The following is a 66,234-nucleotide window of genomic DNA, read 5'->3' on the forward strand; positions in this document are numbered from 1 at the left end:
CTTGTGAATTCCAACCTTTCCATTCTAGATGCTGACACCCCTCTTTAGATCTGCACTGTTTGGTTGTGGTCACTAAGGTAGAAAGAAATCCCTAAGAGCTATCTGCTACAAAATAGCAAAGGAAAAACCTGACCCAGGGGAAGGCCTGGATCAGCTGCTTGAGGTCAAACATGAGGTGATAAAACATGGACCATCCAGTGAGATAAATAGCCTTGAATATAGACTGTGCCAGGCCACATCATTTAGACACTTCAACTCCAAACAGCCTAGAATGTGAGAGTCCTAGAGCAAATTCATGACTGACAAATCCAATCCCAAGCCTCATGGATTTACAAGAAGCAAGGCACAGTGATTGGGACCAAAGTCAGCTGGGTGAATCACTGCATATAGCACTTGTCATGAAGGAAAGCTTATGAAGGTCAGAAGCTTTACCCCAAGTTCAAAAGACAGGTCCTTTGAAAGGCATGCACTTCTGCTCTGCCCTTTTTTAAAAAATCTCCAACTATCATCCCAGAATGGCCTCTTAACTCTTTTGCTTGTCTTGATTCTCTCCCCAAGAAACAGGGTTATCTCTAAGTTCTCTTCCATTCTCTCTCGATTCCTGAGCCCCTAAACCTCCCCACCTACTAAACTAGATCTTGAAAAAATACCTCTTTTACAAAATGCTATTGATTTTGCTGTTCTGAAATTTATCATACCATCTTAAAAAACTACTTTCAGCACCTACTACCAAAAATAATCATGAAATATCCAACTATGAATGTGATTATTAGCATGTGCTCTTTTGCGTAACTAGATAATTTGATTATTCTGTGCTTTTTCATTTAAAAAATCTGATTTTAAGAAAGAACAGTAAATGTCAATAGGCTATTAAGAATCAGCCAGTATATATCCAAGCTCAAATATGTGGGATCCTCTTGAAAAATTTATAATGAAATTACAAAGGCAATAGTTACTCCACGTATAGGAAACCTGTGAAAAAAATTTACTATGCAATATGTTCCTAATGAGTGCCACTTTAAAAATCTCTCAAGAACAAATAAGATGTTGTATTTTAGTCTCAAGAATTATTAACTATGACAGAATATGTGCATAGAACTCTTACTCAGAAGTAAGCTCTTCAAGGCCAGTGAACGTGTCCTTCATGTCTTTGAATCAGTGCAGCAAATATATTCGCATTGCCAATGAACCATATTTAAAAATCAGCTCTCTGGGACTTACTAGCCCTGTTATCATCAATGCATTATTTAGTCTCTCTAGACCTCAGTTTCTTCATTGATAAATTAGAATGATAATCTCTATCCTATAAAGTTGTTGACAGGATTAGATAAGATTTTGTATGTGATATATCTGGCTCAGCATCTGGCCTTCGGTGACTATGTATTGAGTTGACTCTCTATGCCAGTCTCTGTGCATAATAGCAAGAATACAGCTGTGAAATGGACAGCGTCTGGTCTGTGCTGTCAGAGAACACACAGCCATTTGGGATTCATGCTCTGTTGGGCAAAGGACAGGGTGTTGAGGGAATACCCAGGAGGTGCCTGATGTGAACCTGGGGGCTCTTAGGCAGGCTTGAGAAACTGGAAGGATGAGAGAGTAGGCTAGATGGAGAATGTAGGGTGTGCGTGTGTCTGTGTGTGTGTATTTTGTGTCATCCGCTTTAGTAATACTGAAGAGGAAAGTTAGAAACTTACACTCAGCTAAAAATAACTCCATGCTTGTTTTGCTTTTGTGAAATATGCTTGCTGCACCTAGAAAAACAAGATGACCTAACAATCCAATGTAACTTTAAGTTGTTTTGCTAAAAAATGGAATGTTCTGCACCTGCTGTTGTAAGTTTCTGTTTGGAAACTTCCATGCTCTGTAAACATGTGCACTATAAAAGTAAAGCTCACCCTGAGCTCGGGGCCCAGAACTTTGGAGCGTTAGCTCTTCTGGGGCCACCAGCTTAATAAACCTGAGTTCTCTAACCCTCCAAGTATGGTGCTTGGTTTCTCAACAGACCGATTTCTGCAACATTTCATATGTGAAATTGAGACTATTCATCAGGAAGTTTTAATTCCTCTGTGGATGGTAAATGTTCTATAGCAATTTAAACATTTGAATGTGGCATAACTAGATAGCTCTTTCCCAAGATATTTTTCTAATCTAGCTCCTCCTGCACTGTTCAGGACTCAAAACAAGTTAACTTGACAAACCTAGAATTAGCAAACAGTACCTAATCACATTAAACAACACTTGTTGCTCCCAGAAGCAAATTAACATGTTTATTGTTAATTTTCACTGAAATATACTTACCACCAACCCCTTTACCTTTATGAAGAAGAACACACTGCTCCCCCATACCACCTACCCTGTCAAATCCACAAAAACATTTGAGATAATCACAGTTGTTGCTTGTTTTAACTTAGGAACTTAGTCTTAACGATAGACATTTTTATTATAATTTTATCATTATTTCATATACTAACAAATAAGGGTTCTTTGTGGTCTGGATTTAGCAGAAAGAATCCTAAAATGTCTGAATGAAAAGGAAAGTTGAAAATTAACCAGTCGGGTGTGCTGGGGTCTTCTGCTGGCTGCAGCTGGCACCCCCAGTTGCACAGTTGGCTGGAGCATACCCAGCGAGATACAAAATAGCCAGCACCAGCCACCAGCCTCTCCTCCAGGGGCTTGTAAAAAACCCCTCTCCCACCTGGGAGACTTTCCTGACAGACCTTTGTTCTTCTTCCCCTCACAGTGACCTCGAGGCCTTGCAGACATAAAACATTATTTCTTCTCCTATACACTTTCAACTTCTCTTAAATGAACAAGAGGGCTTTATTTTAAAGATGCAAGTTGAGGCCCTGAGAAGATAGGAAACTGACTCCAGGTTCCAAAGCTATAGTTAGTGGATCAGTCAGGATTAAAACCCAGGTTCCTGAAACCCAGTCCAGTGTGGCCCCATCATTTCACTGCCTTCCACGCAGCCTGCGTCCATAAGGAGCAGCCCTGGTTGGTCCTGGAGGGGTCAGGCTTGGGTGGTACATCCATGTGGGAATTCCTTCCTAGTAGTTCTTGGGTTATTGGTGTGCTTTTCTAAATCTCCAGGAAAATATGTTAAGAAGTTGGGAAAACTGGAAAAATTATTCTGATTCTCCTGCAAGAACTAAAATATAGCCATCAATGTAAAGATGTTACTGATTTGAAGAGCTCCACTGACATCAGGTCAAAAGCAGGAGCAGGGAATGTGCTCAAAGGTTAAGAGTTGAAGGTTAAGGCTGACCAGAATCTCTGGGAATGAACAGGAGCACAGAGGGAAGAAGAGGTCACAATCTGTTTAGTCAGTCTGGCTTGTAGCTGTTGCCATGTTATAAGTGAACATTTATGGTGCTGGCTGGTGCTAACAGTGAGTCATGCTTGCAAATAAAATAAACGTTAGTAAATTTATATACATAGAATACTTTAAACAAATCCTATGAGTAGTATTCCAAGAAATAAGAAGTTTTGGAAGCAATATGAGTTTTTAAATTGGCAATTTAGAGACATGGTTCTGCATAGTGTTGAGAGATCTGAGTGTTACATTATTTGAATACTAGTGTTTGCTGGCATTTTACAGCATTTGAATATTTGCTGTAGGCAAATGAAGTTCTTTGTAAATACTACCAAACTTGATATTTCTTACTTATTACAGGCATACCTTGTTTTATTGTGCTTTGCTTTTTTGAGCTTCTCAGATACTGCACATTTTACAAATTGAAAGTTTGTGGCAACCCTGCATCGAGCAAGTCTACCAGCATCATTTTTCCAACAGCATTTGCTCACTTTCTGTCTCTATGTCATATTTTGCTAATCTTGCAATATTTCAGACTTTTCATTATTATTATATCTGTTGTGGTGATCTGTGATAAGTGATCTTTGATGTTACTGTTGCAAAAATATTACAACTGGCTGAAGATTTAGATGATGAATAGCATTTTTTACCAATAGAGTATTTCTGAATTGATATGTACATTGTTTTTTAGACATAATGCTTTTGCATACTTAATAGACTACAGTATAGTGTAAACATAACTTTTTTCTTTAAATTTATTTATTTAATTTATTTACTGGCTGCGTTGGGTCTTCGTTGTGGCACACGGGCTTTCTCTAGTTGATGCGAGCGGGGACCACTCTTCACTGTGGTGTGCGGGCTCCTCATTGTAGTGGCTCCTCCTGTTACAGAGTACGGGCTCCAGGCACGTGGGCTTCAATAGTTGCAGCACATGGGCTCAACAGTTGTGGCTCACAGGCTCCAGAGCACAGGCTCAATAGTTGTGGCGCACGGACTCAGCCGCTCCACGGCATGTGGAATCTTCCCAGAGCAGGGCTCGAAGCCATGTCTCCTGCATTGGCAGGTGGATTCCCAACCACTGCGCCACCCAGAAAATCCTGAACATAACTTTTATATGTACTGGGAAACCAAAAAATTCCTATGACTTGCTTTATTGTGATATTCCCTTCATTGTGGTGGTCTGGAACTGAATCCACAGTATCTCCGAATTATGCCTGTAAAGTAAATTTTTTCGATATCCATAATATTGTGAGTAAAGAATACAAAAAATTTTAGAAGTATTTTAAAGACAAAAACAACTTATGCTTTCAGGAATTTCTGAGAATTCCTGGGAATCTTGATCTTTCATTCCTGAATCCCAAAGATTACACTCTAATCCAACAAACTGTGGAACAATAAGAGTGTTCCAAGGGGAAGCTGAGACGAAGCGAGAGAGTAGCACAGACATATATATAGTACCAACTGTAAAGTAGATAGCCAGTGGGAAGTTGTTGTATAACAAAGGGAGTTCAACTCGAGGATGGAAGATGCCTTAGAGGACTGGGACGGGGAGGGTGGGGGGGACTCAAGGGAGGGTGGGGGGGGAGTCAAGGGAGGGAGGGAATACGGGGATATGTGTATAAAAACAGATGATTGAACTTGGTGTACCCCCCCAAAAATAGTAAATAAATAAATAAAATTAAATTAAAAAAAAAATAAGAGTGTTCCTTTGGCATATACACATTTATCTTTTATAAAATTATCTTCACATGATGCCACATGGTGCCAAAAGTAGGGTAATTGTGTGTGTTTTGCTGATTTACATTTTAAATTTTCCTAAAAATTAAATTGACTCATTTTTTTGAATTTTAAGGAAATGTTTTTTAAATGTAAAGGACTGAGAGGAACTAAATGAATTCAGAGCTCTGGCTTTCTTCTATTATAGGTGAAAGAATGCAGAGAGATAAATGTGCCTGAAGTCTGAAGAAAACTGATGATTGATCTAATAAATGGATGAAAGAATTTATTCACATAAAAATCCTGCCTTTGAAACTAAGGTCAGTCAAAACTCTAGATTCTGAATATATGCAGGTTATGCAAGTAAAACCTGCCTGAAGGTAGCTTTGGTTGACACACCCAATTTTAAGAAACATCATTTTGTACTAAAGACAAAGTTTGCCTTTTTTATATCATTCCTCCTTTTTTTTTCAACCTACTCTAGCTTTCTCAGTCATGTTTGAACCTCTCTCCCTTCACCTACATGGCAAAATGCCAAAATCCTAGATTCTACTCAAAAGAAAGGTTTTACTGACTTGGAGTACAACTTTTTTTAAAGCAATATAGATCGTCCACATTCACCCTCAGATTGTATGAAAATAGGAAAAACTGTGTGAAGCCAAAAATCCAGAGTATGTGCCAGAAATCAGATCCCATCTTAACAAATATCATCATTAACTAAAGTCTGGATAACTAAAAGGCTTCTTCCCTACGGGTAGAGCAGACAAAGTTAATTATGCATAGTGTGTAGAATTGTACAAAGCACCAAGAATACAGAAATGAATAAGAAACAGCCTTCAAATTCAAGAAAATCATCATCCTGTGGTATAATTTGAACAGAGCCCCTCAGGAGCAACCAGTTCTGTCTGGGGGCACAGAAAAGGTGGAGAAGGTCTTTGAGACAGAATTTAGGAAGTGAATATGCATTCTCCAGGTGTGAAAAGACTGGAAGGGCATTTTAGGCAGAGAGAACAGCAGGCACAAGGCAAGAAGGCTGAAGAGTACCTGCAGTAGTAGGTGTGGCATGATTCTAGCTCAGCAGAAGAATTTGAAAACGATGGCAGAAAGTGCAGTTGGCCTGAATGGTAAATTAACAGTTACCTAGATAGTTCAGTTTATAGGTGACTGAGTTTCACATATGTAAAGACCTCTATATTTAAGGAATTGGTTATTGTCTTTAAACTAGTTCTTTGTTCAGCAGTAGTGGTAATTGCCTTTATTCTAAAATGGAATCTTTTTTCCTTGCCAAGAAAGAAGTCATTTCACTTTGCCTCTCTTCCCTTTTGGTTCTTTCCATTTATGCTTGGCAGACACATGGACACACCCTTTAAGCCAAGATTTCAAAGAAAAAACCTAGCCAGTCCAGTTTTAATATTGTCATTGGTGGTGTTAACATGGATACAGTCACCTTCTTGTTGCTCAATAGGGTGAGACTTTGTAAAAGGCTTGGGCATGTGCATGGAGCCAATGTGTCTGGCTTCAGCCACCTCCTTCTCTTCCATTGCCAGAGAAGCAGAAGCCAAGGAAACATCTCCTTATTGTTCTCTTGCATAAATGGGCCGACTGCCCATCAAGGGAGGGTGGCGCCTAGACATTTACGTGACCTGCTATGAAAGGGCGGGGTTACTGTCTCAAAATCTCTGCTCTTAAAAACTGGGGAAAGAAGGCCCTTGTAAGTAACTAAAGGAAAAGAAAAAGAATTGATCTGTAAGCTTGCTGGCTGCTATTAATGGGAAAGAATGCCAGAGCACTTAACTGCTAGCAAGGGCAGCTGAAAAAAACGCTGTCCAGGCCCATAGGAAATGTGAACATTGCCAGCCCCTCACCTTGCTGTCCAGCATCAAAAGGCCACCTTGGTGTTTTTTTGACCATACACACACAATCGAGCTCTTTTGAATCTGGCATCACAGATGTTGAGACATATTTTTGCAGAGCAGTTTATGATGACATTTATGAGCTATAATGCCTCACAGTGATCTCTCAAGGTGAGTGAAGGCAATCCAGCAGATGGGGAAACTAAAGTGTCTGGAGCCCCAGCACAAGTCCCAGCAGGTAGAAGTCCAAGAAAGGGAGTGACAAACCAACAGACTGTTCAAACCAACAAATGTAACTCCTGACTGGGGTGTATTTGTTTTTGAGTGAGAGAGGAAAAGTATATTTAGGGAGACAAATTGGATAAAGATAAGCATTGAGGGCTTCCCAGGTGGAGCAGTAGTTAAGAATCTGGCTGCCATTGCAGGGGACACAGGTTCAAGCCCTGCTCCAGGAAGATCCCACATGCTGCGGAGCAACTAAGCCCGTGTGCCACAGCTATTGAGCCTGTGCTTTAGAGCCCGTGAGCCACAACTATTGAGCCCATGTGCCGCAGCTACTGAAGCCCATGTGCCTAGAGTCCGTGATCCACAACAAGAGAAGCCATGGCAATGAGGAGCCCGCTCACTGCAAAAAAGAGTAGCCTCTGCTCGCTGCAACTAGAGAAAGCCCATGTGCAGCAACGAAGACCCAACACAGCCATAAATAAATAAGTAAATAAATTTATAAAATAAAAAAAAGATAAGCATTGAGGGAAAAATATAGGAGGCAAATGTAAATCAAACCTATCTTTCATTTGCAGCCAACTCAAAGCATGACAAAGTGGATTCTAGAAGTATTACAAATATTCCTATATATTTTCTGTTCCTGTAGTTTCCTATTCCATTAATAAAGAAGCTGCTTCCATCAAAACTGAGAGGAAAAGATAATTTCAAAGATATTAGACATGCAGGCTAAATTCAGTTCCAGCCAAAGAAAGAGCAGAAATTCAAGATCAGACTGATATGTACCTGATGACTGCAAGGATGACCCATACATTGCCCAGGTGGATTTGAATGTTCACATTTCTGATGATGGCCTGATATCAGAGGACTTCTGTATAACACTTTGGCTCAGAGAGCCTAAATAAAAATGTACTCTCTTTAAAGCACTGTATCACATTACTACCATACAAGATTCTGGGTAAAGATGTATTTTCCACCAAAAAACTTTTAAATTTTTATTAAACTCCTCCAGCAAGATAACTGTTATTAAACAAATTACTTTTGGAAGTGCTATAAGCAAATCTGTGAGACCAAGGTTAAGATGTGTCATGTCATTTTTTTTTTGGTAAGGACATTTTTAACAGTAATTTTTTTCCTCTTTAAAGTCTTGATTCATTCCTATTTGCCGTCAGTGAGGTATGAGGAGGCTGCACAGCATAAGAGAGAGACCATTCACAACCTTGTCAAAAAGGAGGCCATATCTCACCATGCTAACTGCAGTCAAGAATAAATTTCAGGTGCTGGGATTCTGCTTTTCAGATCTTAGCTCATGTTGTCTCTATTGTGGGTGTAGCCTACTCAAAGCTATATTCTTTTTTTAGCCTTATTAAGTAAGTTTTTCATCTGCCTGGGGCATTGGAAGCATGGTCTCAGAACTCAGGCCAACTGAAATTGGATCCCAGCTCCCAGTGTACACGCTGGGGACCTTGCGCTTTCCTGTTTTCCTGTTTGTTTTTTCAGAGCTTTTCTATCTTGATCTGTTAAAAATGACATAAGATAATTTTGAAGGCAAACCAAAGAGCTATGTTAAACCAAATAGTGAATGGTAAGTGGCACCATGAGCCAATCAGCTGCTAAAAAAGAAACCTGGGCACCATCCTTGACTCGTCCCTCTCTCTCCAGTCTTGTCGGTCCCTTCCTTTCCACTGTCACTCCCATTGCTTCATCTTAGGCCATCAGGTTCCCATTTGCAGTCTCACCCCCTTCCTAATGCATTCTCTATGCTGCCACCATATTGTTCTTTCTCAACCACAAATGTGATCCTGTTGTCGCCCACTCTGACTCCCTCAGTATCACTCACTGCACTCAGGATGAAGTCAAGACACTCATCACCTGGCTCCAGGACACCTGTCTCTCCATTCTCACCTCTGGCTCTATCATCCCCTATCCCTATCCCTTCCTATCCCTCCCCTAACTCTCTCTGCTTCAACCATACTGATTCTTTTTTTTTTTTTAATAAATTTATTTATTTATTTATTTATTTTTATTTTATTGTCTGTGTTGGGTCTTTTTTTGCTGTGCGTGGGCTTTCTTTTTAGTTGCGGTGAGTGGGGGCTACTCTTCGTTGTGGTGCGCAGGCTTCTCATTGCCGTGGCTTCTCTTGTTGCAGAGCATGGGCTCTAGGCACGTGGGCTTCAGTAGTTGCAGCACATGGGCTCAATAGTTGTGGCTCATGGGCTCTAAAGCGCAGGCTCAATAGTTGTGGCCCACGGGCTTAGCTGCTCCGCGGCATGTGGGATCTTCCTGGAGCAGGGATCGAACCCATGTCCCCTGCATTGGCAGGTGGAATCTTAACCACTGCGCCACCTAGGAAGCCCAACCATACTGATTCTTTACAGTAGTTAATATTAGAATTATCCTAGAGTTTATTTAAGTGCCACCTCTTCTTGAAAACCTTCCCTGACTCATCCCCTACCCCATCCAGTATGGGTCGAAAGTCCCTTCCCAAAGTCTCCCAAAGCACCCCAGTCTCCCTTCAATTGTAATATACATGTCTCCAGTTAGTCTTTTTTTGTCTTTGTAATCCCAACACCTAGCACAGTGCTTGGCATATAGGAAGTACTTCATGGCTGTGAATGAATGAATAAATGAATGAATTCATACTCTTAGCACAGGGTCAAATGCATAGCAAGCATTCAGTGAGTCTGCTTTCCTTTCCTTCTTTCTCAAATAAAGTCCATGATCAAAGGATTCCTGAAACGGTGACCATTTTGTAGGAACTATTGAAGTTTTGTCCTCCTTTTATTCATCTCAAGACATAACTACCTGCTTTTGATCCCTCTCCTTCCCATATCTCTAAACACACACACACACACACACACACACACACACACACACACACACACACACACACACACACCCCACATCCCACAGAGGCATCTCTTAGCATCTCAGAGAGGTCCCTTAAACCAGCTTTCCCTTCCATGGAACCTCTACACACTGGACCCTTGAAATTCCCCAAGAGTCACTTGGGGAGCTTGTGAAAATACAGATGGCTGTGCCCCATCCTCTGGGCAAGTCTGGGGTGGAACACAGTGATTATAATTTTCAAAGCTCTCCCCAAAGTAATCCAGAAGATCTGCTAAAGTTAAGAACTACTGCCCACAGCTCAAACTTATGGTTTCAAACTCTAAAAGGGAACCCCACTCAGTGTGTGTCTCCTTCCCCCGATGCCACTTGGCAGTAAGTCAGGCATGCTTGCTGCTGCCAAGAGAGGAAACGAAAAGGAAATGTATATTTTTACTCATGTGCTTATTAATACCTTGTGTTGTTCCAAAACAATTTAGGGCACCATGGGACAATAAAAAAATAGGAAATTATGGAACCTCACAAAGTTTATATCCATCAAATGGCCAGCACTTCCTAATGTAAAGAATTTGCTTCCTGTGACTTTGAACAGGATCCTTCCTGCAATATCACATCTTTCTTTCCTGACGTCATTCTTCAAAAAGTTCTACAACTTTGGGACCGTGATGCTTCCAAGGAAACTCAGCAATTTCTTGTGCTGTCAGTTTGTATGTCTACGGCAGAGAAATGGGCTTCTTAGTTCTTATTTCCTCACTTTGATGCTACCAACTTCATTTTGCAAATGTGCTTTCCACAATCCAGTAGGAAGGTCTTCACCACGCCACCCTGAACCCAGAGCTTATGACTGATCAGGAAATCTTCTAGGACTGACAGGATCCTGGATCCTGTCCCTGATTTCTTCCCAAAATTCCCCAGTCCACAGAGATTTTGGATTATTTTTCTGGCAGAGTGACCAGGAATACTAGTCATATCCCTCAGTGCAGGAACTCATTTCCTCCACTACTGCATATTAATACCAAACTAGGGCTACATGGTGCAGAGCCTAGAAAGACCTTCCTTGACTTGAAAATCCCTCTAGTCCCGCATTCTGACAGTGACACCAGCAATAAGCATGACCAAATGGGAATTTCGTCAAGCACACCAGTCTTGGTATAGCAAGACCCCAGCAACAGAAATATACCAGTTCTTGGGCCTTCCTCCACTCCAGTTAGGTGGCTGGAGAATGCTTTCTTCTAAATCCCCCCACTCTTAGCAATCCTCCTGACCCCACACTATGGTCTGTGGTCCCAGGGGAAAATTACTGTGCAATTGCACAAATCTCCTGCAGTTAGGACCCAGCTACCAGTAGACCATGCGTGAAATTCTTGGAGCAACTTCTCTGCTCCTGTCCTATGAGGCCATTTTCCCTTGACATGCCAGTAGTTTCCAAACTGAAGTGGGTGTATAGGGAAATATCCTCCCCCCACAGCCATCACACCCTGCTATTAGGCCACAAAACAGTGCTGCCTTGTGACTTAGCTTCTTATTAGCCCCACTATTATTCCAGCCCCATCTCCTGAGAACTCTGGTCCTGGTCCAAAGGGGGAAGGATCAGATGTAATGAGGGTGCCAACTTTTTTTGATGCCCTTATTTTAGAAATTCCTCCTCAGGGTGAGCTACTTCCTCATTTAGTACACTGGAGCAGGCCTTGAGGGGGACCCTTTGCCCCTAGGGCTTTAAGGCCAGAAGGCTAAGAATCAGCTGGGTAGCTGTGTCCAGTGATCTCTCCTCCTCTTGAGGCTTTTTTTTTTTTGATGTTAGGAATACTACTCATGGGAGATTATGTCTGAATTTGTGGTAGGCATGTATAGCTTAGGTCCTTATCCTGCAGTTTCTTTCATTCCGCTCCTTACCTCACCGTGTTAATACAAAAATAAAAATTCATTCATCCATTCAACAAGCATTCACTGAGAACCTTGCATGTGCCAGGCACTGTTCTAGCTGCTTGATCTATTCAGTGAGCAAAATAGGTTAAAAATCTTTGCCTTCTTGGAGCTTTATCCTAGTGAGACAAACAAAATACAAGAGTAAATTATATAGTAGGTTAAAATACACACTGTAGAATGCATGGAACTGGGTGAGGGGGATCAGGATGGAAGGAATAGGGTGGGGTTGGGGAGCTGGGTGCAATTTAAATAGAATGGTCAGGGTACAGCTTACTGAGGGGGTGACACTTGAGCAAGACTGGAACCAGGTGAGTGAGTTAGCATTTTGGCATCTGGGAGAATTGATGTCCAGGCAAAAGAATAGCCAGTGCAAAATTATTAAGGAGACATTCTAGAAATGGCAGTGAGAAGAATATGAATGGAACAGAGTGCAAGAGGCAATAGGAACCAGATTACACGGGGTCTTGGAGGCCATTGACAGGCCTCGGATATTGTTTTTACAAAATACATCTCATACATTTAATATTTTCAAGCTTGTAAAATAAGTTCCATAGTAAAAATAATAGACTTACAGATCATTCAAAGCTCATTTTTAGCCAATACTGTCAATATCTGTTTCCATGAAAATTGTATCAGAACAACAATATATAAATAGTGCTGATAGGTATGATTTGATTTTCATCTCTTTTCTCTTTCCACCCCTTCTTCAAGGCCCTGAATAATCCCCCCATAGAACATCCACCCACATTGCTGAGGTTTCACTACAGTTCTGAAGAATTGGCTTCAATTCTGGGGTCATGCAGAGATGAAATTTCATGGGGGAAGGTTTGATCATTTAAAAAATCAAGTTTTCCATGTGTAGCCTTTTAGTTTGCTACAGAAGAAGAATGCCTCCAGGGAAACAGGAAGTCCAAGCTAGGAGTGGCCGTTAACAACACTTGACAACAGAGAAACAAAGGAGATATAAAGCCAGAGCCCATAGCCAATCCTTCAGCAAGTCCCATCAGCATTTCTCTCAAATATATCCCCAATCTAAATGCTTTACCCCACCCCAACACTGCCACTCAATCCTTCAATTCTCACCTTGGCTACAGCAGCTCCTAAGTGGTATCCTACCATGCTGACCTCATTCCCTCCCTCCTGGAGAGGAGGAAGCTAAATGAGCTAAATGAGGATGGCGCTGGAGAAGATTGGCAGGGCCAGATGGTCTTGGGTGGCCCTTGAAAGCCACATGAGGAGTTTGGATTTTTTGCTGAGTGAGATGGGAAACCACTCAGAAAACTGGAAACTGTGGAGTTGTGATCTGGTAAATAACGTGATTCAATTTGTTTCTTTTAAAAAGCATTCTGGTTGCTGCTTGGGGAATTTACTGTAGTAGGAGCCGAAGCAGGGAGACCAGCCAGGAGGCTGCTATAGCAGAAGAAGTGAACTAAGACCTTGAGTCTCGGGGCTTCCCTGATGGCACAGTGGTTAAGAATCCGCCTGCCAATGCAGGGGACATGGGTTTGAGCCCTGGTCCGAGAAGATCCCACATGCCAAGGAGCAGCTAAGCTCGTGTGCCACAACTACTGAACCTGAGCTCTAGAGCCTGAGAGCCACAACTACTGAGCCCTCATGCTGCAACTGCTGAAGCCCCCGAGCCTAGAGCCCATGCTCTGCAACAAGAGAAGCCACCACAATAAGAAACCCGTGTACCTCAACGAAGAGTAGCCCCCTCTTGCCACAACTAGAGGAAGCTCGTGCGCAGCAACAAAGACCCAACACAGCCAAAAATAAGTAAATCAATCAATCTTAAAAAAAAAAAAACACTTTGAGTCTGTCTTGTTTTTCCTTGAAAACACCCACCTCCTCCCTACCTCTTTGCTCTTCCTGCACACTTGGTCTTGAATACTGTTTTCCCAGATCATCAGATACCTCATTCTCTCCATTTATTCCTGCCTTCACTTAAATGTCACCTCCACAGAGGCTTTCACTAACCACTGTATCAAAGACAAGTCCCATCTCTGCTAATCATTCTCCATCCTCTCACCTTTTTCCTCCTACTGTTTATTATTACCTAATATTTTACATAGTATATATCTTTGGTGGTTGTTGAGTCACTCTTTCACAAGAGTTTACATTCTATGGGGGCAGGGACCTTGTCTCTCTTCTTTGCCTGGCACAACTAAACATAACAGGGACTCAATAAATATTTGCTGCATGCATGGGTGGATGGATGGATGGATGGATGAATACATTTATCTGTTTATAGCATGGTCTGAAACAAGTTAAATGAGACCAAGTTCTATTTCTTAGAAAACACTTATATCTCCAGAAAAAGAAAATAATGTATAAAAAGCACCAACGATTACTGGTATATGATAATTATTCATTTTTATTAAGGGTTCACTATATTCTAGGCAGTACTATGAGTTTTATTTAGTTTGTCTGATTTAATCCTTCAGCAGCCTTAAGAAGTAATAGATTTTATTACCCTGATTTTTAGACGAGGAAACTGAAACTTGGATACCTACCCATTTTGGACTCAGGAACACTTGTAATTTCGTTGCCTTCCAATTCTGAGAAGCCCTTGAAAGGTGGCTTTAGCCTTGAAAAAGAAAAGTTGCTGATAGGCTTGTTTAAAAGCCGAGAAGTTGTTATAGTTTTAAAGCCTAAATTGGACCTCGTGTCAGCTGATCCGACAACCAGTCCCTTTTTTAATCCCAGGTAATCCGGTAATCTCCCAGTGATAGCAGGACACGAGCACTCCATTAATACTGGGTGCAGTGAGACGCTGCTGCCTCCGCCTCAGGTGCCCAGCAGGAAGCCCTAGTCAACAGTACAGACCTGAGTGGGGCGGCATGGTCACAGGCTGGTCACCTTTCCTGTCCGTCTTCCTCATGGAACTCACTGCACTGATTTATTTCTCACCTCTTCTTTGACCAATGACTAATGCCCTGGACTGGACATTCCTAGGTACAATTCTGTTCCTAACCCAGACTATTGCTGAAGTGAGTTACAAACACCCCACTGAATCGCACCTGAAAAGTTAAACAGAATTCCCTCTCTATTCTTCACTCCCATAATGGGCTAATACCCCCACCCCCAAAATATGTGAAGCTCGTCATAGGAAGGACGTGTGTAGAGTCAAAGTTAATATTGTGAGTCTCAAATTCGGAATTTAAAAAGGCACTGGGAGAAGTAAATATTTGCAGATTTACTGCATCCTTAACAATATAGTCATAATATGATCAATTTTATTTTTATCAAAAAAATTTTTCTTTTGTTTCTAATCCTAAAGACAAGAAAGATCCCCTTCCTGAAAATATTGACTGTACAATTTAGTTATAATTTTAGGTTATCCACAACTGGACATTGATGTTTACATGTATCCCTTTGAATATTAATGAGAAAGTTTATATTTCTATCTAGTATCCTAATAATATTAGGATGTCTTCCCCAGCCTTGCCTTGTATGAGAGACCAGCTGATTCACCTCATCCCACCTTTAGGGCTTTTCTAAAGATTTTATCATTAAGCAGTTACCTTTTATAAAGTTTTGGCTTTTCTTTTCTTTTTTTTTGCTCTTTCATTAGGAAAACAGCAGTGGATTCTTTTCAGAGATACACATTGATTTGCAGGAAGGCAGTCTAAGAAGCGGTTTGTTCAAGAGCAGAGATTGTGGTCTGTACAGAAAAATGTACCAAGATCTCTTTCCAGGGTAAATTAGGAAGATAGGTGGATCTTATCCTGCACATCTAATGGATACAAAGCTTTCTTTTACTTCAGGACCTGAGGCTGTTTACAAATAAACACAAACCAGGGTGATATTCTGCCCAAGATAGCACTATGATGGGAACTACAGACTCTTTTGGTTAATGACCTATTTGAACACCACCACACATACACTTGATTCAGGGACAGAATGCAATGCCAAGTTGGGTGGGCCAGTACTGAGTACTATGATGAAAGCCCTTCACAATGGTTTCCAAAGAATGGGAACCGGAAACACTAAAGTCATGCTTTCAAAGAGCTGTAAGAGAAGGGACTGCTAGCGATGAGCCCCTGTGGGAAAAGGCTGCCCTGGCTCCATGGCCCTAAGCACAGCCCTGGGAACCATTAGAGAAGGTCTCTGGCAGATCTCAGCTGACACATGAGTGAATGGCAGGAGGCAAGGGAAGGAAACTGGGGCCCACCCCAAGTCAGACTTCAGAGATGCAAGGCCATTACACACACATGCACGCGCGCGCTCGCGCACACACACACACACACACACACACACCATTTACTGTCTTTAGGAAGACACAGTTCACATTTTAATGATAAGCAAATATCATAACAATAAATTTTCTTCTCATAGAGATGGAAAAGATGAAAGCTCTTTAAAAGGAACAAAGGGAATAGAGACCTGAACTCCCACATCTGAAGGTGCTCTGTGAATGATCGGTCGATGGACACAATCAGCTTTTCCATTTCACTGTACTTGCTGTGCTTCAAGGAGCTCTGAACAGGTTACTTAGCATACCTCTGCAGGGAAGGTATATCAGTAAAGGGCCAAGGTGGAAGGATGGAGTACAATTCTAAGTTAGTCAATTTTCTTCCTTAAAATCACCCTCTCTTTCCATGCCCAACTTCAGTAATTCTGGGTCCTCTCCCACAATTCTCAGTCAGGCTCAGTCAACCCCAGCTTCATCACCTTTGCCCTTCGCATCGGTGGTTTCCAATTTGGTGGTGCTCTCCCCCTGGATGTTCTCATGGCTGGATCTTTCCTATCATCCAATAGGAGCTAAAATGTCACCTCCTAAGAGAGACCCTCCCTGACCACACTGTCTAAAAATTACTTTTTTTATTCTGTAAATATCTTATTTCCCTCATTGCCCTTTTTCTAACCTGAAGTTCTTTTTTAGGTGTTTTATGCCTCTCTCCCCCTTTGGACATAAACACTTTTATACAGGGAACCATTTCTTCTTTATCACCATCCTCCCCTCAGCTCAGTGACTGGCATGTAGAAAATACTCAATAAATATTTACTGAAGGAATGAAAAGACAGCTAAAGTCTCACTTTTTCCTTTTCAGTCCACAGTGGTCTTTCCCTTTTCTGGGAAATAAAGCTCTTGAAATGAGTTCTGCACCCAACATTGTGCAGCACTTCATTATAGGGTCTTGATGGTACATCAGTCATGTCGTCTTACCTCATTTATATGTATTGGGATTAAGGATCAGATTTTCTACTCTTCTTTTTTCCCAATCCCCCAGCGTAGAACTAGATTCACTTGTCTTGAAGCCTATGTAACAGAAATGTTAGCTCTGGGGAGAACAATCTTTTCCATCAGAGTGGTCCTTCCCCGAAAAAGCCCTCTAGAGAGCTGCAGACCTAACGCTCAGATACTGCTCTAAGAACATGATGTGAAACCCCAGGCCTTAGGTTCAGAGTGTCAGGAGCAAGCTGTCGCCTTCAGGAGAACAGGTTTGCTTGTGGAAGTCTTGAACTTTGTATAAACATTTCTCATTTCAGGCATACTGTGAAAAATCTAAACAGCTCTAAATTAAGAGCTGATTGTAAATTATTGCAGATTTCCTCCTGTTGCTTTCAGATTATTTGTTTAAAAGGGTCTGGTAAATACCAGATCTTTATTATGATGACAAATGCCCTGACAAAAGAAAAGGGAAAAAAACTCTTTCAAAATTATTCTGTGTGGAAATACAGGTGGCTCTGCCCAGCAGAGCCGACTTCCCCCCAGGCAGCCTGTTACTTCTAAGCCTTGGAAAGAGCTCTTTTTAAGATTAGGACTTGCTTTCAAAATTGTTTTGATTAAGAAACCAAGGCCTGTTGTCTTGCTAACATTTGCTCTGTGTTGTCAATCTTTGGTGGTCAGCAAAATGACCCCCAAATGCCAGAATCCAAATGAATAATTCAGGCATTGAACTTTAAAATATATGTTTGATTCTTCAAGATAGGGAGTCCCACCACCTGTCAGATGCTTTGAACGGGGTAAGGCAGAAAGAAGATGGTAGTGTACAAAATGCCAAAAAAAAAAAAAAGGAAAAAAGGCATTTAGTTGAGCATCAACTCCAGATTTCCAATTCAGCCAAAATGGGAATTCACAGACCTGGCTCAATTTTCACTTGAGAAAAAAATGACAAAAGGAAAGGAAAGAAGTATTAGTTTTTCAGTAGAGCCTTAATCATGCAAGATGTCCTAAAATCTCAATTCTAGTGAACTAATCTTTTCAAGACTTTGTGGTGTGCTCTGTAGATAGCATCACACACATATACATGCACGCATTCCACCACCACATGTCTCAGAGATCAAATTAGTGTCTCACTCTGTCAGTAACTCTGATCAATTCCTAGACTACTTTTGCTCTAGAGATTCTCTCGAGGAATCTAAGTTGAGCTTAACTTTGAAAACATTAACATGGTCTCATATCCCTGTGAAATAAAGCTTTGTACTGAGTGGATATATAATAAAAATGAAGTAATGAAAAAAATAACAGTTGTACTATTTTCGAGCACTGCTGTGAACTGAACTGTATCCCCTTGAAATCTGTACACTGAAGCCCAGTGTGACTGTATTTAGAGATAGGGCCTATAAGAAGGCTGTTAAGGTTAAATAAGGTCATAGAGTGGGGCCTTAATCCAGTAAATCTGGTGTCCTGATAAGAACTAGCATTCTTTCAAGAGATTCCAGAGAACTCTCTTCTCTCCATACACGCACAGAGGAAAGGCCACATGAGAACTCAGCAAGAAGGCAGGCACCTACAAGCCAAGGAGAGAGGCTTCAGCAGAAACCAACCCGGACAGCACATTGATTTTGGACTTCTAACCTTCCAGAACTGTAAGAAAATAAATTTCTGTCACACCACTGAGTCAGTGGTATTCTGTTGTGGCAGCCCAAGCAGACGAAGACAAGCATTCGCTATTGCTTAGTGATTACCAAGTATTTTATATGTATTATATCTTTTAATCTTCATAATAAATCCTGTGCATTAGGCGCTATTATTATCCTCATTCTAAACATGAGGAAACTGAGAAATAGAAGGGTTGTGTAACTTGCCCAGAGTCACACATGGGGTCAGACCTCTCTGACTCCAGATGGTATTAGAATAAGTAAATGAAAATAAGTATCTTTAAGATAGATCGTCTTAAAATATTAAATATTATGGCTCACGTGTCATTTATTCTTTCCATTGATATTCCTGGATTTTTGTCAGTTGTGCTAAATTGAACTTAACTTGTGTTAATAATCCCAATTTAAATTAACCAACATAATGAACTCATCATGCTCGCATGTAATCAATACCCACTAGGGAACAGTTACATTATCATTTTTCTTACACTGTTTTGCCTTTAAGGATGGTGTAATCTGTTATTGAGTATAAAGTAGTAGGTGGATTTAAATCTTTTTATTAAGCAATGCTGTCAAGTACTACAGTTATAGCTGCAAATCTTGACTCATCTGATGGGAAATGTCTCTGGATTCTAAGAATTCTGTTCCTTAGTGCATATAATTTAATGGGAGGAACAAGATGATCAAGAAGAATGTCTTGAAATATCTATTTTTATCTAGTGTACCATTTATTTTCCAAGGATACTAATGAGTTATATGGTTTTTATACATGGAGAGCCCATGGAAAATAGGAACTTTGAGAATGTAATCTATTGGCAGGAGAGCAGAATGGTGATAAACCCAGACCTGGAGTTTTGCAAATATTGGCTCCATTTACAGTATTACTAGTTACCACTAGTGTAGCCCAGACAAATTACTTAACCACTCTCTACCTCAGTTTCATCATGTATAAAATGCAAATAATATATCAACCTCCAAAAATGATTATAAGAATTAAATGGAATGATATTAATAGCTCAGCATTTTTCCTGGCAAGTATTAATACTGCATGTTCAATAAATGCTAGCCGTAGCTATTGACACCTGAATCAGGTGGGGTTTTCTTCCACAGTTTATTTATGTAGTCATTCAGCATCCTGGAAGAACTCCTTTTTGGCTCATGGGTGTAATCAGAACAGGCTCTGTGGGCACATTCAGGGTGCTTTCAAGCCATCAGAAGATATGAGAGGAGGGGAAAACAGAGCTAGAAGTAGAAAAAAATCATTTTTCAAAATGAAGAACCGTTATTTTCTAACTCCCAAGGGACTTGCCAACAATAAACAGCAAAAAGTAGAAGATTACACTTTACATAAGAGACAGCTATTTATAAAAGTTTTAAATGATATACAACAAACACTATTGGGTCCACCAACACAGTAGACAGAGGTCTGTAGTTAATGCGGGTGCCTTAGGAAACACCACAGAAAGTCACTAGAATGAGTTTGAACTCCAGTTACATAGACCCAGGCATTACATTAACACCAGCTAAAGGCCTGGGAAGCCCCAGGCTTACCTAACAGAAATTGGTCCAGTAGCAAACACATGTAAACCGTGACCCTCCGCGTGGCTGCTGTTGTCCATAGAGCCCAGGTTGCCCTGACTTCAAATCATCACCTCGGTGACCCCAATGGGAGAGGACAGACTGGTGAAAGGTTTTAAAGGGTTAGGTCAGAAAAGCCTAGCTCTGTCTTAGGTTATGTGGCAATGACATTTAACTAATCCCCAAAATCTGTTTCCCCTTCATGGTCTGGAGCTGTGGCAACATAGGCAACATAGCCAGGAAGATAGTTTCTTAGCCAGGAAGATAGTTGAATCTTGGCAATGCCACGTACCTGAATTCTAGCTAACAGGGTTGGGTGGGGCTGGGTATGAGTAGAAATGATGTGTGCTACTTCTAGGCCCACTCATAAAACCTCCCACACTTGCCCCGTTATCCTCCAGCCACCAGACCAAAAAAACGCACTATGATGACCTTGGAACATAAATGCTAAAGACTGCAGAAACTCCAAATATCAATACCTGGGCCCCTGAATGAGGAGGGACACCCCCCCCCCACCCCCATTTGCCTTAAAGAACTCAGGACATTTTGTGGGCAAGACACAAACTTCTATGTGTGTGAGCCCTTGTACATTTTAGCACCTGCTTGTTATAATAGCAGGCATTATCCTAACTAGCACAAGTTATAAATATTTGGCATGTGGCTATTGCTAGAGAGAGAGAGCACAGGAATTTAAACACTTTTTTCTGTTCTGTTTTCTTTTTCTATTCTGGTCTTTGCCTTCAGTTCCTAAAAGGCACAATTAGCATTAGAATGTTGCGCTTTATTGAAATGTAGTGAGGATGAGTAAAGCGATACCTGACAGGGCCCTCTGAGCTCCCTGCCATAAAAAGTGTAGTAAGTTAACTATAGGATATCCACAATCGGGCTTTACGTACCTATTAAACACAAATTGGCTATAAATCAAGTTATGTACAACTTAAAGGTATCTAAAACCCAAGAATCCCAAGCCACCCTATTATGTACACAAGCAAGTGTGAACAGCATTATCTTGTATGTTAAACAGCTAAAATTAGCTGTACTCCTTCTTGAGTTGTCTTAATAACTAAGAAGAGTCAGTAACTAATTATGCAATGACAATCTCTTTCATAGAAATGTGAACCTCTAGGTTTGGTGTTATCTAGAATTATGTAATGTAAATCTATGTAATCTTTCTGTCAAGGGTACTGGCAACCTAACAGTGCTTCTGTGGTTGTTAGTCAGAGATGGCAGTCACTAATGGTGTCTCTAGCCTTTTGCGCTGCTTTTAAAGACTAGAAGTATATTTTAAACATATCTCTAACTAATTTGACTTTATAGTAATATCTGTTAATTATGTTTGATCCAGGTTTCATAAAGGAAGACAAGCACATGGTAGCTTAAAGTTGGGCTGAAGTTAGCCAGAATTGGAAGATAAATTATTTGTTACCTGATGATCTGAATTTAGGAAAATCCCCAGTCCCAGAACCAAGTCATTCAAGATGTATCCCTTCAAGCCTATAGTTTCGTTACACTGCCATGATTCATTCATTCACAAAATACTTACTGTGCCCCTGAAATTGAAGCTGGAGATTCAAAGATGCCTAAGATACAGTCTTTGTCCTAACAGAGCCACAGCCTAATAGAGAAGACAGTCGTATAAATATGTGACCATAAGGCACAGCAGTCTGTCTAATACAGCTGTGCACAATGTCTAAATGCATCCCAAGCTCCATCATTGGATCATAAAGTATTATGGCATAGGAGCTAAGGAAAAAATGTTGTATAGTTTGCCATCTATGCTGCAAATTTAATCTGAGGCTCTAAGGTTGATGAGTTCACCTCAACTGCCCATTGTTCTATTTCAACCTGGTCAGCCAGCATAACACTATAGCCCTTTCTTATGATCTAGAAATTTTAGATGCTCAAGTGAAGAGGCTCCCATCTTGAATTGTCCAAAATTCATGTCATTCTCAGAAGTGAAAAGACTTATTTACATGATTTCTGGCCTTTGATCCTTCACTCTACCAAAGTGTTAAAAGCCCAATGTCCCCTCCTGTTTTTCTTTTACATATTCATATTTGGGCCAGAAAATGTTAGTGAGAATATAGAGGCCATGAAGTAAGTGGTAGCCATCTGGCCTGGCCAACTTCTGAAAAAAACAATTCCTGTAGAAAATAAGGCCTTCTTTGGATGCCACCTGTGCCCTAGGGAAATTGGCATATTATTATGAGCAGGGGAAAAAAGTCATTCTACCACATGGGAGTAATTGTTAGCATGCTGTGTATCATGTAATGCACAGCAATTGTGGATTCTAAGGGCAAGACTCCAGACCATGATATAAGCCCAGTTGTCTATCCAAGGTTAATGGGGTAATGTCCTCGCTTACTCCAGCTCAGAGCTAAGTCGACTTTGTAAACTCTGAGTATAGGTTCTGTCTTTTGTCTATAGGAGTCAGGATTTAGTGTTCTGAAGGGGACCAAAGGATTTAACATTTAATGGAGTGTTTGTCCCTCTTTCCAGCAGACTACAAACACATCTCCCTTTCCAACACACCCTTCTGAAAAGAGACCCAGAGAGGTGAGAGTCTTTGCTGACAGCCGTTTTTACTTTGTTTAGAGAAATCTGTCAGGCATTGTGTTATGAGAATACCTGGCCTGCCTGCAGCTGCGCTTCACCCGGGACTACCGCAGCATAAGGTTTAAATCATCGCGTTCCATGAGGCCAGTGAGTGAGTGCTGCATAGTATTTTTCACTGAGGCTCTCTCTACAAGCCGCCAAAATGGCTGCCAATTTTGTAAGAAAAGCCATTCAAATGAGTTCGGCCTTGTGGGGTGAGGATGAGGGGGGATCCATCACGTATCAAGGCAGTGAACTGATTGACTGCATTTTTACTTTTCAACCAATTGTTTTGGCAGCCTGAAGGAGAGGGTCAGACAATCTGTCCCAGTTGGATGCTATTGTCATCAGAGGAAGGAGGCCAGTTTCAACGGCTGCAATGCCAAGTTTAACATCTGGTTGCTTGGGAACAAAATGATTATCATCAGGGAGCAGCAAAGTTCAACTACAAACTTTGTATGATGTTTACACAGTGTCCCTTGATCTGTGAAGACACTGACCAAGACAACAGTGGAGCTCCAGGATAAGTCCTTGAGAGAAGCAGCTTCAGAGAAGTGAGTGTACCAACAGATCACCCACTGCCCTGCGATTCAGAAATGACCCAGGTCCACCTACTCAAGCCAGTGCTGTTTTTGTTTGCTGGTAAAAACGTCCTTTTAATTGCAGTTCAAAAATGCTAAGTCAACATCCCAAAGTGGTGGGAAGGCTTTACCTATTTTACACTCACCGAAAACATGTTCAGTATTGGGCGTAGTCACACTGAAGAAAGGTAACCAAAAGATAGAGAACCTAAGGAACCAGGAGAGCAGGCCTGATGCTGGACCTTTGTGCCTCAAACATTGAGGCTGCCATTGGTACTGGATCTACCATCTGCAGAGAGATATTTCCAGAGTTTGGTATTCTAAGGAAATGTGTTAAAATATTTCCTTATGCCATATTCTCACCCCAAGAAAGCTCAGAAGCTAGTCAGAGACACAGACCTGTATACAAATGACTTCATCACTGTATGATAAAGGTTAGTAATAGAACCTAGGAATGGTGAACTTGTTTGAGGACCCTTCCATTTTGGTTGCACATCATTGAGGCTCTGTCTAAACAGTCTAAAACTCAGGGTCAATAATTGGTCAATCCATCATAAAATTGGATTGTGATGATGGTTGCACAAATCTATAACCCTACTTTTAAAACATAATTGTACACTTACAATGGGAGAATTTTACGGTTTGTAAGTAAACATTAATAATTATGTTTATAATAAACAATATTGTTAAACAATAAATAGCCAATTCGATATTTTCAGATATTTTGACAACTAGTTTGATTTAACTTCATGCTCAGCCCAATCAGTCATGAAGAAATATGCCACTAATATGGCCCCTAAATGCCCCAATTTGTCATAAGAAATTATTCGTTAAAATATGACCTGGTTCATGTACAACTAACCATTTTTAAATCAAGATGACCATTTGTTTTCTCATATCTCCAACTAAACATAGAATATCTTGTAGATCTACACAGTATAAATAAAAACAAGTATTTCAGTCACTGAGAAAGAATGAAAATAAGAATAATTTCACAAATGATTACAGAAAGACCATCCCGTTAAGTATATTCTGATAAAACTATATACATAAATTTCCCTCATAGTAAGATAATACTTAATTTTTTTAATTGATATCTCCATAAGCAATATGGCCTATTTCCCTAGGGCTAGATGCCTTACATAGAGGGGGAAAGTATTCATCCATTTCAGCATAACTACTAAACTTTTTGCTGAAAGAGAAATAGCCTTCATTCTTTAATGTAACTTTTGTTTTCACTAGTTTGAAATAATGACCATAAAATTTTAAACAGTGGGAAACCTTACAGAAGCCAATTATCATTCATTCAAGCTCTATGATCCTTTCCAGTTTATCTAAAACTAGTTCAGATCCAAAAGTAACTTCTCATAGAAAACTGCTGCTTTTCTTGTGGTCTAGGAAATCAATCAACTCTCAAATACTGTTTAATCTGTAATATAAGGAAACCACTGTATCTCTAGGGCATTCATGGGAGGCAAATGGTGAACATCTAGAACCCTCCATTTGCATCTAATTACCCTTTTTATAATAATAAAAGTTTGAGTGAAATGCTTTCAGATTTGAAGTTACAAAATCATTTATTTCTACTATTTGCTGTTATTCACTCATATGGGAATTAATTTTATGCAAAATGGTCTCACAGCTATTCTAAAGGATAGAGGGATAACTACTAATTTCCAGTTATTGTTTGATCCTCACAATAATCATTTAAGCCAGGTAATGTTATTATGTATGTTCAATTGATGGAGAAACTGAGGCTTAACAAAGCTAAATATCTTGGCCAAGTTTATTAAGCAGCAGAGACAGAATCCAAACCCAGAACTGTGTTCTAGGGTCAGGGTTAACAGTTCTCCAATAGAGTAAGAAAAACTGAAAACCAAGGAGCCTCTGTCCGAGGGAAAGCTTTCCAAAGGACAAGATCAGACCAACATCGAGTTTGCATTGACTGGAGAACTGAGTTACTCTAGAAACTGCATGTAAATGTTGTGCCGGCAATTAGCGGCTTAAAAAAAAAAGCTTTCCCCGATTGCCATATATACATTTACTAATAAGAAAAAAGTATCAAATTGTACACTTTAAATATATGCAGTTTATTGTATGTCAATTATATCTCAATAAAAGTTCTTAAAAAAAAAAAGCTTTCCCCAAGGACTGGCTAGAAGGAACATTATCCAGGGAGATGAGGTGTACAGTCTGTGAATTTCAGCCCCAAATGGAGCAGCCTGTGCAGGACAGGACCTGGTTAGGTTAGTAACATTTTTTGACCTGTCACTTAACTATGGAAAATTCTAAGTTGACCACAGCTTCCAACTGCTTCGGATGGGTTATTTTAATAAGAACATTGTGCTCACAGACTGTCAGTTTCCTGACTGATAAACCTAAATGCAAATAGTGTCTCATTCTGTCTGGAAGAGGCAAAGATCAAGCTGAACAGTACATTTTGGCTGGGAACTCCCTAAACATTTTCTAGGAGCTCTTTCTTCCTGCTGGCAGAAGAAAACAAATCTAGTTGGTTATTATAAGATGTTTCTTTTTCTTCTTTTTACCCTCAAAGAAAAATACATGTTCCCGAGAAATCTGAAATTATAACGTGCTCTTTTAGATATTGCCACATAATTTACACTTCTGGCAAAGATTCTCCCAGCAGCCACTTGGGATACATTTTCATTCAGCACATTGGCACTCTTATGTAATTTTGATAAAGGTCTTATTCACTGGGATAACCATAGCAACCCACTGTCCTTTGGTTGTCCCAACTGGACTATTTATTGAATGACTTGAATTGCTGGATGACTGGATAACCGTGTTACCCATGGAGCACATTAGGTGGAGGTGAAACACAGATGATTATATTTAAGGGCTCATTAAGATCTGGCAAGGCAGAAGCTGGGTAGCTTTCCTTGCATTGGCCGGGTCCTCCAAAGTTTTCTGTTTCTCCACGTTGAAACTTGGCCAATCTTGTCAGTCCAGTGACAATGGAAAAAAAGAAAAAAATGAAACTCTGTTAATAGGATTATACGATTTAGGGAGTAGGATGTTGTTACAGATGATTTATTTTGAAAGCTGATTTCGTTTTAGTGAAAACAAGCTCAACCCATTACACCAGAGGCTGTGGTGCCAAACACAATCATTTCTAGTTTGAAAGATGTGATTGCTCTTTAATGTGGAAATTTCACGAGGTTACAAAGAGGAAAAAAATTAAACTCCCTTTCATGTAACAAAGTCACTTTGGGATGTGGGTTACAATGCCCTGACAGTGTCCAGATATCCTGACCACATCGCAAGTTAGAAAGGTGGATCTGTTTGATTTACACCATTTCTCAACTGCATTTCTCTTATGCCTTTGAAACAGCCCAAGAGTTTTTTTACCAAAATAAATAGAAAGTTAGATAACCTAAATACTGGAAGTATGCAGGGTCAGGCAAGGATAGGCAAGATAGAGGAAACAAATACAGGTAAAGAAACTTAGTCTACAGACCTGTGTGTGTGTGCGCGCGCGCACATATGTGATAGAGCGAGAGAGAATTCTCCTTTGCCAAAACAGATTTATTTGCTTACACTCGTTTGACCAAACCCAAAAGCCTGTAATTTAGCCTGTTCCAATTTAATCTGGTGCTTTGCTTTCTCCAGGTTCCATAGCATCTTCTTTTCTCCCATGTATCTCAGGGGGATTTTTAAAGGAAATAAAGACTCATCAAATCAATTTTTAGTGTGTTCATAGGGTGCAGCTGAGATTATCAAAATGATGATGGCTAGGTTTTGACTCTGCCTTAATTTAGCAGATATTATAATTCTTTGTTAACATGTAATACAATGTAAAATTCTTAGAAAACAATTGGTGAGATAAGGAAAAAGTGTTTCTACTGGTAAAAAAAAATATCATTAAATTGAGAATGATAAAAAAAAGTTAAGCCATCTTGAAGAGAATTGAATGTTTGTCATGTGGAGTGCATCTCTCCATTCTTAGACTAGGCTTTTATCCTTAGCTGGGGAGGATGGCACCATAGCAGAGAATACAGCCGTGACAATGTAGCTGCATTTTGCAGAACCTTGGATAGGAATGACATATACACCATGAAACCTTTTTGTCCTTCCAGTAATTGGTTGTTATTTTTTGCCTGTGCATTTTGAATACATGTCATCCTGTTCTTTTGTGACTGGCAGGGGGGAAACAGGTGAAGAAGCCATATGATTGCAGTGCTCCTTGCAAAAGCTTGGCCGACAAAATTACTATTGCATCTTCCGGAGCCAGCATAAAAGAACACAAATCTCAGCATTAAAGGAACTGGGACACTGGACGGGAAAGGTGCTGTCCTTTTGTCGGAATGAACTTTAGGGAGAATGAGCTGGTAGTCTGAAAAACTAGCAAAGCAAGACTACAATGTCCAGTTTTAAATTTAAGCAAATGCGAGTTAGCTCCTGACAGTTCCATGCAGTGCACCATTCACTTAGTCCTCGGGCCAGCCCAGAACCGCCAGATCGGCTAACGTGGTAAGTGTACATGTCCTTTCGTTTTCCTTTTGTGATTCTTCGTTTTCTGTTCATTGTCACTTCAATTCTGATATCTAAAATATCTACATAGACTATTTTACTTCTCAGCATCAATCCCTGTAAGAAGGAGACTTGGGCACAGTAAAATGACGTTTCGGATCATTATGGACCCATCTAACTAGTGCCTAGGGGAAGGGCTAAGCATGTTAATTTATCAAATGGTTACCCTGTTCCAACTATTACTCAATTCTCATGAAGCCTTGAGATATTATTACCCCACTTTGAAGAAGGAGGAATTGAGATGTAGAGATGGTAAGGTACCACATAGTCATCTACTCCAAAAACCCATGTTCATCCCACTAGTTCATTCTGCCTGCCAACTTCACTTACGGCAAAAGCCTATTGATTTGGGGGGCTGAGGAATGGACTTATTCAATAATATGGAGTCTAGTTATGACTCCAATTAGGACCTCAGAGTCCTTGGTTATGAGACTTTGAGGAAAGGGTTTGGAGATCTTCAGATGAAAGAAAAATGAAGCATAACTTTCTGTAGTCAAATGTGTATTTGATATGTATATGACAAAGTGCTACTGTCTATATAGGTTTGTTCAGCAAATGAGTCTCTAAGACCTTCATCTCTATATTCGTGGTACCTAGCATAATGCCTGGCACATAAATTAACTGTGGGATCCATAATTATGGGAATAAATCAGGAAATTTGTGAACGAGTGCATAAACAATATTTCAGATTTATCTGTTTCTAAAGTTGTCATGTATGAGGTGATTCTAAAACATTTATCCACATTTTACTCTGTTATGGTATGACGACAGTGGTGATCATAAGAAGGCCTGTAAAATGACTCCTCTCATTATGTTCCTTTTTAAACGGTGAACCATACGTGCCCCTACAACAATATTCCCACAATGAATGAGTCTTATGGAGTATTGATTAATGGCTTCTTCAGTTAAAAAAAAAAAAAAAAAGGCTTCTTCTTGGATTTCAGTGGTTGCTAAGACTAAGCAGTCTATAGAGGAAAAAAAACTGCATGAAACCAGACTCCACTCTCAGAGGGCAAGCATGCACACTGCACCAGAAATCATGTTATTCCAATCTAAATGTACTAAATCCTCCTGTAATGTGTGGTCAAGGAGTTAAGTTCTAAAGGAAAATGCGAACAGCCTAACGTGGAAACCATATCTGTCTGTCTCCTTCAGCCTCTGAGCCTTTCTGACAGAACTCTGCAGAGGAAGGTGTCTTAATGCTTCACCCAGTAATGATAGCCTCACCAAGTGCTTCGAAGGAGTTATACAGTAAGGGCCAAGTTTGGGTTTGGAAAAGAGAGGAAGCAAACTGACTCTGTGGTTTGTTATGAGATCCTGGGAGGAGTGTTGAGCGTTACAAAGAGTCTTTCCTCTTCCAACCTCCTCCTTACTCCCTCCTGGGTTTCATTCTTTTTCACAGAAGCTTGGCAGCAGGCAGAATGAGAAAGGCTAGCTGGAAAAAGGACCCCTCCATTCAGGTCTCCTTTGCATGACCTATAACTGCAGCCCCAACAGTAGATTGTGAAACTAGAAGCACTCTTTCATTGAGTCTGTCTTACCAAGAGGAAAAACTGCTTTGTGTGATGACTTTATGGCAAATGCTGGCAAAAGCTTTGCCCTGCATACTGAAAGAGAGACATTTCTAACCGCAGCTCATGAACCACACTTATTTACTCTGGCACATGCCCACTATTTGTTCATAGGCTTTCTGTCTCTACTAATGTGTTCCAATTTTGGAGGCTAAATCATTGCCAGTAGTTTCCAGGACATTCCGCTAGGCTAAGCAAAATCACCCTAAGCGGTAGTCAGAAACCACTGGAGTAGTATTGTAAATACAGACTATTTGCAGAAAATGAAAGATAGCAAACATCTTATCGTTTTTGTGCTGCAGAATTCCATGGGTCATATCTTGCAGAAAGTCATGCAAGGCACTAACAAGAAACTAAACCAGGGTACAAGGGCTTTCGTCCCCACTAAAACTCAGAAATTGTGCTTGAAACCACTTTGAAAGTTGGTCACAGTCTAACAGAGCTTTAAGTACATACTATGACCCTGTTCAGGAGTCATGCTAGAGATTAGACACAGCCTAACATGTAGTAATCTTTTGTCTGGTATGGATTTTAAAATGAACATAAGATCTGAAAACAGTGGAGCAATGCATTTCTGCATTCGGTAATAGCCATCCCATCCCCATGTGAGTCTTTACCTTGGGCCTAATGACAGCTTAATGGGTCGTGTTGAACCAGGTTGATTTCAAGATCTGGGCTAGCTAGGAAATTCTCCATTTGTAATGAAACCTCTCAGCACTATTGAGCTAGCTTATCTCACTCCTGGCAGGTACTGAGGAAAGGATATATTACATGATATTGTTTCTCTATCCATACCTCTTTTGCCTGTTTTCTCTTAGATTTATTTGTAACCAAAGCAGACTTTCTATTTACCCATGTGCTTGAATAATGAATAAGAGTGTGTGTTATACATTCAACAACTTTGATATCAATGCATCAATATGACCATGTTTGTGTTTGGAAAGAGGAAGGACGCTCACTCCGAAGGCAGGTGCTCAGTATCCACCAGTATTCTTTTGAGGTGGCTAAGCAGATTTTTGAAGTGCTTGTACGTTTTACAATACCTCTTGAGACTTATTGAAATAAGTCTCTTTCATCCTAAGGGTGAAGCAAAATTAAGTTGAAATAAGCCACAATTAAAACTCCATGTGTTGGGTTACAAGGCACAAGAAAGGGTATCCATATCTCTATCCATGTGTATTCTGTTAACATTTCAGGCATTTTAACTTTTGGTAGTGGACAGCATGAAGGGGGACTAGGTAGGAACAAGGCCACCACATCAAACTGATAGTGGGGTAGAAGGAACATTTGACACCTCCCGCCTTTTCGGCCCCCTGTCTGTTTTTAATTTTGCTAAATCATTCCCGTCTGGAGATTGTATGTTTTAAGTTGCCTCTGCAAGCAACACAGAGGTACAGTGTCAGAGAGCCTGATCTCAAAGCCAGGCAAAGAGATGTGAAAGCTGTAAAGGCCCCAAGCCACAAGAAAGACAGAAAAGGAACAGGGTGGGGTCCTGGCTAAAATGACATTAGCCTTCAGGGTGTACGCAGTAACTGGGAAGATGGCACTGGGAGACAAAACCTTTCTCTCATGGTGAGTGTAAGACGTTTTGTATGTTTGTGTTTTAAAAAGTTAACATCCCTTTGAACGTTTGAAAGGTGACTTCCTGGGAAATGTGAACTATCATGAAATTTTACTAGAAAAGAGATTCCAAGGCAAGAGACTTCAAAGTGAGATTTGTCCATCATAAATATGAAGATAATAGAAAGGGGGGGAAACTGGTGACGAAACCTAAAATGTGTTTTGCACACGTGCACATACACAGAAACACCATGACGCTATGGAGTCCATCAGTAGTGACTAAGAAAAAAAAATTACCCTCTCTATGTATCCTAACACCACTCTCAAGTCATGTAGATCTTTGGGGGAATTTCAAATTCACATGTTGTAGGTGTAGGTATTTACATGTACATGTTTCTAAAACATCTGTAAGATAAGCATGATAATAGTTTCATCTATACAAAAATTATGTCTCAAATGAGAACGCAAGTAAAGTGCTAAGCATGATGCTTGAAACAGTACTCAAAAATTATCTGCCATTATTATTTAAAGGCTTACATGATATGGGAATTTTTAAAATGTGGCACAATCATGATAACCAACATCTTCCTCTCTCCAGGGAATAGCCTTGAACCTAATTTACAGTTATTTCAATTTTTTGTTCACTTCGCATGTATGCTTTCCCCTGCTCAGGTTTATTGAGGACTCTGGGAATGCAGCATCACTGCAGCTTTGCGCACCACTGTAGTAATCTCTCGACAGTGTTAATATTGTGGTTTAATGAAAGGAATGGGCTCACACACACAGATATGCACTGCATTTGAAAAAAAACCCAAAACCTTCTGAATGGCATTTCTTCATGTTTTATCACCATTTAGAGGAATAATAAAACTACCTATTTACTCTGTTGCTGATAAAGCAAATACTGTTTATTGGAGTTCGGTAATGCATTTACCTCATCACTTTCCCAGAAAAATCCCTGTTTAATTGCATGTGTGTAGTTGCAATGCCATTCTTTTCTTAAAAGTGATAAATTATGACTTTAGGTTGTTTTCCTTAAGCATTTTTTTGTATTTGTTATTATCTAGTAGCTATAGAAGCAATGGAGAAGTTACCTCAAATGAGAGAATAATAAGTAAATGAAGACCAGAGATTCATGGCGGGGGGGCGGGGGGGGGTGTACTTGAACCAGCGCTGGAAATCCTATGCATTTACGCGTGTGAAAGACATGCATTTACATACAGAAACCACGTAATTATTAGGAACCAACAATGTTGCCCTTGATTCTCACTAAAAATCACTGTATGTCACATGGGAAATGTTCCTAAGAGCTTAAATCAGAACCCTGCCCAGTCAATAACTCAGCGAATGTGTCCCGGCTGGGCTATGAAGATATTCAGAAAATCTTGGATTAGGATAGCAAAAATGAAACATAAACAGTGTCAAATCAAAACTGCTGTGGGCATTTTTAAAGTTATTTGGCTTAAGTCATCATGTAATCAGAAATAAAGCATTGCTGCTGCTTTCAAAGGGACAGTTAGAGAGCAGAGTGAAGATTCGATCGGAGGCATATAAGCACTTAAAAGAAAACAGGCACGATTGTGAGATTACATATTCTAAGTAGGAATCAGCTGCAGGCACTTCTGAATCATTTGTCTCTCTGATCTTTTAGGAATCAGCCTGTAGGCAAGCCACGGGGTGAGGCTGGGAATGCCTGGGTAAGGGTGTATATGCACATGGCAGGGGTGCTCAGCACCCTCTCTTGGTGCCAACCTCCCCCCCTTCCCCCAGGAGAAAGGAATGTACAGTCCTTGGTCTGCTTGTTGGCAGAGCAGTTAGGCATGGTCTCCTGCTGTCTTGCTCCCTGCCAGCACCTCCTCCCTCAACGGGGATGAGACCTGGCTATGCAAAACAGGGACTCTTGACTGTCCCAGGCTCGAGGGCTGGGCCTTCCTTGCTCAGACCAGGTATTTGTCATTGTGCATGATTTTAACGGTGCTAAAAAATGTGTCTATGTCCCTAAAATATTACTCCCATCAATTTGCAACATAGCTTCTGAAACTTCACCGCTAACAATTCACATCTTTGAGTTACTACTAATCATCCGTGGTAAGAGGTGTGGTTTATTAAACTGCTTTTACCCTTTCTACTCTCATGCTATTAGGTTACCAGATAATGCCCTGCTCCCTTGAAAGCAGAAATAAATATCCAGTGGGAGTGGGGCGTAATGCAGGTAGAACTTGATGGAAAATTTGGTCATCATGAGAAGTGTAGGAAGTCCAGAGCATATCAGCTCAGATGAGGGCCATAGTGAAGGGACCTTGGGTAACTAGATCACAAAACGCCTCTAGGCAGGGGAAGTAGGAAAGAGGAAGAGCCATTCCAAAATAAGTAAATATTGCCCAGAAAACACTTACCAGCATTTCTTAAGGCTGGTTCTGCTGCTAGAGTGTAGACCTTCCAGCAAAATATGTTGTGAAAAAATGTTACCCCTCCACCATAAACAAATACCCCACCCCCACTCTGCCCCTCTGCCCGAGTTTCTCATTTAGGAAACATACAGTTACTATGGCAGCTTCCAAGGTTTCTTGGAGGAACAAGCATGTTCAAGGAACCTAGAGCTCTTCAACCAAATGATTATGTCTCAGATTCCCCAGTTCCGACACCCAAGACCTCACTTTGAAACGTCAGTAAATCCTTGTCATATTGTTGGCTGAAACACAAGTAAATCTCTTGAGAACCGCAGAGATGTGCACAGGCTACACAGCATAACCTTGGGTAGTTCCTGTCCCATAGTCAGGAATAGGTCATTGTTCTTAATCAGAAAAAAAACATATATATATATATATCTTTTTCAATGCTATCAATTCTTTACCTTCTTTTTGCAGGTGTTTATCCTATAAGAGAACTGCAGATGGTTTTAGTATATAATATGTACTATGACCTGTTAAGGTTATCCCAATGAAATTGGTTTCCTGGAAGACCAGAGCCTGGACTATCACCACACCTCCAACCACTGGATTCCGTTACTTCCACATCCTGGAACTTCCCTGTCCACTCAGGACTGTGGAACTCTGGGAAATTGCCCAGGCTATGTTTCACAACAGGGCCTGGAACTCCTGGGAAAGGAGCTGTCTTGACTCATAAGAAAGGGGGCGCTCCAGGTTTCGTTATGCGTTTTCTGGAGGTACAGATGAGGTAGGGTGAAGGAGGTAGAGTCCATGCCTGAAATAGGAAAAGAGATAATTATCAGGAAAATATTTCTTTAGCTATTCAACCCAGCTCCTTGGGTTAAGAAGGAATTTAGGAGCCCGTTTTTTCTGATATCTCTTTCATTTTGATAAAAGTATGGATTTAAAAACAAAAACAACAGCAATGGTGGAGTTTCATTGACATTTCAGGATCCGTCATTGTCTTCCGATAAAGCTATATCAGTAATAATATTTTTTAAAGATATACTTTCATTTTAAGTAGAGAAGAAAAAAAGTGAAAAACAAACTTTGGCCACTTCATCTCATTCAATTTAATTTTTCAGGCAAACTACAAACAAGAATGATAAAGTTCATTCAGCTTCTGTTACCCAAATGTTCCTAATGTTTTACTAAGTGTGTAATTTACTCTCATAGCAACTGCATCAGGAAGACAGGAACCAACAGAATTATCCACCGTCTACAGATGGGTTAAGAAGCAGGCGGACAAGCAGGTGAAAACAATTGAGTTCCCTCACTAGTTTTTTTGTCTTCATGAACCCATATTTTTAAAACGTGCTTTTTTTTCAAAAACGTTGAATTGATTGAGTGCTTTGGTGCTACGAGGACACAATCTCAGATGAAAAAAAAGTGATCAATTTTCCAAAGTTAAATAATGAATCAATGGTGGCACTGCTACTAGAATCAGCCAAGAATATAGTTATAGAAACATTTACTCTCAGAAATGTCATTCCATTCATCAACTCAAGAAAAGCTTTCCTTGTGAACCACAGAGATTAAATAGTTTTAACAGAGATTATATCTAAGGGGGCCACCCGAATTCACCTTTCCATTACTCATTCCCTGGTCGTACTCTAGAGACATTAGGTATCTTGGTCCAGAAATACATATTTTCCATTGAAATTAAGTATGTTGCGTTTTCCATTCTTTGGGCTAAAATTAGTCGTCAATCACAGACTCTTTCTACCAGATAATGTTACCAAGGAAAAATGTCTCTTTCAGATTCTTGTGGATTAGATCGTCGGAATTTTCCCTGCACGAGGCTGTGCCTCTGAACAATTATGACGCTGACCCAGCAAAAGCAATGTCTACATTTCGTCTTTGGAATCTGAGGAGGAAAACTAAAACAAGTGGTCATTACTGAAGGGGGTTTCAATAATTGCTTTAATGGGACAGAGTGATTTTATGTGAAGGTCTTTGTGACAACTCAGGAAGAAACAATCAAAAGGAAAACTGTTTTTACAGCTTGTGACAAGGTAATACCAATAAATAGGAATGGCGCCTTGATCGTTTATCCCGGAGACCCTAATACTTAGTTTGACTGTATAATTTATCGTCCAAACCAAGATTTTTTGGGGTGGGGTGGGGTGGGGCGGGGGGGGGTGGGTTGCAATTTACAATTATGCTGGAACAACAGGTGCGAATTAGAACATTTCAGGCCAATGGGGCAAATGATCACCCTACTAATATTAGAAAGGAGATCGATTAAAGGAGAACCCTGACATGGGGCAGGTTTCTAATTAATATTTAATATGAAGAGGGATTTTTTTAAGGAGTTTAATACATGCCCATTTTAACTATAGGGGTTGGTGATATCCCAGTCATATTCTCTTTGTATTGATCATTAAATCAGTGAGTCAACTTGTCAGATGGTAAGTTATTTTATATATTTCAGACATATTGAAAGGGACATTGATTTTTTAACCCTGAAAGCCAATTATTAGAGCATAATAATGCCCTCATCTCCTAAACATGAATGTCCATTCCATTGGGAAGTAACCTACTGATCTGAAAAATAGGAGTTTTCAATCTATCTTTTTGGATTTATAGTGTCTTAAAGGTAATGTTTATTCCAGATCATCTTGGTGGATAAAAGACCATTGTTAGCATGGAGTGTTGGCATGTAGTAGGTACACAATAAATATTTGTTGAATAAGTGAATGACATGTACTCAGCAGAATAATTTTTAAAAGAAATATGAATATATATAGAAAATCATGTATGTTTTTATTCAACTTTTTCTAAATAGTTGCATAAAAGAGATAAAAGTACACACTGGTTTCAACAAATTATCATTTTGCATGCCCTTAGAAATCACAGCAAACAGGTTGCTCTCAGAACTTACAGTAGAGACAGTATCTCTCTATAGATCCTGCAAGCTTAAGAGATGAAATGGTTTTTCTCTTCTTTGGGATTATTTTTTAGTATTTAAAATAAAGTAAAACCTATTTTTCCCACTTAATTGAAGTATTCTATCCCTCCCATGATTAGGACAGTTTTCTTGGAGAAGGGATTTGATGTTGGTGTTTAAGAAAATTCATCAATGGCTTGGCAAGAAATAAGAGATGAAGAGTTCTGGAAGCCTATGTAGAAGAGCTCATAGAAGAAGACAGGTGAAACTTGAGGAAAGGACACCAAGGAACTAATAATAATTTTTTAATAAGGGTAGTTGTATCTGATGTAACTTTGGGGGGAAGCTGGGTGAAAGGTACATGGCACTTCCCTGTACTGTGATTGGAAATACTTATGAATATATAATTATTTCAAAATAAAAAGTTTAAACAAATTTTATAAAAAGAAAAAATGAGAAATTTGAGATGGAGAAATACACTGTCTTAAGACAAATTTCATGTAATTTGAATATGCTAAAGGAGACTGTGAATCAACATTTTTTTAATAAATTTTATTTATTTATTTATTTATTTATTTATTTATTTGCTACGTTGTATCTTCATTGCTGCATGCGGGCTTTCTCTAGTTGCAGGGAGCGGGGGCTACTCTTTGTTGCGGTGGCTTCTCTTGGTGTGGAGCACAGGCTCTAGGCGTGCGGGCTTCAGTAGTTATGGCACATGGGCTTAGTTGCTCTGCAGCATGTGGGTTCTTCCCGGACCAGGGATCAAACCCGTGTCCCCTACATTGGCAGGCAGATTCCCAACCACTGCGCCACCAAGGAAGCCCTCTCAATATTCTTTATTTAGTATTCAGAAAATATTTTTTGAGCACTTTTCTCTATAACAATCATTTTTCTTGATGTTGAGGGTACTGTGGTGAACAAAATAAAGTTCCTGTTCTCATGGAGCTTACATTCCAGTGCAGATATATAATAAGCAAATAATAGTCAAATAGATATGTAATGCTTCCGATTATAGTAACTGCTCAGAATAAAAATAAAGGGGTAAATGGGCACAGTGAGCAGAAAGACCTAAGTAGACAGAAGACCTAAACAGACAGTTTTCTAAAGAAGACATGCAGATGGCTAACAAACATCTGAAAAGATGCTCAATGTCACTTATCATTAAAGAAATGCAAGTCAAAGCCACAATGAGGTATCACCTCACACCGGTCAGAATGGCCATCATCAAAAAATCTAGAAACAATAAATGTTGGAGAGGGTGTGGAGAAAAGGGAACTCTTCTGCACTGTTGGTGGGAATGTAAGTTGGCACAGCCACTATGGGAAACAATTTGGAGTTTCCTTAAAAAACTAAAAAAACTACCATATGATCCAGTAATTCCACTACAGGGCATATACCCAGAGAAAACCATAATCCAAAAAGGAAACATGTACCCTAATGTTCATTGCAGCACTATTTACAATAGCCAGGACATGGAAGCAACCTAAATGCCCATCAACAGATGAATGGATAAAGAAGACGTGGCACATACATACAGTGGAATATTACTCAGCCATAAAAAGGAATGAAATTGAACTATATGTCATGAGGTGGGTAGACCTAGAAAGGTGTCCAGAAGGCCAAGAGAAAAAAGTGTTTCAAGAAGGAGAAAGTGGTCAACTGTAACCAATGAGTTGAGAGAGAAAATGACAGTTAAAAATTGATCATTGGGTTTGGCAAGTAAATGTCCTAAGTAACCTTGACAAGACAGTTGAGGGAGAGTGGTCAGGTTGAAAGCCTAAAGGGAGTGGTTTTAAGAATGAATGAGGGGGAAAAAAGAATGAATGGAAGAGGAGGGAAGTATCTTTACAAAAGGAAAGGCAACTCTTTCGAGGAAAATTGCTATAAAGGAGTACAGAGAAATGGAACAGTACTTGGGGAAAGTGTGGAGTTGAGAGAGGTTGAGTGGAGGTTTCACCACTAAAACCAAGCAAACAAAATAAAACAAAACCAAGAGTTTTGTTTTTGTTTGAGATTGGAGCTATAGCATATTTGTGTGCTGATAGGACTGTTCCAGAAAGCAGAGAAATTTTCTTGAAATAGGTAGTTAGATTTAACCCAAGGTTGAAGTTTCTAAAGTAGGAATCATCATTCTGGATTGACTTAAAGGGAAAGTTGAAAGAGGAACTGTCACTAGTATTACTATCATTTCTTGGTCATGACCTTAGCTGGGCTCTACTCATAGAGGAGAATGTGGGAGAGCAAAGATAAAGGAATAGAAAGCTCAGGAAACTTCAGAGAAGAGGTTAAGGAAGAGATCTGAAATGAATCTGTGGGATGTAAAAAACAAAAAATGGCTGACTGGAAGGGCAGTTCTGGGAAATTTTGATTATAGGTGTGTAGAGGTCAAGTGCAATCCTTTAGTTGGGTTTATAAGTTTATGTTATTTATTGTGAATTAGTATGTGCTTTGTGTAAAAAAAAAGCAAGCAGTGTGGAAGTAAATAGGACAAAAAAAGAAAGCGCGCGCGCACACACACACACTCTCATATTCTACTCTCTAGGGGGAACCACTGTTAACAATTTGGTACATATCCTTAGAGATGTGTATGGGTGTATTTATACACACACATATGTACGTATAATTAATTTAAAAAATAGAATCATATACTATTCATACTATTCTGCAACTTGCTTTTTATACCTAACAATATCTCTTTTGTATTTTTCCATCTCAATAAAAAAGACTCTACCTCTGTCTTTACAAAAAAAATATGAATAGGTAATACATGAATATGATACACTCTATGAAAGGGACAACAGGATATATATATAGAATCTCCCTCTAATCTCCCGGCAGTCAGTTTCTCCCCAGAGACAACCACTATTACCAGATCCTTAAATGTTCTTCCACAGCTAGGCAATGTACATAAGCAGAGATATGTTGTATTTATATAAATGGTAGATTAACCATACATGTTGTATATCTTGCTTTTTAAATTTTAACTATAATATCTTAGACATCATTCCATATAGAGCTGCCTCATTCTTCTAAATGACAATACGGTAATCTATCTTTACATTATCAAATCCTACAGCTGGATACTTCTAACTTTTCACAATGAAGTGAATTCAGTCATACTCAGCAAAAATTTAGAATTTATTCAGCAAAAGAAAAGAGAACAAAACAAAATACAGAAAGACCAAAAGAAGGCATTTTAAACTGTAAAGAGTTGTAGATTGAAACTAAGTCTGGGGCCCTGTCTGTGTGCCATTAAAATGAATACTTGGAAAGCAATTTGAAATTCTAGGTGCTAATATTTTTATTTTCAAAAAGGAATTAATCTTTTTATTACTTTCAAAGAAGGTATGGACAGTGAAGAGCATCTCTCTGTTTTAGATGCCTAAATCCTCTTAACAACCCTGATGAAGTATTTTTCTGGGACCAGTCAGTGAAGGTCTAGAAAGTCATTTTTTGTTCATAAAAATGCCTAGTTAAGAAATCATTCTCCTCCATTTGGTATTTGTCAGTGCTATTACAGTTGATACTATTCAGAGAGGCTGGTTTTACACATATTCTGAATAAGTTAATGTCACTGAAATGATACATCTACAAGGAAACTCTGGGGGGGGGGGAATGTGATGTTTTCCCTTTTATATAAAATACACTATTAATTGAATTGTCTATAAAGACAATGCCCTGTGGTGGCTGGAGTCTTAAGGTAGGAGTCCTCATGTCATTCTGTGACCACTGGGTGTGTGAAGTTGCATTATTCAATTCTCTTTGCTTTGGTTTCCAATTTGGAAGACAAGAGAAGTAACTGTGTCCGGTGCCTCTGCCTACCCCCAAGCCATGCTGAGAGAAGCAGAAATGAGAACTGGCACATGGCGGAAGGTTTTCCAGTAAGACACTATTTCTGTCATCATGTCAGTATGACTCTGACCCAGTGATGTCTCAAAGTGGGTTTAGAGGCGGAGAGATGTGTGTATCAGAATCAACTGGGGAGATTTTTTAAGCCATTCCCTGTGTTGCTCCTTCCTTTCATCACAAGTTGAGAACCACTGTAACTGAAGAAAACTTCAATGACTGGTTCCAGCAGGTACAGGACATAAGTATTGGGTTCTAAAAAGTGGGAGATGCGCACATGGTGATTAAGGTCCAGGACTTCTGTTTCAGGAAGAGCTGAGTTGAATGTTGGGCCCACCCCTTCATTAATTATAGGATTTTGAACAATCTTTTCCACCTTTTGAAGCCTTCATTTCCTCACCTGTAAAACACCTTTAAGGTTGGTGTGTGGCTGCCATGTAGGTAGTTAGTGCTCAATAAATAGTTACACCATTGGTTCATCAGTAACTCCAACCTTAGTTATCCACTCTGAACCATGGATTTAAGGAGATATTTGTCATTCTCTCATAAAGGTTTAATAGAGATAGGATTCTTACACACATATACACTTAAATATAGAATGTTAAGGCTGGAAATAACTTTAAAACCATAAAGATTATCCTCACCAAACTCTTACCTTATGGATGGGGAAACTGAGGCTCAGAAAAGCAAGAGATTTATCCAAGGTTACAGGTATATGTAGAAGGGTTACAGGGATATATAGAAGGGTCAGGACTAGACCCACATCTGTCTTCCTGTCCAGCACTCTTCACTTCCTGCCTCTCAAACCACACATTTAATAAATATAAAAATACTTGCTTTGAAAGGTTAATGATGAGAATGTTATTTCCTTCCTATGGCAGGGTCAGTGATGTCATCACACAGAACAAGAAAAATCCTGTGAGATGGGCTTCATCCAGCTAATAAAACTAATAGCACCAGAAGGTGTGGAAAACTACATCCTATTATTTGCAGAGGTGGCATCCAAAGACCCAGAGAGAAGTGAATGAGAGTCTAGGCTCCAGGACCAAGACAGGGACCCACATTGTGAGGGGAAAGATGACGAATGAGGAGGAGAGTTTCCAGTATCCCTTACGGCCCCGAACCTGATTGGTCCTGGACTTCAAGCTTCTATGCCTCCCTTGAGGACTCACAAGATTTCCAACAGCTTCATGTTTTTTCACATGGCTGCTTCTTCCTCACATCCTCGACTCCTGCTCTGTGACTAATACAGACACTCGTGTATCTGCGATGAGCTGATACCATTCCCTGCTCTGGAGGAACCACACCCACAGGGAGTTCAGGAAGCAGAACAGGGGCAATGACTAACACCAAGAAACCTTATATTCAAGTCTGTGCCTCTAAAAACAGGCCCAAAGGATTTTCCTCAACAGGGCAGGGCACTGACACCGACTGAAGAGCTACACTACGGGTCTGATTCCCAGGACCAAGGGGAGTGGAGAGGAAGGTCACAGAACTGGAAGCACACCCAGTCCAGTTCTGGACACCTGCCCGTCTGCCCACGAATGACCACTGTGGAATCTAAAGCAAGCGGATAGCCCCTAAAACTCAGCCTGGAGTCTCTGACTCTGAGCATGGCCCAGCCCTGCAACCACAGCAGTCTCCATTCCAGCCCTGGTCACCATCAGGAAGGCATCTGTTACCTCCTGCTTGGCCTCCAGTTCTGTGGTCGCCGGTGTAACCCAACAGCCATAAATTTCAAACTCGGCTACATGTTGCCCTACTTCTAACTCTAACTGCCTGCAACTTGCCCTTTGAGAAAAAAGCTTTCCCCCTGAGTGCTCTCTGCTAAATGAGTGCCACCTTGTCTCTTTCCTCCATATCATCATTATAATTAATAAGCAACAATATCATCCCTGGTGGTTATGTTCTTATTAGGTGTTAACTGGCCTTAGCATCATTATCTCATTAGGCCTTTCCACCTAAATTACTTTATCAGCTTCCCTCCGAAGGGGGTCTGGTACTGTCTAGCTGAAAGGAATCCCCTGTACAAACACGAGAAAGCAAAAGGATAATCACAGGCATTTAGACCTGCTCCATATATTAATCTTCTTGAAAAATTAATGCTATTTCTACTACTGGGAATACTTTGCATTGCTGTAAACCCTCTCATCCAATGTGTTTAAAGCAATACCCAGAAGCTTTTTAACTTAATCTCGCTCATTTGATGAGGAAAAAGAAATGTTGTAGAAGAATATTTTCTAAAATATTTACAAGTTAAAACTCTCCCCTCCCCCCATCACTACCCACATTTCTATTTGGATAAATTCTTTCCAGTTTCTGTTTTTTTATTAAAGGCTGAATTTCAGAATTTTACATAAAAGACTGTGAACAGGTTTGCTCACTTAGTCCCCACTTCAGTTGTTCTAGATGCAATCTTTTCTTCAACTTCCCCTAACAGTGCTTAGCTTTTCTTTCCTTTAATAGCGCTCATTTTGTAATTCAACATTTTATAAGAAGTAGATGAAGACAGTTCTACTCATAGATGAATGGAGAACCCAGACTAATACACTTCTCTAGAAATGCTTTCATTCCTGAGGACTAATGACACTTACTGCTTCCTCTATTGTCCTCACGACTTCATGTTAACCATGAACTCTTTTCATCTGCTCCTCCTTTATTTCTAGGTTGTGCATGTTCTCCAAAAGTTGGGGGATATGTGTCAAGAGTTCAAGCCTGCCCTTTCCAGCTATTAGTCACGTTTTGTTTTCCATCCCAATTACCTCCTCCCTTCCTTGCCTTCCTGCATCTCTTAATCACCTCTCATGTAATTCATCATTCATCCTCACTTTCCATAGTAATTTCCTATTTTCAAATGTCTTATTATCTCATATTCCTCATTACCCACTTATCCTTCAAACTCTGTTGTTCACTTAATTTTCTCACAATTTGTGTCGTTATTTGGTCTGCAGTATTCATTTCCCCCTTCTTGCGCACCCACCCATCAGTCATTTCTTTCCCCCTCCTTCCCACTTTCCAAGTGCCAAGCTCTTTTTTTCTGAATGTGCAGATCAGGATTTGAAATGGTGGAGATGAAACTTAATGTCCCCAGACTCTCTTTCTATTTATTAATTTTTAATATCAAATTATCATTCTGTGGGGGAAATCTAGGTTTATAATTCCAAAGCCTTCCCACAGAGGCAATCAAATTCACTAGGTCTCTTTTTTTAGTTAATTGGGGATAATATGAATCTGAAATGAAATATTGCACAGTTGATTGGTGTTTATCTGAGATGTGCTGACCATTCTTTTTTCCCCTTTGCAAATGAAGCCCAGTATCATGGCCAAAAGACACATTAATGTCTTTTGCATCTATGTCATGTAAAACTTTTCTCTTAGAGCTCAAAAGTAAATCCCTAGGGACTTCCCTGGTGGCAGAGTGGTTAAGAATCCGCCTGCCAATGCAGGACACAGGTCCAAGCCCTGGTCAGGGAAGATCCCACATGCCAAGGAGCAACTAAGCCCATGTGCCACAACTACTGAGCCTGAGCTCTAGAACTAGCGAACCACAACTATTGAGCCCACGTGCCACAACTACTGAAGCCTGTGTGCTTAGAGCCCGTGCTCTGCAACAAGAGAAGCCACCACAATGAGAAGCCCGTGCACCACAATGAAGAGTAGCTCCCACTTGCCTCAACTAGAGAAAGCCTGGGCAGAGCAAACGAAGACCCAACACAGCCAAAAATAAATAAATAAATTAATAAATTAATTAAGAAAGTAAACCCCTAAATACAATCCTGCTGTCATCAAAGTTTCTGTTAATGCCCAGCCTCTTCTCCAAGAAAAGCATGACTTTATTTTTTAACCTTTTTTCTTTGCATTTTCTTTTGTTTTTTGAAACTTCACAGGTTTCAGAGCCTTCTTTCCTTTCTCTTGATCTTCCTTTCCTCCTCCTGAAATCTCAGGATAATTAATTTCAGCAAACTCTGGAGACATTCATTCTTCCCTTTATTTTCTCTGCTTCAGGATCCTTCCTCACCTCACTCTTTGCCAACAGATACCTTCCTATTTCAAGTGTATGACAGGGACCAATTTCTGTCTTTGCACAGTCCCACCTTTATGTTCTTCCTCACTTCCCCTCTATTGCTTTATTTTGCTCCATACATGTACTCTATTTCCACCTGTGAGCATGGGCAGCAGTTTGTGTGGCTGCTGAAGTTCTCCCAGCCTGTCTCCCTGGTCAAAAGGGCTGCCCTCTTGTTCCCACAATGCTCTTCAAATGCCAGCAAGGGAAAGGCATTGCGATCATCAACTTTATTAGTGATAACACCAAGGCAATGGGAATAAACCCATTGACCAAGGGACAGCCTCATTACACCATGGGACAGCCTCATTACACCATGACCAAGGTGTATTGACCAAGGGACAGCCTCATTACACCATAATTAAAGAAAGAATTGGGGCAATTTCTCAAATTCTATCTCCCTATTGTACTTCTCTGGAGATCTGTATTCCTTTTTCAATGGACACTTATTGGATTTCCAGTTCTATCACAGGTATATGATGGAATAAGGTTAGTAAATTGTAACCACTGAAACCTAGTATGCATTTCCATACGATTATGACTTTCATTCTAAGCTAGCCTGGGAATTCTCTGGCATTCCAGTAGTTAGGACTCTGCGCTTTCACTACCGAGAGCCTGGGCTCAGTCCCTGGTCAGGGAACTAAGATCCCACAAGCTGCATGGTGCAGCCAAAAAAAAAATTCTAAGCTAGCCAAAGGTGTAGATTGCTTGTGCTTGGGCAATCCTGCTCATTGAATTACTATATTTCTTTGAAAAGAATTCATTTTCTCTGAGTTAATCGTTTTTTTATATGATCCAAATCATCTACTCTTTTTTCGAAAATATGACCCCTTTCCACTCACTATTATGTTACAATTCACACACAATTTCTCTTGAGGGTACAATATAGTCTAATTTTATTATTCAATTTGGATCCTGTTAAGTGAGACAGGCATTCACTGACAAGAAGGAACATTTAAATTTTGGCAAATAAGTTCATTTGTATTCAGAAAGCTTTGCACCCCTCATATTTAATAAACCTTTCCATTACTGAGTAAAGAAATCTTGCAAAATAGTCAAACAAATTAGCAGTGGGGCCACCAAGAGAGTACATTCAACCCTGATTCAGAGATGTCTCAGTTTATCTGTTTTCTGTCAATCATTAAACAAAAAGATGAAATATACAATTGTGTACAAGGAAACAGAACTCCTAATTCTTTCCTCCTAGCTGAAGCAAAAGAATTTTAATTGCTTGAAAAAATAAGATTTTTGTTTCCTCTCAAGAAGGACAGAGAAAACAAATGCATTGCCTTAGAGTCAATGGCTGGAGCTATAAGATTTCAGACAAGACAAATGAGAGGTAGTCCATCATTTGTATTTCCTCTTCATAATGGCCAATATCCAGATATTTGGAAATATGAGATGTTTGACAAAATATATCCTTTTCTGCTACAGCTCCTCCAGCATATAAGAAAAAAAGAAAAAAAGTTCCCTTTTCATTAGAATGTTTAGAGTCATATAGATTTACTGATACCACTTCTGCTTAATGAGAGTAACACTGCACTAAGATATTTGAATATGCTGTCAATTATTCCAGGGTCAATTTTCCATTTATGTGAGTTATCAGGCTCTTTGTTTCTCTTCTAAGTCTATCAGCCCTCCGATCTTGTGAACCTTACACTGATGCAGTATATTACAAGAGGGAAAGTAAGAACAAGGAGAAGAGATGGAGCATTAATCAATCCATTTAGTAATGAGTACAGCTGCAAAAAAAAAAAAAAAATGAAAGCAATAGAGAAAATTAAAGCTCTTGGCCACAGAAAGGTATAAGCATTAACTGGAGGTGTCAGTACATTCCTTGACCTCAAATGGGAAGCAAAATTGAGAGTCAAGAGTAATTAATTCCAGAATTTAAGCCAGACATTAAAGTCCCTAAAACTATTTCTCAGGATAAAATTCTCAAATAAAACAGTTTATGTCAGCAATTCTGAATATGAAATTCCATTGATTTATTTTTGCATAAAATATTTTCGGCACTTAGAGATATCTATCAAATACAGTTGCTAAGGATGGAAGAAACAGAGATGATGAGAAGTCACTTACATAGGATTCACAATGAGGTAAGACTATCTAACAATATCTTTTTGTCTGATTAGCTTTTTCCCTTTCCTTTTTAGAGAGGTCACCAGCCATAGTGAATATATGAAACACATTATACATAAAGATATCTACTCATTGAGAGGATTTTTTTTTTTAAGTTTAAGAACTAGTTGCGCAAAGTCTCCCCACCTGAGCAAAGATGGGTTGCAGAGGATGGGGTAGACAGTGACCATGACTGTATAGAGGATTATCTCAGATTTATCCCTTTTATCTGAACATAGATCTTTTCATGGTGACCTTGGGCCTAAATGATTACCTGGTTGTGTATCTCAGGGCACCTCAAAATTGCTTGAGCAGAATGAGGCATCTGCCTGTAGCTGATTACCCACTGGCACACTCCCCTGGGACATCATCAAAAGGAAAGCCAGCAGATGAAAGGAAGGAGGGTTTTGTTCCCTCTCCTGTGAAGCTTCTGGAGTGTGGGAAAATGTCAGGTTTACCTTGTATCTCCAAATCTGCCCCACACCCAGTACAAAGCATATGGTGTATGCTCCATAGAACTGTGATGAAGGAAAGGAGAGGGAGGGAGGCAGGGAGAGAAGAAGGACGAACAAGGGAATAAAGCCTCTATGAGTGCTACAGGGTATGTTTCTAGAACCTTCTCAACTCTAAAGGGGAGAGACAGACTCATTGTATCCTACAAGGTTGATAAACATCCCTCCAAAAATTAAATAAAGAAATAAAAAATAAATAAATAATAACAGTCAAATGACTATTGCAGATCTGTTTGACCTAACAGCTTAGGAACAGTTGAATTAGAAACTAGCCAGTTGTCCTGTAGTTTGGGGCCTGATGTTAACATTTTTAGAGCTGGAAGGGATCTTGAAATCATTCAAGATCCCTCCAAGTGGACTGTAATGTGAATTGACCATAGTCACATAGCTTGTTAGTATCAGAATAAAGACTAAAACCTGGGTCTCAAAGTTTCCAGCCCAGCATGTCTCACACTAGAGTTTTCCTACATAGTACAGAAGCAATAGCTGGTTCTATCCCTTCATATTTCCTGACCCAAGTCACTTACTATCTCCCCTTCCAGAAATCCTACTAACCCTAACCCCTTCCCTTGACACCATGGGACTTTAGCTTGCTAAGGAAACAGTTCACACTGGTTCATGGAGCATTTATAGAATGCAGACTTATAATTCTTGTAAAAGCTTGGTCACTAGGAATGATTAAGGCAACAGAAAGTACTCTATTAATTGGAATCCTGGATTTGAGAATATCTTTGTGGCCACTTGTTTGCTGTAGGCACTGCTCTTCACACTCAAGAGAAGCTAGATTGTAAGTTCCATGAGGGTAGGAACCATGTCCATCTTGGTCCTAAGTCTCACAGTGTCCAGGAGGTACTTAACTATCTGTTAAATCATTGAACATGACCACAAGTTCTGTATTTCATGATTCCAAGAACGTTCCTTGATGTCCTCATTTGCAAATAATTGACATCACCCTTCAGCAAAATATTTTTGAAAATCTCAATACCACTTGGTCCCACCTAATTAACTCAACACAGGATCAGATCACCCAGCCCACAAGAGTTCAAGCTCCATTTGACTTGATCTGCTCTGTTAGTGAACAACCCTTACCCCTGAGTAAGTGAAGACACATTGAGGGTTAACATTCTAGAACTGGAAGAAGGACAATCTATGACTATGTCCTCATTTACAAGCCCTAGAGTGCAGAACGGAGCTGTGTAGGCTAATAAATTGGTGTCTACTTCAAATCACTAACTTGCGGGATGTTTACTAGAGGACAGGCTGAGCTCTGTGTGGAGAAGAATCTAGCAGGGGGACCACTGGGGTAGTCTGCCTACCCTTCATGGTCACAAACAATCCAGCTGGGGCACCCAATTTATATATCCCAGTAGGAAAAACAGGAGCCTTGTGGTAAACCGCACCCCATGCTCCTTTATATTCTGATTCTTCCCACTTTCTGTAACTAAGGAACTTAACAAACCATTTCTTCCAGCCCCACACAGAGTTATCCCTAAAAGAAGTGCTGGTATTGTTTTCCTCTCCCTATATTTCCATAGATGTGTTAGCACACTGTGGACATTTTAGTGCCCTTATAAGTTCGTCCCCCAAGGAGTTGTCCAGCTGGTCTGTCTTTAATCTGACCCTGATGGCAACCATTACTTGAAATGAAGAAGGCAATCTAGTTAGAAACTGCAGTTGATGCTCCTCTTCTCTCAGGGGGTAGGTAGCCCATCCATAAGGTCTTCTTAATGGTGGTGTCCAGGGGCCAGGGTTCAAGACGCTCCAGAGCAGCAGTGGGAAGCAACATAGGAAAAGGCCATGCTCCTCCAAAGGAGTGGGTTTTCTGTTTCAGCAACTGTAAAATTATAAATCAAAGATTAAAAAGTTAAGCCACTGCTCAAGTGAGGATCTTGGTAAATACATGGCTTAAACAAAACCTGATGACGGATTCATTGGCATCCAAATGAAGTCTGTGGTTTTTCAGACAATGCAGCCGAGACTACAGGAATACACAAAGTATGCCTAAGGATTCTCAGTTCCTTTGGTTATTTTGCTGTACCAAAGAAAGCGGAAAAATTATAATTGCTATTAAATACAAGTGAATCTGCACGTAGAAAGGATGTAGAATCAGTGGGCTAAGGAGGAAAAAACTGGGAGAAAGGAGAGAGCCCACAGAATCCGAAACCAGCCACTGTTTCTTCACAGTGTTTCACAGGGCTAACCTGAATGGAGTTTGATATTGTGACTTGAGTGAGAGTTGAATAAAGAATAGTATTTGGGGATACATTTGGATTTAAGATCCCATAAAAAGTGAGAAGTACAGTGACCCAAGCTTCACCTACTTCCTGGGCAACCAAAATGATTGATTTCCAGTGTAATTAACAAAATAGAGTGATAAGAACCTCACCCAAAGATAGTCTAGGTGAAGCATTGCTAGCTTAGGGCTTCTCTGTCCAAAGCATCCCGAGAGGTGTATTGTCACACCCCTGCCAAGGTACCAGGCAAAACCACCAAATCAATGACTACCTTCGGCTGCCATCCCCTCCCTTGCTGTGCCACTCTGTCCCCTACCCCAGGTTCCAGGAACCCAAGCACATGTGCTATTACCCACCCATTCAAATTTCTTTAATACCACAAATACTAGTTAAACACGGTTTCCAATGGCTAGATTTGAGTATTTCATACTAGAGTATTAACAATTGGTGGCTTTAACATTCCCATGGGATATCTGCAATTTAAAAATGGACTTATAGGGCTTCTCTGGTGGCTCAGTGGTTAAGAACCTGCCTGCCAATGCAGAGGACATGGGTTCGAGCCCTGGTCCCGGAAGATCCCACATGCCGTGGAGCAACTAAGCCCATGTGCCACAACTACTGAGCCTGCACTCTAGAGCCTGTGAGCCACAATTATTGAGCCCAAGTGACGCAACTACGGAAGCTCATGTGCCTAGAACCTGTGCTCTGCAACAAGAGAAGCCACCACAATGAGAAGCCTGCACACCACAAAGAAGAGTAGCCCCTGCTCACTGCAACTAGAGAAAGCCCACACAGCAGCAATGAAGACCCAACACAGCCAATTAAAACAAACAAAAAAAAGATATGTTAAAAAAAATAAATAAAAATAAAAATGGACTTACACACATGAAACAATTACTGGAATATGGGAAGAAAAGAGAGGCGGGGATGAGCAAGGGGAGGAGTGGGGCTGTCCTGCTTCTTGATTAACCTCGCCAGCATTCCACACCAGCCCCCAGCCTCCAGACAGAGGGCTTCAGCACCTCTCCCTCCAGTGGCACTGAACAGCTGCTAGTTCCAGACTGAGAGAGCAGGTCTGTCCTCAGAGCACATGAAGAAAAGGATCCTTTAGAGCTGACATCCAAGCCTATAGAGAAGCCTCGTACAGATACCAATGATCATGTCTGCCTTCTAGATGTCTCTCCTGGTCCAACTCCCTCATTTTACAAAGAAGCAAACTGAAAGGTAAGTGGCTTCCCCAGTGTCACACAGGGACCAACTAAAGGGTAGGGCAAACACTGAGCCCAGATCTCCCAAACTCTAGTCCGCCGCCCTGCCCAAGTGAATCCCCATAAGCACAACCCACTGTTTTTGCTCCAGACACAGGCAGAAGGATCAGGTTCTTCAGACTCTAGAGCAGCATTTGGGTAGTGACTGGGTAGGAATTTCCCCTTCCTGGACAACCATATGGTTCGTGGGTCTGGGGGAGGCATAGGAATGTTAACAGGTCCCCTGGGGGATTCTGATCTGTGAGGTATAGGAACTACCCCTGTGCTTCTGTTGTCACGCCTCTACCTATCACCGCCACGCAGACGGCTGGAAGGTCCCCCTGAGGGGCTGTTCTGGGGACATCCTCTTGGAGCCCAGAGATCAAAGGGCTCTTGACCATTGGAGCACAAGTCAGGGCCCTGAAGACAAACACCAGCCTTGAAATCTCAAAGAAAGAATGCTTAGAATGTGCCAGAAAGGTCTCCTCTTAGGCCCTGTTGACCTTAACGACTTTGTGGCCAGCAGTAATCCAGCTGTACCCTCAAGGGTCCTGTATAACCAATCTTCTAAAATGTGCTGAGCCCCTACTTTGTGTATCATTATGCAGCGGGGCTGAGGGACACAAAGAAAAGGAAGATCAACATATATACTTAAAGAAGAGCATCGACAGTACAGGGCAGCATCACGGAAGATGGAACACAAGAACACGGCTCAGCGCCACACAAGCATGTTCCATGTAATTCAATGCTTTCCAAACCCACAGCCTGGCAGAAGCTTGTGGCTGTTCCTAAACCTCCATCCTGCAGATTCTGATTCAGCGAGCCTGAGGAAAAGCCCAGAATCTGCATTTTTAACCAACTCCCAGGTGAATCCACAGATGGGCATTTGAAATCCTTATATTGTTTTTGAGTGCTGACTGTGAAGAATCATAGGGAGTCTAGCTTACTTGCTTTGTATAGTCACAGATTACAGCTCCTCAGCATTCCTAGCCGATTCAAATGGGCCCCTAGATGCATGTTTGTTTGGCTTTATTCCTCTTAGGTCAGTCTTGGCCTATGCTATCATCATACTTCTTACTTCCTGCTTAGAGCTTCCTTTATCTTCCCAGTAGGAATATGTTTTCTGGAAAAAGGTGCAGCTTTATTCTTTAGGGAAACACACAGGCAAAAGGCAATGTAGAGTAGCTATATATTGTATGATTGTATTTCATGAAACATCTAGAATAGGCAAATCCATACAGATAGAAATCAAATTAGTGGTTGCCAAGGGCTGGGGGGAGGGGGGGAAGGGTAAGTTTGAGGGATGACAGCTAATGGATACAGGCTTTCTTTGGGGGGATGATGAAAACATTCTGGAATTAGATAGTTGTGATGATTGCACAACTTTGTGAATATATCAGAAACCACTGGGTTGTACATTTTAAGAGGGTGATTTTTATGGTATGTGAATTATATCTCAATTATTGAAAAGCTCATGCAGAAGTATGGGCCACACATATCACATACAGGTGGATCACCTGGCTCCCTGGCTCCTTACAACTATCAAGTGACATCTCCAGGGAAACAAGGGCAAAATTTTGCCAGGGTAGCTGATGACAATAACAGCTACCATTTACTGTATACTTACCACGTGGCAGACACTGTAATACCTAGCACATAGTTATCTCAGATGATACGTCATAATCAAAGATGGGGATACTATTATTATTACACTGTTATTGTTAATATTTTACAGGTGATGAAATGGAGGCACAGTGGGATTAAATAACTTGACCACGCCCAGAGCAAATAAGTGGCAAAACTGAGCACTAGGGAGGTATGGTTAAATAGGCACCAAAATACTCTGCCCAAAACCATGGCCCTCATGGATCTGATAGTCCCACCATTAGATTTGGGGAAAATAGAATAATAATAATGATAATAATAATAATCGTGATAATAATATAGTGAAGATGTATTGAAAGCTTTCCATGTTCCAACCCTTCTACTAAATTCTCTACATAGATTATCTCATATAATCTTCATAAAAACTCTGTGAGGTATACGCTAATGTCATCCCCAATATACAGAGCTGAAAGTAAGGCAGAAAAGCTTAAATAACCTGCCCCAAATCACACAGCTAGTAAGTGATGGAACCAGAATTTGAACACAGACCCTTAGGGCTAAGCCACTTTGTCAGAGACCCAAACTTAGATTCCTACAGGGTCGAAGGATGAAAGAGTAAGTGGGCCCCACATGTTTCTTAAAATGCAAAACAGTATCTACACATCTTTTATTTATCTATCAAGAAGTCTATAGATGTAGAGACATGGTACAATTTTCTCTTAATATTGTTAATACTTAATACTCTTGATACTCTCTTCATACTTAAGACAGAACAAAGCACAAGAGCAGCATTAAATGGCAAACGACACTTTGCCTCAATGTTGGGGACACAAAAAGAAGTGACAGAAACAGTGGCAAATTGGAGAAAGAACACGCTTCATCTAAAGGGGCAGCCACCATTCAACTCTCTTTGTTGCCAGGTGGGTATACGGTGTGGTACTGCCCTATTTTCTGAGAGAAACCAGAAAAACAGAGTTTTATGTGAAATCTTTTGGTTCCTAAAAAATGGCAAAGAATTCTGCAGACTTTATTTGGCCTGTAGCAGTCCACTCTAAAGCTTCAAATAAAGTAAATTACCTCCTCCAGCAGTTCTTTGTGGCTGGAATTTAGGATTGAGGGTAAAAAAGTGACAGGATGAGTCTGGAATGGTGAAGAGGGGCCATGGTATGAAAATTCTTGATGCGCACCTGAGGAAGGTAAATCTCATTCTACAAGCTAGGGAAAACAGAAGATGTGTTGTTTTGTTTTGTTTCAGAAGAGAAAGGGACCAAATCAGAAAGACATTTTTGAGAACCATGTGAAGGACAGAATAGCTGGGAAAGATAGCTGAGGCAGTGAGACCAAACTGGCAGCAACTACAGTTGTCAGCCCCAAACTGAGGCGGTGGTAATGAAAGCAAGAGAATGGACTTAAATCAACTAAGCAAAGACCTTCCTTAATAAATGATAGATCTGCTTGTATCAAAAGAGCATATAGGTACACTCTATCATATAGCTATAGCATCACTTGATAAAGAAAAGACCGTCATCATGAAGAGGGAGACAGCAAACATGAAGAAGAGAGCTATGGGGAAAATAAGAGAGGGGTTTCAGGATACAACTTGTTTGAGGCTGGGTTTGGCATGTAAAAGGGAAAATAAATGTTCTTGGCTAGTGAGGAGACAGCTTGAAAACTGCCTAGGAAAACAAAAAGTGAATGAGAAAAATAAAAAGAATACATATAAGGAGGTCAGGTATTAAGTAATTAAGAAGATACATAGGAAACCAGCAGGGGAAAAAATAATCAGAAAATGAAGATCTGTTAGGGTCCCTAAAGTCCATATTTAATGCAGGTGAGAGAAATCAGGGAAGGCATTTTAGAGAGATGCTGTAATAAAGGCACCAAGGAGATTGCTTTAACAGAGACAGAACTCAAGAATAGAGACCACAATAGAGGTATTTATAAGGAATATAAGAGAAGAGAAAGAGGGCCAAAATATGGGAAAGGATTTTAGTTATTGGAGATCAATGGGAAAAGATGAATTGTAGAGATGTCAGAAAGGAAAATATGACAGGATTTTGGAATATTCTCAGAGTGAAATTAAGGTCTGTTCTGTAAAAAATACAAAGTTCTCTCTCCACAAGTGCTTAAGAAGCAGCCCTAAGGATGGCCAAAGATAACACCAAAGCTTCATTCCAAGGGCATGAGGGGGAGAATGCAGTTACCAGAAAGTTCCAAAAGGGAAGGGAGTGAAAATTTGCATCTTTACCAAGCTTGCTTTTCATTGGTTATAACATAGCCCAGACCGGAATAAAGTGTTCAACTGAACCAGCTTCTTCAGAGGCAACTATGTGATAGGCCAGAACATCCCGGGAGAACTGCAGCCGTCACAAAGAGGGAATTTTTAAAAGGAGGAGCCTTCACCATATACACAGTCCAGGGATAAAAAGGACCAACAGCAACAGTAATAAAAGACCTTACTTAAAAGCATAAAGTTGTATTTTAAAGGAGAAGAAATACACGGAGAGAGGAAAGAGCAACAGAAAGGGAATATCATTGAAGTGTGCGTCATCTAATACCTGGCAGCTTATGTACAGTATTTAAGTCCCACATCAGATAGGCATAGTCACTCCAGCTTGCAGGAGAATGTGTAAACTAAACTATGTAAAATAGTTACTTGCTAAAAGTCACATAGATAGTAAGTTTCAGAGCCAAGTCTTGTTGGATTCTCAAGCTTATGTGTTCTCTGCTATACCATACTGTTTGGCTATGGGCCATCTTCCACCCAAATTACTGCAAAAGCCTTCCCAACTGTTTCAGCTCACCCTCTCCATCCCCCATCCAATATGTAGCCTAGCCAGAGCAATCATCCAAAAACAAATTTCATTGTGGCACTGCCCTGCTCAAATCCCTTCAATAAATTCCCTTTGATTTTCAGTGGAATACAAACTACTTAGCATTCCCTACAAGGTCCCTCAGGATCTGGCCCTGCTCACCTCCCCAGCCTCATGTCAAGCTCCTCTCATTGCAGGTGACAATTCAATGACTCTGAATATATTTAAGTCCCTGGAATGCACCACGGATCATTCTCGCCTCCAGGCCTTTGCACGCTGTCCCTAATGCCTGGAGCACTCTTCTCCCTGACCTCCTGACCTCTCCTTTTAGGTAGTCTAGGTAACAGTAGTACTCCTTTCTCACAAAACTTAACACATTTTATTGGAATTCTCTCTATCTGTTCTGAGATCCCTATACCTCCTCTACTGTGAGCTAGCTACAGGAGAAAAGACCCTGTTTCTACCTTTTTCACTACTGAATCCACAACACCTGGCACAGGCACTGGCATCTCAGGTGCCAAACACGTATGTTTTGAAATGGCTAGTTGATGAGGCAAGGGCCATCACGAGTTACTAAGTGAAGCTACATCAGTTGAAGCCAAACCCATAACTGACCCCAAACCCTGACTCTTAGCATCTGCCATTTACTGTCCAGTGCTGAGGATTCTGAGACATTCCAGAATTTTCACCAATATGTTTTAGAACATGTGATCTATATGCTTCCTGTGCTCAGAGCTATAAATAATTCCAAGGACAAGGCTCACTTCTTGCCCTAAACAAGCTTGCCGTCTAGTGGAGGAGCTTTCATTTTGCCAGCATGTTGCAACTCACGTCCTCCTTAACTCCTCTGGAGATGGAGCTGACAAGGGATCCTTGACAGTTTATCAAGAATTTGGTAATTGCCAGTTGACTCCTACAGGTCCAAAAGGGGCTTGAGGGCTGAGGCGGAACCTTACACATCATCATCCCCTCAGTGGTTAGACAGGGCCTGATAATGTAACAACAGCCTTAAAACTCACCAAATGAGCGAAAGAATGAATGAATGAATGAATGAACAATCAAATAAGTCAGGTCTTGGAATCAAGCTTTGGAAACTGGGGCACAGTCTTAGCAGGAGTTCTCCTCGACCACTAAATAGATAAATGACTTGGTGACAAGTCCCCTAAGGAAGAAGCAGCCTGTTAGACACACATACATAGTGGCCAGCCTCCAGAGCCAGTGGAGCATGGGGGCATGGAAAAAGAGGAGCAGGGTAGGATTTTAAATGGTTCTCTTGTGTCCTCAGGTTTGGAGGGGAGAGGCTGTGGGGCAGACACACTCATGTAGAGTATTGAGATGGCTTCACCTGGCCCACTACAACCCCAGACCTGCTCCCTGAGGCAGACCATAGAGGTAAGTTAAGAAATAAATAGGTAGATAGATCAATATAGTGTTCATCACACATTTTCACTACCTAGAAAAGAAAACACTTTGGTGGCATATTATTTAAAGTATATTAATAATCACCAACATGAATAAATATTCAGTTGAAACAGATATTTGCTAGAGTCTATACTTTTCAAAATTAGAACCAAAAATATGAACCGAAACAGCTAGCTAAACAGTATCCTTTTCATGTGTGCGTGCACACACACACACTCCTGAAATTTTCCTTCCTGCTGCCAACTTGTTAGTTATTTGAATAAACATTATTTCTACCACTCGTCTTAGCACCAAATAGTACCTTGTAGTCGGTTAAAAAATCTTTATCAAAGTTAGAGTAGGGTATTATTTTGACACCAGACAGTCTTTTGCTTTTGTGTGGAATCACTGTGTTGCCTGAATAGTGTAAGATTTTGCTTTTGTGCAGACAATCAGGGGGTCATTAGCAAACCATACAAATCGCCTTGGACTCAGGATGGAACCCTGGGGACCTGAAGCCGTAGTAGAGAGAAGATATGGTGTTACTGACAGTTACCTCTGATGGCAGCTTAAAAAGTATGATTGCAACCACATGACAGCTTAATACAACAGATCCTTGAGGTGTTCACATGGCAAATTCTGATTAACGGTATCAATAATCATTACGAATTTTTAAGTTTTGGTGGAGCACTCCATTAAATCCTACTATTAGAGGACAAGACTAACAAGCTCTTTTATGAAATTACCATGTTTATCATTCTTTTACTGCCTCTGGTTTTACATATTGGTGAACATGATATGACCTATAGTTTATTCAAATAGGGGGTGGACAGGAGTCCTGCTACATATTTAGAAGGTTCATGAAGAAATTTTTGCATGAGAAAGTGAGACGGAGATACACTGAAATTCAATTTACGAGCCAGAAGTTGCCACTTTTACACATGCCCGTATGCGTGTGCACATGTGCGCACACATGCACGGGATACAGTCTATTTCACTACATCCACATCTGGCAATGATGTGGACACAGTGAAGAGATTTCAGATTCCCTCCAGAAAGCCCTTAGGCTACAAGAAAAATCATCCTACATCTAATAAACCCATCTGAGATATATCTCCCATATGGTAAAGCCCTGTTTGGTTTTATTCCGACAAATTGGTCCTTGGGTTCCTCTCACAGCTGTTGCTGCTATTGTTTAAGCTGTATTGAGCCCTGCAATGAGCAAAATGCTGTGTACAACAGTCCGGATCCCTACATCACCGGACTGTGCAAGCATTGGGTGACATCTCCTGTGAGGAGTACTGAGCGCCCAAGATGTTTAAAGGCCTGATACATAATAAGCGCTTAACAAATCGGGGCCAAAAACATTTTTTAATTAGGATATTCTGGGAGTTTAGTCTCAGGAGAAAAACCTGAGCAGGTTCCTAAACCAGATTACCAACAAGAGAATAAGAAATCTGAAATAAACAAACAAACAAATAACTTTCCCCTTCACTATTGTCCACCAATGTCGAGAAACATTGGTGTGTGCCCAGCACTGTAACAGCACAGGAGACACAAAGACAAATGTGGCCACTCCCTGACCCTAGAGGAATGACACACCTGGGATTCTTTCCAAATAGAGTCTTTTACCATTGCAATAGCATTTAGAAAGCTAACTATATAAAGCCATACAGATAATATAATCCCATGAAAGGAAAACATTTGCTCTTCTTAATAGTTTTTTCCCAGCTTTATTGAGGTATAATTTACAAATAAAATTATAAGATTTAAAGTGTATATTGTGATGATTTGATACATATATCTATACACACACATACACCTTGTGAAAGCATTTCCCCATCTAGTTAATTAACACATTCTATCGGCTCACGTATTTATTTCTTTCTTTATTTATTTATTTATTTATTTTTGGTGAGAGCATTTAAGGTCTTTAAATATCTCTAAGAAATAGCAAATTTTAATTATATAACACAGTGTTACCAATTATAGTCAATATGTTATACATTAGATCCCTAGACCTTTTTACCAACCCCTCCCTATTTCCCCTACCCTATCATGACTTAAGTTAATTGAATTTTTCCTATTGAGGGGGGTCTCCTCCTTAATTTATAGCTCCCATAAGTAGAGGAATTATCTTTTTATTTTGCTATGACTCTACCAGAATTGGTGAATGTTTCAAATATGCTCAAAATAAATAAATGTGAACTAAATGTGTGCTCAATAAAAAAAATAAAACAAAGCCTATTACAGCAAGCCTATAGTTATAATGCTTACCTTATATATAAAATACATCATAGATATCACCAAAAACCAATTACCAATATCAGGAGATAATTCTAATCCATATGCAGACATATGGCCAGATTTCCTCAACGCTTTGAATTGTTCAATGTAATCACTAGTCTTGTGGGTGAGGTTTTCATCCCCTCAAATTTTCCTTTCCATTTTTATCAAATTTCAGCAAATTCCTCTCTGAAGTTTAAGACAGACAAGAGGCCTTGCCTGCTCCACATTAACTCTGGGCCATTTCTGGTCAACTTGGGATTAAGGGGCTCACACTTCCTCCTCCTCCTCCTCTCCATCTTCCTTACCTTACTAGCCTTGTTTCCCTCTGTTTTGCTTTCCTCTGAAGTTTTTTCCCATGTTTTGAGTATTAATTTAAAAGCTTCCCTTTTTCATGCTCTAAGAAGAGCAAAAAAAGAATGAAAGATATGGTTAGAAGGGTAAACAAAGAGGGAAAAACAAGAATTTTGAGGCTCCTCAGCCTTTAACCTCAGATTCTCTTTCTGTGGATGGCCAGAAATGGATGGACATTTTAGAAAGACTAACAGGGGGAAAAAAAAAAAAAAAAACTGCTAGAAGGAGAGAGAATATTGGAGAGATGCTAGGAGAAGAGACATTGCTGAAGGAAGGAACCCATCTCAACTTCTTCCTCATTCCTTCTTCCTCTAATCTCTTTCCACAACTCACCTGCAATGGCCTTTGTACTCCTGGTGAGATTGAACCCTTTGAAAGCTCAGAGTAGATAGAAAGGATAAATGGCATGAAGTAAAATTCCACTTAAAAAGAAAAAAATCCAACATCCCCAGGGCCTCTAGATTCCTTGCTCAAGTGTTTTCCACTGTACCCCACCCACTCTCCCAGGCCAACACACACCACCAGGCCGTCCCACACCTGAACTTCTGGTTGAGCCAGAAGAGCACTGGAAGTTTGGAAACAGGGCCAGAAACCCATCAGAGCCCCAGGCTCAGCCACCACCTCTACAGTGCTGGGAATGCACCATCCCCAAAACAACCCCCAGAAAGCCGACGGGGAGAAGCAGGCAGGAATGTCAGAGTCAGTTTGGGTCGGCACCAGGGAGGCCTCACCCACTTTCCCACAGGGCTCCAGCCTCGGCTGTGTCAGAGGGCGCAAGAGCGTCCTGACCCTGCCTCCCAACTTCCAGTTAAACCAGAAGCTGGACATTCAGGGGAAGGGCCAGGAATGTGGCCAACCGGGTGGAGGGACATTATCGCCACAGTTTCCATCATGGTTCGTGAGCACGATCCAGGCCATACAGGTGTGTTGGTTGAAGAGAAACATTCTGAGTCTGTTTAAAAAGAAAATTGTCTGTTCCAGACTTTGAACAACAATGGCTGTCCTTCGCTGAGGCCTTACTATGTGTGAGCTAGACTCTCCATGAAGTAGGTCGTTTAAGTCTAACAAGCACCCTATGCAGTAAATACTGTACCTCCCCTTTACATATGAGGAAACTGGAGTTGAGAAGAGTAAAGCAACTTGATTCAAGCTACTAAAGACATGATCCAGGATTCCATTTCACTTAGCTCTGGCTCCAAAGCCCACATTTTTAATCATGTGTAGAAAACCAAAATTCTACACCTTTGAGAGTACTCTTCTGGATAGGACTTTGAGGCATTTTGGCCTTGTTTTGTTAGAGGAACAGAATTCAGTAGCCAGACAACACATAGTTTCCTCTATCTGTCAGTGCCTAAGGCCAGAAAAAGATTCTAGAAATCAGATAAACAAGCATCGGAGATAACCCACTCACAAAACAGAATTTGAGGGAGTGTGTGGGACAAGTGTGAATTCTGGGTTCAGTCTGGCTCAGAGTTGATTTGTCTCAAGGTTAAAGTCATTCCCTTGTCTTTCAAGGGCAGCCGATATATGAAAATAGATCCACCACAAGCTTCAGTCACAGCTCTAAATAAACAGGCAACTTGCTAACATATGATACAAGTTCTTCACTTTCCAAGTCACATTTTTATGAGAGATACTTATTGACTGACACCAAGGAGAAGTATAGCAAAGTCCTAGGAAAGTTCTGGAGCTTCCTGAAGAAAATAGTAGATGGAAAAATGAAGACAAGTCAACACTGCCTTTATGTCCAATGGCCCCTAGCTCCTAAAGTAAAAGCACCCTTACGATTTTACAGCAGTTTCAATAATAAATATAACTGATAATTTAACATAATTATAAAATAACCATGTTAAGACAGTTTTTCCCCTCCCACAGAGGGCTTAAGAATTCTCAAGCTGATGACTTTGGGGGCATTAGGACTACTTATAAAAGATTCTAGTCAGCCCAAACTGCTATTATTACTCCCCACCCCAAATATCCGCAGATTCCCAGGAGGCTCCTACTTGTAAATGTGGTTATCAAGGGAGCTTCCACTTCTGGTGGAAAAGAACGGCAGCAGGAAGCAGCAGTTAATGTCCCCACTCTCGCAAGACCTCCCAACCCAATTGTCAGGATTGTTCTTCCCTTGGTGAACTATGAGCTAACAGCAGATGTTCACTCCCTCACCCCTTTCTATCCCACAGTCTCCTCCAAAGAAAAAGGATGCCCTTCTAGAACAATGGTCACACGAAAAAAAGCAAAATGAAGAAAGTCAAGACCATGCCTACCCCAATCTTTCTCAAAAACACAGATACCTAAGATCGTACCAAATAGGTCCAGGCCTACAGGGTAAGCCAACTTCCTATGTGATGTAATTTATGGAGAATCAAAAGATTCCAAGGTATATATCCCCCACTGTTTTCATTTATTCATTCAGTCAGCCAATATTTATCAAGCACCTGTGGGGGGGGGGGGGTTCTAGAAGGTGGGGATACAATGGTCATAGGGGTGCCAAATTTAGCAAATAAAAATCTTGTATTGATATTTGACCTGGCAACTCCAAATGGTCAGAAAGAGATCATGCCTGACCACAAGGAACTTACAATCTAGGGCCCTATGCATTCCCTGAAAAATTTTAAATCCATTAACTCTTTAATGTAAAAGCTGATTTATTTGATTAGCTTCAAAGTACACAAACAGATGGAATAATACACAGAAGAGGTTTGTTTTTAGGGGAAGAAAAGAGAAAGGTCCAAGGCAAGGCAAGCATGAGTAGAATGTCACAGAGGAAGTAACAATGATTGACTGGGGACAATGCAATGACTCTGTGTCCCCAGTTGGGTGGCAGGGGGTCTGGGAAACGGATCCTAATGAAGAAATTATTGCTGAGAACTCAGCTTGTTTCACCTGCATTCCAAGTTAGTGACAAGTTAGCTGAAAATGTTGTCAAGGTTGGTAAACATTTCAATTAGACCTGAGCAGACAGCATCGAGTGGGATCCCATGCCAACTTATGGTTTGGGGTGGAAACCATACAAAATGTGGTGGTTTTATAGGGTTTGAACCTGAAAGCAAGCAAAATGTGGTGGTTTGAGCTGTGTTTTTCTTGGAGTTTTTTAGGTACTCAGGCATAAAAATTCACAGTCAGGCTTGGGAGGTCCAATCTGAAACAATAAAAAGTTTTCACACTCTCCTTTCAACAACCACAAGAAATAGCATTCCAAGAGAAGTTGTAGACTCTTGTTTTAATATCTTTTAAATATGGTTGATAGACCAGCTAGGCCATATTTATGTAGCAAAAACTGATTTTGATATTTGGGAGGAAAGAAGGCTGTCTTTTTTCTAGACCAGTATGATCCACATAGGAAAAAGAAAGCAAGGGTTTTTATGCATGTCATTGTGTTAATCATAAAACCAGTGAATGATTAGTTCCACTGGCAAAAGTTTCTCGGTCAGCCTGATGTGAGCAACTCCATAGCTTGAATCTGGAGTGGGAGTGGGAGGAGTAAAATGTTTGTTTTATTTTATATGTCAGTTATTAAAGCCACTTCAAATCCTTCATGGGAATATGTAGAGCATAAATAAATAGGAAGTGGCACAAAAGAAGTGGCAGAAATGGAAAAGATCCACATGCATGGCAAACCTTACCATTTCCCTCACTAGTTATTTAAAATTCCATACCCCATATCATCTTATGCCTGGTGCAAAAACAAATTTTCTTTTCCCTTTCCTTGATCTCCTTTGTCTGAGCAGGTAACTGAAATGCCTCATGGAAACATGTGAGCATGGGGTTAGGGCTGCACTGGGCTTTGAGTTGGACTGATAGCATAGGAGGACCTTGCCTGGGTGCAAGAAACTAACTGCATGACCTTTCCTAAGCTTTTCTTGCAGCATCTGTGAGGTTGCAACCAAAAAAAATATTTACTGTGTTCTTTAGTTTGAAGCGCCTAATATCCCTTCATCATCAAAGGAAATTCTATTCTTCCCACAATGGTGTGGAAATTCTTTTTTTATTCTTAAATTTTGTATTGCTTCATTTTATTTTTTGAGGGGACTAGAAGAAAGATTACAAACATCAATTGTGGTTTACAAGAGCAGAACACCAGGAATCATCACTGTTATTACTTAACCCATATATTTATTGTTACTCCAGGAAAATCTAGTTAATTTGGACCTTGTGCCTTTGAAACATTTGATAATTCCAAGATGGCGAAGCAGCTTAACTGTTCCTTTGGTGGAAGAGAGTGTACAAATCTAATTAAATAAGCTTTGCAGGGGGTGATTAATCTTAAGAAAACAAACTGCTTTCAAACACTCCAGTAATAACTGTTTCTGACAGTTAATGAAATGATTACAAAGAATTCTGACCTACTCATTGAAGCAGACCTGGTTAGTTATGAGGGCTCAGCTGCAGAGTATTGGTCCCTGGCTTGTGTAGATATTTTCTAAACAGTAGGTTACAATATTCTGTATTCTCATATATCATGGTTTATACTGCTCTTCGATCAGATTTGCCTTCTATAGTGAGGGTTTCCCTGGATTTCTGTTCAAGAGTTGTTGAGCCCAGGATATCCGTGAAACAAGCCTAAGTGGTCTTTTGAAGATATTTATGATCCCTCCAATCTCTATTGATGACTTTTACATATACATATGTCCTCTGAACTAATGAAATAATTGGATTCATTGGAAGCCCACTTGCCCAGGGCATTGTGATAGCTGAAACCTAACCGTTAACACTCATGCAGATAATCCAAATCACTATCCAAGCAACACTCATGTGCCACATGCTGCAGAGTAGCTGGTCACATGTCTCAGAACTGGACAGGTAACCTAACCTGTCCATGAGTTCTTCAGTGAAAATGGGAAACTTGCTGAAGATACTTTGTCCTGAAAATACCGACAATTCATTAGAGTCCACAAGCAAAACTCTTCATAAAGTTACTTATGGGAATAAATGTTATGTTCCTTTGAGCACTCTCCTTCAGGGATACTTAGTAGAAAATACTAAATGTAGAATTCATCCAATTACAACTCATTTACAAATAAGAAAAACAGAAAGAAAAGATTGAATATTTATTCATTCAACATACATATATGGCATATTTACTGTCCTTCGGGCTCAGTTGCAAGCTCTGAGAAAGAAAGATAAATACTGTATTGTGCTTGGCACAGCTTATAATCTAATTAGAGAGACAGATAAATGAAGCAACAATGACAATAAAACCTACAAAATAGAGGCATAAAGACAGACACCTAATTTCAAGCATTGGAAAAGACTCCCAGGATGGTATTACTTGACCTAAGGTGGAGAAATGAGAAGTTAGCCAGGTGTGCAATGGGCCAGGGAGAGCTTTCGAGAATTAGGGGATAGCATATGCAGAAAGAGAAACCAAAAGGCCTTGTTAAGCTTTATATTAATGTTAATGTTAAGCATTAGTTAGTATTCTTTGAACATTTACTTTTCACAAAGCACCTTGTTAAGCATTTTATAGGCATTTATTTCACTTAATTCTACCATTACCAGATAAGCCAATTCTATTGTTATTCCAATTATACAGAAAGAAAGCTGAGGCTCAAGATTATCCAGTAGTCTGACTCCAGAGCCCCAGGCTCTGAGCCTCCTCAGGTACAGCAAACTACGAAGTGTGTCTTTCCTCTATAGGCAGTGGGGAGCGGCTAGAAATTTTATGTGAATCCCCTAGAAGTAAGTGTGATGTTTTCTATGAAAAAAGACCCCCATTCTTTGCCAAGTGTTGTGGTTTTTTTAAATCTGTTGATTCAATACCTTGATTACTTCTAGCTGAATTTGATTTCTACCTTGTTTAGAAAAAGATCAGTGACTTTAAAAGGTCCTTTTGTGAGTGTGAATCATAAGCCCCAGAATCAGGAAGGAGGTAACAATGATGCTGTTTCCCACAAGCAGGAATGGGAACTGCCACGTGGTACTCTGATATGCCCTACAGAAACCATTGTGAGTGGTCACACTGAGCATATGTGGTAGGAGCCATCATTTATACCTATTTTTGTGGGGGCGGGGTCAGGTTTCTAAATCCAAGTACTTTAAATCTGAATACTTCTTTGCTTTTAATTGATGCTTTTTAAAGGGCAAGATTTGCTTAGAACCATGTTAAAGATAGAAGAGTGGAGCTATAGTGACCTAAAATGAGCTAATTTTCTAGAAAATTACTACTTTCTACAAGCTGCATAAACTTTAATTAAAAAGACAAGGAGGTCTATTCTCTTCTTTTACACACAAGTGACATGCTAGGCTCTTGGGATTGTGGTAAAAGGAAAAGAGCAGATTGAAGAGATTAGAATTTTTAGCAAAACTGTAAATATAATTAAGATATAATGCTTATTTCCATATTTAAGGACCAAGAAGTAACGAACATTTGTGGCTTTTCCAGAGAGAAAGTATTTTCAACTTCAAAATATGCAGAAAGTTAGCTTACAAAATGAACTATAGAGACAGGTTAAGTCACAAATAAGACAATGCACGAATCAGCTCCTATGAACATGACAATACATTTTTTCAGCTAAATATCACCAAAGTGAACATTCCTGGGACGCTTAATGCAATGGTTCATGTATCTGTATTCAATACAATATCTCTAACATCCTATCAAGAAATACTGTGGTAGCATCCACAACAAATTTTCTAGAACCTGATTTTAATGGTTGCAGGTTGACAGGAATGGATCAGGGAAAAGGGAGGCCCCTAAAGTGAGAGCAGACATTGAGCCTGAAAATAACCTCAACAGTTCACAGGACACAATCTGTGTCCGCTAAAGATTTCTCTGCCTAAATAATCACTCTTGTGGTTCTTTTTCCTTCACCTCCTTTCTCTCCTTGCCCTCTTCCTTCCTGAACTCTCTCTTTCCATTTTAGTCCTCCTTCCAAGCTGTGCTCCCAAGCCAGTTGTCTAAAATCACTTTAAAAGGACACATTTGATGCAAAGCAGTTTAATGTACTTTGTCCTACTTGTAAAAGCATTTGGGTAGCCTCAGTGTCAGTGTGATTTGGGCTATCATGGAGGCTGGCCCATTGAGGTTAAGTAAAAATCAACTGTAATAGGGATGACTGGAAGGAAAAAAGGATTTTTAACAAATTCAGATGTCTGCATATGTTCCTCCCATTCAACAAGTTCTGAATAAAACTGTGTGGCAGCTATAACTTCATAGGCAGCCTCTTGCAATATAATGTTGAAGCTATGACAGAAAACTGAGAAATAAGAAGGATGTGTATATAGCACAAATATTTATGTACACATCACTTGTGTGGAATAGGTAGCTCAGCTCTACTAACTAAACT

The 66,234-nt window shown here is 40.2% G+C and overlaps 1 long non-coding RNA gene across 1 annotated transcript; it reads left to right on the top strand.

The window, feature by feature from the left end:
- Positions 1–27,629: 27,629 nt before the first annotated feature.
- On the top strand, positions 27,630–35,460 carry LOC130851726 (uncharacterized). Its single transcript, XR_009053258.1, has 3 exons — positions 27,630–27,950; positions 34,747–34,823; positions 35,332–35,460. It is a non-coding gene; the product is annotated as an uncharacterized LOC130851726 (long non-coding RNA).
- Positions 35,461–66,234: the final 30,774 nt, after the last annotated feature.

This window comes from Hippopotamus amphibius, chromosome 4 (genome assembly GCF_030028045.1).
Source record: "Hippopotamus amphibius kiboko isolate mHipAmp2 chromosome 4, mHipAmp2.hap2, whole genome shotgun sequence".
In the NCBI taxonomy this organism is placed as follows: domain Eukaryota; kingdom Metazoa; phylum Chordata; class Mammalia; order Artiodactyla; family Hippopotamidae; genus Hippopotamus; species Hippopotamus amphibius.